General features: G+C 49.6%; 1 pseudogene; it reads left to right on the top strand.

Moving 5' to 3' along the window:
* The first annotated feature begins 23,521 nt into the window (after positions 1-23,521).
* On the top strand, positions 23,522-60,885 carry LOC147108413 (E3 ubiquitin/ISG15 ligase TRIM25-like; annotated as a pseudogene).
* The last annotated feature ends 11,204 nt before the right edge of the window (positions 60,886-72,089 follow it).

Below are 72,089 nucleotides of genomic sequence, written 5' to 3'. Positions count from 1 at the left end.
CAATCCCACCGTCACTCCGCACAATCCCATCGTCACTCCGCACAATCCCACCATCATTCCACACACACTCCCACCATCACTCCGCACAAGCCCACCGTCACTCCGCACACAATCCCACCATCACTCCACTCAATCCCACCATCACTCCACACACAATCCCACCATCACTCCACACATAATCCCACCATCACTCCGCAAACAATCCCACCGTCGCTCCGCACTCAATCCCACCGCCACTCTGCACTCAATCCCAGCATCACTCCGCTAAATCCCACCGCCACTCCGCACAATCCCACCGTCACTCCACACACAATCCCACCATCACTCCACTCAATCCCACCATCACTCCACACAATCCCACCATCACTCCGCACACAATCCCACCGTCGCTCCACACACAATCCCACCTTCACTCCGCACAATCCCACCATCACTCCACACAATCCCACCTTCACTCCGCACTCAATCCCACCATCACTCCGCACTCAATCCCACCATCACTCCGCACAATCCCACCGTCACTCTGCACAATCCCACCGTCACTCCACACACAATCCCACCGTCACCCCGCACACAATCCCACCGCCACTCCACTCAATCCCGCCATCACACTGCACTCAATCCCACCATCACTCCGCACTCAATCCCACCATCACTCCGCACACAATCCCACCATCACTCCACTCAATCCCACCATCAGTCCGCACACAATCCCACCATCACTCCACTAAATCCCACCATCACTCCGCACACAATCCCACCTTCACTCCGCACAATCCCACCGTCACTCCGCACAATCCCAACTTCACTCCGCACTCAATCCCACCATCACTCCGCACACAATCCCACCATCACTCCGCACACAATCCCACCTTCACTCCGCACAATCCCACCGTCACTCCACACACAATCCCACCGTCACTCCGCACAAGCCCATCATCACTCTGCACTCAATCCCACCATCACTCCGCACTCAATCCCACCATCACTCCGCACACAATCCCACCGTCACTCCATACAAACCCACCGTCACTCCGCACACAATCCCACCTTCACTCCGCACAATCCCACCATCACTCCACTCAATCCCATCATCACTCTGCACTCAATCCCACCATCACTCCGCACTCAATCCCAACATCACTTCGCACACAATCCCACCATCACTCCACTCAATCCCACCATCACTCCGCACACAATCCCACCATCACTCCACTAAATCCCACCATCACTCCGCACACAATCCCACCGTCACTCCACACACAATCCCACCGTCACTCCGCACACAATCCCACCATCACTCCACACAATCCCACCGTCACTCCGCACACAATCCCACCTTCACTCCGCACAATCCCACTGTCACTCCGCACACAATCCCACCATCACTCCACTCAATCCCACCGTCACTCCACTCAATCCCACCGTCACTCCGCACACAATCCCACCATTACTCCACACAATCCCACCGTCACTCCGCACAATCCCACCATCACTCTGCACAAGCCCACCGTCACTCCGCACAAGCCCACTGTCACTCCGCACAATCCCACCGTCACAGCGCACAATCCCACCGTCACAGCGCACAATCGCACCATCACTCCGCACACAATCCCACCATCACGCCACACACAATCCCACCATCACACCACACACAATCCCACCGTCACTCCACACTCAATCCCACCGTCATTCCGCACAAACCCACCGTCACTCCGCACAATCCCACCTTCACTCCGCACTCAATCCCACCGTCACTCCGCACTCAATCCCACCGTCACTCCACACTCAATCCCACCGTCACTCCGCACAATCCCACCGTCACTCCGCACAATCCCACCGTCACTCCGCACAATCCCACCTTCACTCCACACAATCCCACCATCACTCCACACAATCCCACCGTCACTCCGCACACAATCCCACCGTCACTCCGCACAATCCCACCGTCACTCCGTGCACAATCCCACCGTCACTCCACACAATCCCACCGTCACTCCGCACAATCCCATCGTCACTCCGCACAATCCCACCGTCACTCCACACACAATCCCACCGTCACTCCACACACAATCCCACCATCACTCCGCACAATCCCACCGTCACTCCGCACACAATCCCACCATCACTCCACTCAATCCCACCATCACTCCACACACAATCCCACCGTCACTCCGCACAAGCCCACCGTCACTCCGCACACAATCCCACCTTCACTCCGCACAATCCCACCATCACTCTGCACAATCCCACCTTCACTCTGCACTCAATCCCACCGTCACTCCGCACAATCCCAACATCACTCCACTCAATCCCACCATCACTCCGCACTCAATCCCACCATCACTCCGCACACAATCCCACCATCACTCCACTAAATCCCACCATCACTCTGCACCCAATCCCACCGTCACACCGCACAATCCCACCGTCATCCGCACAATCCCATCGTCACTCCGCACAATCCCACCGTCACTCCACACACAATCCCCCCGTCACTCCACACATAATCCCACCATCACTCCGCACAAGCCCACCGTCACTCCGCACACAATCCCACCATCACTCCACTCAATCCCACCATCACTCCACACACAATCCCACTGTCACCCCGCACAAGCCCACCGTCACTCCGCACACAATCCCACCATCACTCCAGTCAATCCCACCATCACTCCGCACACAATCCCACCATCACTCCACACAATCCCACCATCACTCCAGACAATCCCACCGTCACTCCGCACATTCCCACAGTCACTCCGCGCACAATCCCACCGTCACTCCGCACAATCCCACAGTCACTCCATGCACAATCCCACCGTCACTCCGCACAATCCCATCGTCACTCCGCACAATCCCACCGTCACTCCACACACAATCCCACCGTCACTCCACACACAATCCCACCATCACTCCGCACAATCCCACCATCACTCCACACACAATCCCACCATCACTCCGCACACAATCCCACCGTCGCTCCACACACAATCCCACCTTCACTCTGCACAATGCCACCGTCACTCCGCACAATCCCACCGTCACTCCACACACAATCCCACCGTCACTCCGCACAAGCCCACCGTCACTCCGCACAATCCCACCATCACTCCACTCAACCCCACCATCACTCCGCACTCAATCCCACCATCACTCCGCACTCAATCCCACCATCACTCCGCACACAATCCCACCATCACTCCACTAAATCCCACCATCACTCCGCACTCAATCCCACCGTCACTCCGCACAATCCCACCATCACTCCGCACAATCCCGCCGTCACTCCACACACAATCGCACCATCACTCCGCACAAGCCCACCGTCACTCCGCACACAATCCCACCGTCACTCCGCACACAATCCCACCGTCACTCCGCACAATCCCGCTGTCACTCCGCACACAATCCCACCATCACTCCACTCAATCTCCCCGTCACTCCGCACTCAATCCCACCATCACTCCGCACACAATCCCACCATCACCCCACTCAATCCCACCATCACTCCGCACACAATCCCACCATCACTCCGCACAATCACACCGTCTCACCGCACAATCCCACCGTCACCCTGCGCACAATCCCACCGTCACTCTGCGCACAATCCCACTGTCACTCCGCACACAATCCCACCATCACTCCGCACAATCACACCATCACTCCGCACAATCCCACCGTCACGCCGCAAAATCCCACCGTCACTCTGCGCACAAACCCACTGTCACTCCGCACTCAATCCCACCATCACTCCGCACAATCCCACCGTCACTCCACACACAATCCCACCGTCACTCCGCACAATCCCACCGTCACTCCACACACAATCCCACCGTCACTCCGCACAAGCCCACCGTCACTCCGCACACAATCCCACCATCACTCCACTCAATCCCACCATCACTCCGCACTCAATCCCACCATCACTCCGCACTCAATCCCACCATCACTCCGCACACAATCCCACCATCACTCCACTAAATCCCACCATCACTCCGCACCCAATCCCACTGTCACACTGCACAATCCCACCATCACTCCACACAATCCCACCGTCACTCCGCACAGAATCCCACCTTCACTCCGCACAATCCCACCGTCACTCCGCACTCAATCCCACCATCACTCCGCACAATCCCGCCGTCACTCCACACACAATCGCACCGTCACTCCGCACAAGCCACCGTCACTCCGCACACAATCCCACCATCACTCCACTCAATCTCCCCGTCACTCCGCACTCAATCCCACCATCACTCCGTACACAATCCCACCATCACTCTGCACAATCACACCATCACTCCGCACAATTCCACCGTCACTCCACACAATCCCACCGTCACTCCGCACAATCCCACCGTCACCCTGCGCACAATCCCACCGTCACTCTGCTCACAATCCCACCGTCACTCCGCACTCAATCCCACCATCACTCCGCACAATCCCACCGTCACTCCACACAATCCCACCATCACTCCGCACACAATCCCACCGTCACTCCGCACAATCCCACCGTCACTCCACACAATCCCACCATCACTCCGCACACAATCCCACCGTCACTCCGCACAATCCCACCGTCACTCCGCACACAATCCCACCATCACTCCGCACACAAGCCCACCATCACTCTGCACAATCCCACCATCACTCTGCACAATCCCACCATCACTCCACACACAATCCCACCATCACGCCGCACAATCCCACCGTCACTCCGCACAATCCCACCGTCACTCCGCACAATCCCAGCATCACTCCGCACACAATCCCAGCATCACTCCGCACAATCCCACCGTCACTCTGCACACAATCCCACCGTCACTCCTCACAATCCCAGCATCACTCCGCACACAATCCCACCGTCACTCCGCACACAATCCCACCGTCACTCCGCACAATCCCAGCATCACTCCGCACACAATCCCAGCATCACTCCGCACAATCCCACCGTCACTCTGCACACAATCCCAACATCACTCCGCACACAAGCCCACCATCACTCTGCACAATCCCACCATCACGCCGCTCAATCCCACCGTCACTCCGCACATTCCCACCGTCACTCCGCACACAATCCCACCGTCGCTCCGCACAATCCCAGCATCACTCTGCACACAAACCCACCGTCACTCCGCACAATCCCACCATCACTCCGCACAATCCCGCCATCACTCCGCACAATCCCACCATCACTCCGCACAATCCCACCGTCACTCCACACAATCCCACCATCACTCCGCACACAATCCCACCGTCACTCCGCACAATCCCACCGTCACTCCTCACAATCCCAGCATCACTCCGCACACAATCCCACCGTCACTCCGCACACAATCCCACCGTCACTCCGCACAATCCCAGCATCACTCCGCACACAATCCCAGCATCACTCCGCACAATCCCACCGTCACTCTGCACACAATCCCAACATCACTCCGCACACAAGCCCACCATCACGCCGCTCAATCCCACCGTCACTCCGCACATTCCCACCGTCACTCCGCACACAATCCCACCGTCACTCCGCACAATCCCAGCATCACTCTGCACACAAACCCACCGTCACTCCGCACAATCCCACCATCACTCCGCACAATCCCGCCGTCACTCCGCACAATCCCGCTGTCACTCCGCACACAATCCCACCATCACTGCACTCAATCTCCCCGTCACTCCACACTCAATCCCACCATCACTCCGCACAAAATCCCACCATCACCCCACTCAATCCCACCATCACTCCGCACAAAATCCCACCATCACCCCACTCAATCCCACCATCACTCCGCACACAATCCCACCATCACTCCGCACAATCACACCGTCACTCCGCACAATTCCACCGTCACTCCACACAATCCCAACGTCACACCGCACAATCCCACCGTCACCCTGCGCACAATCCCACCGTCACTCTGCGCACAATCCCACTGTCACTCCGCACACAATCCCACCATCACTCCGCACAATCACACCGTAACTCCGCACAATTCCACCGTCACTCTGCGCACAATCCCACCGTCACTCTGCGCACAAACCCACTGTCACTCCGCACTCAATCCCACCATCACTCCGCACAATCCCACCGTCACTCCACACAATCCCACCATCACTCCGCACACAATCCCACCGTCACTCCGCACAATCCCACCGTCACTCCGCACACAATCCCACCATCACTCCGCACACAAGCCCACCATCACTCTGCACAATCCCACCATCACTCTGCACAATCCCACCATCACTCCACACACAATCCCACCATCACGCCGCACAATCCCACCGTCACTCCGCACAATCCCACCGTCACTCCGCACAATCCCAGCATCACTCCGCACACAATCCCAGCATCACTCCGCACAATCCCACCGTCACTCTGCACACAATCCCACCGTCACTCCTCACAATCCCAGCATCACTCCGCACACAATCCCACCGTCACTCCGCACACAATCCCACCGTCACTCCGCACAATCCCAGCATCACTCCGCACACAATCCCAGCATCACTCCGCACAATCCCACCGTCACTCTGCACACAATCCCAACATCACTCCGCACACAAGCCCACCATCACTCTGCACAATCCCACCATCACGCCGCTCAATCCCACCGTCACTCCGCACATTCCCACCGTCACTCCGCACACAATCCCACCGTCGCTCCGCACAATCCCAGCATCACTCTGCACACAAACCCACCGTCACTCCGCACAATCCCACCATCACTCCGCACAATCCCGCCATCACTCCGCACAATCCCACCATCACTCCGCACAATCCCACCGTCACTCCACACAATCCCACCATCACTCCGCACACAATCCCACCGTCACTCCGCACAATCCCACCGTCACTCCTCACAATCCCAGCATCACTCCGCACACAATCCCACCGTCACTCCGCACACAATCCCACCGTCACTCCGCACAATCCCAGCATCACTCCGCACACAATCCCAGCATCACTCCGCACAATCCCACCGTCACTCTGCACACAATCCCAACATCACTCCGCACACAAGCCCACCATCACGCCGCTCAATCCCACCGTCACTCCGCACATTCCCACCGTCACTCCGCACACAATCCCACCGTCACTCCGCACAATCCCAGCATCACTCTGCACACAAACCCACCGTCACTCCGCACAATCCCACCATCACTCCGCACAATCCCGCCGTCACTCCGCACAATCCCGCTGTCACTCCGCACACAATCCCACCATCACTCCACTCAATCTCCCCGTCACTCCACACTCAATCCCACCATCACTCCGCACAAAATCCCACCATCACCCCACTCAATCCCACCATCACTCCGCACAAAATCCCACCATCACCCCACTCAATCCCACCATCACTCCGCACACAATCCCACCATCACTCCGCACAATCACACCGTCACTCCGCACAATTCCACCGTCACTCCACACAATCCCAACGTCACACCGCACAATCCCACCGTCACCCTGCGCACAATCCCACCGTCACTCTGCGCACAATCCCACTGTCACTCCGCACACAATCCCACCATCACTCCGCACAATCACACCGTAACTCCGCACAATTCCACCGTCACTCTGCGCACAATCCCACCGTCACTCTGCGCACAAACCCACTGTCACTCCGCACTCAATCCCACCATCACTCCGCACAATCCCACCGTCACTCTACACAATCCCACCATCACTCCGCACACAATCCCACCGTCACTCCGCACAATCCCACCGTCACTCCACACAATCCCACCATCACTCCACACACAATCCCACCGTCACTCCGCACAATCCCACCATCACTCCGCACACAATCCCACCATCACTCCGCACACAAGCCCACCGTCACTCTGCACAATCCCACCGTCACTTCGCAGAATCCCACCGTCACTCCGCACAATCCCACTGTCACTCCGCACACAATCCCACCGTCACTCTGCACAATCCCACCGTCACTCCGCACAATCCCACCGTCACTCCGCACACAATCCCACCGTCACTCCTCACAATCCCAGCATCACTCCGCACACAATCCCACCGTCACTCCGCACACAATCCCACCATCACTCCGCACAATCCTGCCGTCACTCCACACACAATCGCACCGTCACTCCGCACAAGCCCACCGTCACTCCGCACACAATCCCACCGTCACTCCGCACACAATCCCACCGTCACTCCGCACAATCCCGCTGTCACTCCGCACACAATCCCACCATCACTCCACTCAATCTCCCCGTCACTCCGCACTCAATCCCACCATCACTCCGCACACAATCCCACCATCACTCCGCACAATCACACCGTCACACCGCACAGTCCCACCGTCACCCTGCGCACAATCCCACCGTCACTCTGCGCACAATCCCACTGTCACTCCGCACACAATCCCACCATCACTCCGCACAATCACACCATCACTCCGCACAATCCCACCGTCACGCCGCACAATCCCACCGTCACTCCGCACACAATCCCACCGTCACTCCTCACAATCCCAGCATCACTCCGCACACAATCCCACCGTCACTCCGCACACAATCCCACCGTCACTCCGCACAATCCCAGCATCACTCCGCACACAATCCCACCGTCACTCCGCACAATCCCAGCATCACTCCGCACACAATCCCTACGTCACTCCGCACACAATCCCACCGTCACTCCGCACAATCCCACCATCATGCCACACACAATCCCACCATCACTCCGCACAATCCCACCGTCACTCTGCACACAATCCCACCATCACTCCGCACACAAGCCCACCGTCACTCTGCACAATCCCACCATCACGCCGCTCAATCCCACCGTCACTCCGCACACAATCCCACCGTCACTCCGCACCATCCCACCATCACTCCGCACAATCCCACCGTCACTCCGCACAATCCCGCTGTCACTCCGCACAATCCCACCGTCACTCCGCACAATCCCGCTGTCACTCCGCACACAATCCCACCGTCACTCCGCATAATCCCACCGTCACTCCGCACACAATCCCACTGTCACTCTGCACAATCCCAGCATCACTCCACACACAATCCCACCGTCACTCCGCACAATCCCAGCATCACTCCGCACACAATCCCACCATCACTCCGCACACAATCCCAGCATCACTCCGCACACAATCCCACCGTCGCTCCGCACAATCCCACCGTCACTCCGCACAATCCCACCGTCACTCCGCACAATCCCGCTGTCACTCCGCACACAATCCCACCGTCACTCCGCACAATCCCACCGTCACTCCGCACACAATCCCACCGTCACTCCACTCCGCACAATCCCACCGTCACTCCACACACAATCCCACCGTCACTCCGCACACAATCCCACCGTCACTCCGCACACAATCCCACCGTCACTCTGCACAATTCCACCGCCACTCTGCACACAACAACAACACCAACAACTTGAATTTATATAGCACCTTTAAATGTCCCAGGGCACTTCACAGGAGCGTTAGCAAGCACAATTTGACACTGAGCCACATAAGAAGATATTAGGGCAGGTGACCAAATGCTTGGTCAAAGAGGTAGGTTTTAAGGAGCGTCTTAAAGGTGGAGAGAGAGGTAGTGAGGCAGAGTGGTTTAGGGAGGGAATTCCAGAGCTTATGGCCAAGGCTGCTGAAGGCACGGCCACCAATGGTGGAGAGATTATAATTGGGGATGTGTAAGAGGCCAAAATTGGAGGAGCACAGAAATCTTGAAGTGTTGTAGGGCTGGAGGAGGTTACAGAGATAGAGAGGGGGCGAGGCCTTGGAGGGATTTGAAAACTAGGATCAGAATCCGAATTACACCATCACTCTGCACACACAATCCAAATTTCACCATCAATCTACACACAATCCTAATTACACTGTCACTCTATGCTTCACTGAACGAAGTTCATGTCATACCATAACACTACACGCAAACTTAGTCAAATCACTACGCCACACACAATCCAAGTCACACCATCTCCTTACACCACTAGTCTACATTTCACTAGTGACTGAGAACAGGTACACCACTAATCTCCATTCCATTCCAGTCACTGAGAATAGGAACACCACGACCTTTACCCGACTACTGTCCCTGAGGACACCCGCACAAGTAAATACCACTATGGTGGATGACTACAGACACACCAGTACCTCAACCACTGAATGACAGAACAGCCGCATTGTTAACCTTTACTGAAGGCATGCACGAACTAACCTCCACTACAGTGATTAACAACAAGCACTTCACTACTGTAACCAAGGACAGGCACACCACTGAGCTTCAAAGATCCTTGGGCACTCTTGATGAAGAGGGAGTCTTCCTGGTGTTCCGGCCAACATTCCTGCATCATCGAACTCTGCTGAAACCAGGTTAACTAGTCAGTCACCTTCATTACTTTTTGTGGCATTATGTTATGTGCAAAATGGCTGCTGCATTACCTTCATTCAACACAGTGTCTGTCTATCTCCCCAAACAGGGTTGATCTCTCACTCTCTCCCTCTCTCTTTCCTCAACTAGTTCTCTCCACCTTTCTCATCTGCTCTACCAACCCAATGATGTCGGCGGGAGGCTAGATCGATTTTTGTGGTTGGACCTCATTAGCATTAAATAGGTGAACGCCAGTGTCTAAAGGCAGCACACCATTTGGGAGGGCATGAAATTCAATGGGGCAGACATGGACCATGAAGCAACACCTTAAAGGACAGGGATGGAAAGGTCAGAGGGTCAATGGAATAGCTTATTATACCAGATCCTAGCAATCTCCATTAATACCAGGTCCTAAATGGTGAAAAGCTCGAAACAGTGGAGGTCCAAAGAGACTTGGGGATCCATGTACATTGTTAAAATATCATGAAAAGATGCAGAAAATAATCAAAAAGGCTAATGGAATGCTGGCCTTTATATCTAGAGGATTAGAGTACAAAAGGGTAGGTCATGCTGCAGCTATACAAAGCCCTGATTAGACCACACCTGGAGTACTGTGTTCAGTTCTGGGCACCACACCTTAGGAAGGATATATTGGCCTTGGAGGGAGTGCAGCGTAGATTTACTAGAATGATACCCGGACTCCAAAGTTTAAATTACGAGGAGAGATTACACAAACTAGGGTTGTATTCTCTGGAATTTAGAAGGTTTAAGGGGTGATTTGATCGAAGTTTTCAAGATTTTAAGGGGAACTGATAAGTTAGATAGCGAGAAACTATTTCCACTGGTTGGGGAGTCCAGGACTAGGGGGCTAAAAATTAGAGCCAGACCTTTCAGGAGTGAAGTTAGGAAACACTTTTACATGCAAAGGGCAGTAGAAGTTTGGAACTCTCTTCTGCAAATGGCAGTTGATGCTAGATCAGTTGTTAATTTTAAATCTCAGACTTTTGCTAACCAAAAGTATAAAGGGATTGACATGAATCAGTCATTCATGAAAGAAAGACTTATGAAATAATACTGAGTGGCCTACGGGTGGCGCTGTCCAGGGAGAGTATAAATACTCGGGCACGGGCCCAGCTTGCGCAGGACATTCTTAACAGGAACTAGTGAAGGACACAACTAGACCTCCATGTTGTAAAACAGTTGATTAAAGCTTTGTGCCTAGTAGTTTTCTTATGTCAGGGATTTCTTTTATTCATTTATGGGACATGGGTGTCACTGGTAAAGCCAGCATTTATCGCTTATCCCTAGTTGCCCTTGAGAAAGTGGTGGTGAGCCGCCTTCTTGAACCACTGCAGTCCGTGTGGTGAAGGTACTCCCACAGTGCTGTTAGGGAGGGAGTTCCAGGATTTTGACTTAGCAACAATGAAGGATTGGCGATATACTTCTAAATCAGGATGATGTGTGACTTGGAGGGGAACTTGGAGGTGGTGGTGTTCCATCACACTCCTTACTTGTGCTTTGTAGATGGTGGAAAGGCTTTGGGGAGTCATGAGGTGAGACACTTGCCGCAGAATACCCAGCCTCTGACCTGCTCTTGTTGCCACAGTGTTTATGTGGCTGGTCCAGTTAAGTTTCTGGTCAATGGTGACCCCCAGGATGTTGATGGTGGGGGATTCGGCGATGGTAATACCGTTGAATGTCAAGGGGAGGTGGTTAGACTCTCACTTGTTTGAGATAATCATTGCCTGGCACTTCGTGTCGCGAATGTTACCTGCCACTTATCAGCCCAAGTCTGAATGTCATCCAGGTCTTGTTGCATTTGGCATGGACTGCTTCATTATCTGAGGAGTTGTGAATGGCGCTGAACACTGCAGTTAGCGAACATTCCCATTTCTGACCTTATGTTGGAGGGATAGTCATTGATGTAGCAGCTGAAGATGATTGGACCTAGGACACTGCCTTGAGGAACTCCTGCAGTGATGTCCTGGGGCTGTGATGATTAACCTTCAACCAGCACAACCATCTTCCTTTGTGCGAGGTAAGACTCCAGCCAGTGGAGCGTTTTCCCCCCAATTCCTACTGACTTCAATTTTACTAGGGCTCCTTGATGCCACACTCGGTGAAATGCTGCCTTGATATCAAGGGCAGTCACTCTCACCTCATCTCTGGAATTCAGCTCTTTTGTCCATGTTTGGACCAAGGCTGTAATGAGGTCTGGAGCCGAGGGGTCCTGGTGAACCCAAACTGAGCAGCGGTGGTGAGCAGGTTATTGGTGAGTAAGTGTCACTTGATAGCACTGTCGACGACAACTTCCATCACTTTACTGATGACTGAGAGTAGACTAATGGGGCAGTAATTGGCCAGATTGGATTTGGCCTGCTTTTTGTAGACATGGCCACAGTAAATAGTAATTCTAATAGGTCTAAGAGCATTAAAAAAACAAGCCTGAAGGCTTTGTGTCTTAATGCGAGGAGCATTCGTAATAAGGTGGATGAATTAGCTGTGCAAATAGAGGTAAATGAATATGATTTGATTAGGATTACGGAAACATGGCTCCAGGCTCCAGGGTGGCCAAGGCTTGGAACTCAACATCCAGGGGTATTCAATATTCAGGAAAGATAGGCAAAAAGGAAAGGGAGGTGGGGTAGCATTGCTGGTTAAAGAAGGGATTAACACAATTGTAAGGAAGGATATTAGCTCTGATGAAGTGGAATCTGTATGGGTAGAACTGAGAAATACCAAGGGGCAGAAAACATTAGTGGGAGTGGTATATAGACCGCCAAACAGTAATGCGGAGGTTGGGGATGGCATTAAAAGGGAAATTAGAGAAGCGTGCAATAAGGGCACAGCAGTCATCATGGGTGACTTTAATCTACATATAGATTGGGCTAACCAAATTAGTAACAATACTGTGGAGGAGGAATTCCTGGAGTGTTTAAGGGATGGTTTCCTGAACCAATATGTTGAGGAACCAACCAGAGATCAGGCCATCTTAGACTGGGTATTATGTAACGAGAAAGGATTAATTAGCAATCTTGTTGTACGAGGCCCCTTGGGTCGGAGCGAACATAATATGATCGAATTCTTCATTAAGATGGAGAATGAAGTAGTCGACTCAGAGACTAAGGTCCTAAATTTAAATAAAGGAAACTACGATGGTCTGAGGAGCGAGTTGGGTAGGATTGATTGGGGAATGTCACTCAAAGGGTTGACAGTGGATAGGCAATGGCAAACATTCAAAGACCGCATGGATGAACTACAGAATTTGTTCATCCCTGTTTGGCATAAAATAAAACAAAAAAGGTGACTCAACCGTGGCTAACAAGGGAAATTAGGGATAGCATAAGATCCAAGGAGAGGACATATAAATTGGCCAGAAAAAGCAGTAAACCTGAGGATTGGGAGCAGTTTAGGATTCAACAAAGGAGGACAAAGGGATTAATTAAGAAAGGGAAAATAGAATATGAGAGTAAGCTTGCTGGGAACATAAAAACATAAAAGCTTTTATAGATATGTGAAGAGAAAAAGATTGGTGAAGTCAAGCATAGGTCCCTTGCAGTCAGAATCAGGGGAATTTATAATGGGGAACAAAGAAATGGCAGACCAATTAAATACATATTTTGGTTCTCTCTTCACAATGGAGGACACAAATTACCTCCCAGAGATGTCGGGGAACATAGGGTCTGATGAAAGGGAGGAACTGAAAGAAATCAGTATTTGTAGGGAAATGGTGTTAGGGAAATTGATGGGATTGAAGGCCGATAAATCCCCAGGGCCTGATAATCTACATCCTAGGGTACTTAAGGAAGTGGCCTGAGAAATAGTTGATGCTTTGCTGATCATCTTCCAGCATTCGATGGAATCTGGAACAGTACCCATGGATTGGAGGGTAGCTAATGTTACCCCACTATTCAAAAAAGGTGGTAGAGAGAAAACGAGGAATTACGGTAAGCCTGACATCGGTAGTGGGGAAAATGCTAGAGTCCATTATAAAAGATGTAATAGCAGAGTGATGTAAGAAAAAGGAGTCTCACACATCAAGTAACTTTAAAGTAAGCTTTAAGCAACTTATAATCACACTATATACACAAGAGAGGTCTTCACCATGCCTCTGGTAGAAGCCCCTTACAATACTAAGCAGTTCAGTATTTATACCAGTCCAACAGGAAGTGATGTGTGACAGGAAGTGATGTATGTACAAAGTTCATAGTTCACAGTTCACAGTTCACAGGAAGTGACACATAACTTCCCGGAAGTTATCATTATTATCACATTCTTCCCTCCTGCAGGATTAGAAGGCTGTGGTCTTCCTTTTGTTCCACAGCCGCCGAACGAGGAAGCGTCGCACCCGTTTGGGTTCCCGTCATAGAGGGTCGCTGGTCCGCTTACATGCGGTTGGCCATTGGTCAGAGTCTGTGTGGCCTGGATTACCCTGTGAAGGGGCGGGGAGATCATGGCTTCGTGTACGAGCCCCAATAGGTTCAAAGTCGGTCTGCCTCTGTTCAGAGGGAGGTGCAGGGCTGGTCTGTGGTGGATCAGTACTTTCATGCGCGGTACTGGGAGGGTCACAACTTTGAGTACGGGGTTCTACCGGCACCAAGCTAGTTGGTGTCCGATCAGGATCCTGGAGAGGGGTACCCGATAGGTTCCAAGAGTTTCCTGGTAAAATACCATCACCCGATGTCCCACTAGGTCCTGGTGGGCAGGGAGCCAGATCCCGTAATGATACGGTAGATTCTCGGCCGTCGGGATATCGTATGTTTGCATAGGTGGGGTTGGCATCGGTTAGTTCGACCTCGTCTACGAGAGGGTCATTTTTAGACGTCCGAACGTATCTTCGGAGTAGAACAGGTCCAGGAGTAGTTAGCCATGATGGGAGTGATGTCCCATGAGATGAGCGACGCTGGAATCCAAAGAACCGCTCATGAGGTGTAGTATTTGTGGCTGTAGAAAGAAGGGACCGTATAGAGTGCAATGCATCCGGAAGCACTGCTTCCCATTGCTGGTCTGGTAGGCCCCGAGATCTTAAAGCAAGACGTACGGAATTCCAGGTGATACCGTTATACCTCTCTACCTGCCCATTTCCGATGGGATGGTATGGTGTTGTTTTGCTTGTAGCAACTCCCCGTTCTGAGAGGTAGTCCTTGAGTTCCCTTGACATAAAGGATGGACCTCGATCTGAGTGAATATAAGCCGGCATGCCACAGAGAGAAAATACCTGCTCAAGGCAGCAGATTACTGTGGATGCCAGCATATTGGAGCAGGGGAAGGCAAATGGAAAACATGAATATTCATCAATCATGGTGAGCAAATATGTGTTCCGAGTGGAAGAGGGCACTGGGCCCTTAAAATCGATGCTAAGTCGTTGCATCGGTTGGGTTGCGTGTATGAGCATACCATCTGAGGGGTGGAAGAACTGAGGTTTTAATTCCGCACAAAGCCGGCATTCTGAGCATATTTTCTTTACATCTCCAGTAGAAAAAGGGAGATTCCGTGATCGTACGAAATGTAGCATGCGCGTAACGCCAGGATGACACAATTCGTTATGGACATCTATGAGAGTAGAGGATGACATAGCGGAGCAGAATGCCTGTGTGAGGGTGTCCGGGGCCACATTCTCCTTGCCAGGTCGATAGTGAATGGTATAACCAAAAGAGGCCAGTTCCATCCTCCAAAGTTGTATTTTATTATTCTTAATTTTGGTTCGTTTTCGATTATCGAGCATGAAGGCGACTGATCGCTGGTCCGTGATTAATGTAAAGTGCTGGCGAGCTAGAAAATGGTTCCACTTCCGTACTGCCTCTATGATGGCTGTGGCTTCCTTCTCAACCGGAGGATAATGTAGCTCGGCACCTTGTAAGGTCCTGGACATAAATGCTACAGGACGACCTTCCTGATTTAGAGTAGCCGAGATCGCCACCTCCGAGGCATCACATTCGACTATGAAAGGGAGATTCTCATCGATGGAGTGAAGAGCCGCTTTCTCCAACTGTTTTTTGAGAAGGTTAAAGGCTGCAACAGCCGCTGTTTCCAATGGAAATGATCTAGCATGCAGCAAGGGTTGGATTTTGTCTGAAAAATGAGGAATCCATTTAGCGTAGTATGCAAACAGACCGAGAGCCCGACGTAAAGAAGCCGGATTCTTAGGTGACGGGAGCTCTTGGAGCGGGCGAAGTCTTTCTGGGTCTGGCTTAATGATACCATTGCCTACGCAGTAGCCAAGGATGTTGATGGTCGGTTGCGACTCAACAGATTTAGATTCATTCAAAGTTAAGTTACGGCGATGGAGGGCATCCCGAAATTTTTGGAGGTTGGCGTCGTGTTCCTGTTGATCGTGACCTGCAATAATAATGTTATCAAGATAGGGAAAAGTGTCCCTTAGGTTTTTCTGTTTAACCAGGCCATCCATTGCCCGTTGGAAGACAGCCACTCCATTAGTAACCCCGAATGGGAGGCGACGAAATTGGTACAGCCGTCCATTAGCCTCAAAGGCCGTGTACTGCTTATCTGAGACCTTCAAGGGTACTTGATGATAGGCACTTTTCAAATCGTAAGTTGAGAACACTTTGTATTCGGCCAGTTTATTAACCATATCATCAATGCGTGGCAATGGGTAGGCGTCCAAGTCAGTATATTGATTGATGGTTTGCGAATAATCAATGCATAGTCGTTGTTTGTGAGGTTTTAGAGGGTTCTTGACAATGACGACTTGAGCCCGCCAGGGCGACGAACATGGTTCAATGATATCCTCTGCTAGAAGTCGAGAGATTTCAGCCTCAATAAAAGATTGGTCTTCCTAATTAAAGCGCCGCGATTTCGTTATTATTGGTTTGCATCGAGGCGGAATACTGGCAAATAATGAGGGTTCATCAAGTGAAGCTGCTGATAATGCACAAAACGGTAATTTAGACGGTATATTAAAAATAGTAAGTCCAGGTTTGGATCCGCCGAACTCAATGGTGAGTTTCTTATGCTGTTTTTGGAAATCCATCCCTAAGAGGAGATCACTACATAAGTCCTTGAGCACCGAAAGTCGGGTGGAGGGATACAGGCGACCATTAAGTGTCATATCAACAACACAAAAGCCGGAGGTTCTGGTATTAAGTGATGACTGAGCCATCGCAATTGCCTGGTCCGATGGGAAGACACGTAGTTTCAATTTCGCAACAATCTGTTCTTTAATGAAACTATCAGTACTTCCTGAGTCAATTAAGGCACCTAAGGTATGCCCTTTAATTGAAACTTTTGTAGCTGCATGAAACAGGTTCTGTGGGCAAGCAGCTGTAATTGGTGTTGTTGCACAGAGAGTGGCTGAAACTCTCGGTGTGCTTCTTCGGGAGAGAGCGCGAGAGGAAGCTTGATAGGTCCTAGCTGGAGCATCTTGATAGGCCCTAATTGGGGCAGTTCGGTAGGCCTTAGCTGGATAGGCCCTCGTAGAGGCTCTTGATTGGCAAACTTTAGCAAAGTGTCCTTTTTTTCGCAATGACTGCAGATCGCATTGCGAGCAGGGCAGAATTTCCTAGGGTGAAAAGAATCTCCACAAAAGAAGCATTCCTTCCTAGATTGCCAAGAGGCTGCTAAAGTGGGGTCATCCTCCTCTTCTTCATCAGAATTATCAGGATTAGATTCCTCCATGATAGGGTTCACCTGAGACCACTTGAATTGTCTGGTTGCAGTTACAGCAGCAGATCGAGATCTGGGCAGCTGATAGAGGTCTGCATTTCTCTTTGCCAAATCCAGAGAACAAGCTAGGTCAAAAGCTTTTTGTAGCTCAAGTGTTTTACTTTCTAGTAGACGCTGGCGTATAAATGGAGAGGCAATCCCGCAGATGAAAGCATCACGAATCATTTCTTCGCGGTACAGCTCAGCTGAGGCTGCCTGAAAGTTACAATCTATGCTGAGCCTGCGAAGTTCTTGAAGGAATTCGTTAATCGATTCCCCTGGCCCTTGTCGGGCTGTGGCCAGTAGATGTCTAGCATAGACCTCATTTGGAGTCTTGGCATACAGTTTCTTAAGTGCCCGAATCACCTCATCGTAATTATCCCATTCATCAACATATTCAAACACTGTTGGGGTCACATAGTTGATAAGTATCCTCAGTTTAGTAGGAGCATTCGCTTTACATTCATCCAGAAAATTCTCAAAAGTACGGTACCAATGCTTCCATACCCTGCCAGCTGCTGGTGTGTTTGGGTCCAAGTCCAGACGAGTAGGTTTAAGGATGTTTTCCATGATGGGTGGTTCCCTGGATCCTTAACTCCGAGTTTGTCCGAAGGTCTAGTATTTGTGAGTGTAAATACTAAGTTGCTTAAATTGATGTAAGAAAAAGGAGTCTCACACATCAAGTAACTTTAAAGTAAGCTTTAAGCAACTTATAATCACACTATATACAAGAGAGGTCTTCACCATGCCTCTGGTAGAAGCCCCTTACAATACTAAGCAGTTCAGTATTTATACCAGTCCAACAGGAAGTGACGTGTGACAGGAAGTGATGTATGTACAAAGTTCATAGTTCACAGTTCACAGTTCACAGGAAGTGACACATAACTTCCCGGAAGTTATCATTATTGTCACACAGAGCACTTGGAAAACAGTGACAGGATCGGACAAAGTCAACATGGATTTACAAAAGGTAAATCGTGCTTGACTAATCTACTGGAATTTTTTGAGGATGTAACTGGTGAAATAGATAAGGGAGAACCAGTGGATGTGGTGTATTTGGACTTTCAGAAGGCTTTCGATAAGGTCCCGCATAAGAGATTAGCGTGTAAAGTTAAGGCACATGGGATTTGGGGCAAGGTATTGACTTGGATAGAGTACTGGTTGGCAGACAGAAAGCAAAGAGTTGGAATAAACGGGTCTTTTTCCGAGTGGCAGGCAGTGACTAGTGAGGTACCGCAGGGATCGGTCCTTGGACCCCAGCTATTATCCCCAAATTTCCCCAAATTTGCAGACGACACAAAGCTGGGTGGGCGTGTGTGTTGTGAGGAGGATGCCGAGAAACTCCAGGATGATTTGGACAGGTTGGATGATTGGGCAAAAGCATGGCAGATGCAATATAATGTGGATAAATGTGAGGTTATCCACTTTGGTGGCAAAAACAGGAAGGCAGATTATTATCTGAATGGCAATAGATTGGGAGAAGGGGAAGTGCAACGAGACCTGGGTGTCCTTGTGCACCAGTCGCTGAAGGTAAGCATGCAGGTGCAGCAGGCGGTTAAGAAGGTAAATGGCATGTTGGCCTTCGTAGTGAGAGGGTTTGAGTACAGGAACAAGGATGTCTTGCTGCAGTTATACAGGGCTTTGGTGAGACCACATCTTGAGTATTGTGTGCAGTTTTGCTCGCCTTTTCTGAGGAAGGATGTTCTTGCCATGGAAGGAGTTCAGCGAAGATTCACCAGGCTGATACCTGGGATGGCAGGAATGACGTATGAGGAGAGATTGGGTCGATTGGGCTTGTACTCGCTGGAGTTTATAAGAATGAGAGGGGATCTCATTGAAACTTATAAAATTCTGACAGGACTGGACAGACTAGATGCAGGAAGGATGTTCCCAATGGTCAGGGAGTCCAGAACCAGGGGTCACAGTGTAAGGATAAGGGGTAGGCCATTTAGGACAGAAATGAGGAGGAATTTCTTCACCCAGAGAGTGGTGAACCTGTGGAATTCTCTACCACAGAAGGCAGTAGAGGCCAATACATTAAATATATTCAAGAAGGAGTTGGATATATTTCTTAAGGCTAAAGGGATCAAGGGGTATGGGGAAAAAGCAGGGACCAGGTACTGAACTTGGATGATCAGCCATGATCGCATTGAATGGCGGAGCAGGCTCAACCCTGGTGGGGGGGGGGGAGAGCGGGTGGGTTCCAATCCAGTGGCAGGGGGGGAGGGTCTGATCCCGGAGGGAGGGCTGATGGTGGGGTGAGCTTGGGGAGCTGGGAGGAAGCACTCCTGCTCCTCCCGGCCCACAAGGATTGGTCCCCGAGTCTGTCCTTGCCTCTCTTGTTGAATGGCGGAGCAGGCTCGAAGGGCCAAATGGCCTACTCCTGCTCCTATTTCTTATGTTCTTATGATCCTGTGACTTCAGCCAACCACATTCCTAAAATCTGGGTGTACCATACATTTTAAGTTGTTTATGTTCTGAGGCTCCCCATGCTGTACAACATTCTCTAGACAGTTAATGGGCGTCCAGTCTTCTGCCAAAGCAGCTCTTGATCCGATTGCAGGGACGTGGGGAAGAGAGGCCAGGACAACTCTTCCTCTGATTCTCACTCTTTCCCTGTGGCAATTGTTTAACATTTTTCTAGATGGGAGCCAATTTTTATCTTCAGGTCGAAGTCGGTTCGCAACTGGCGCAATTCCCGCCTGAAAGGTCAATAGCGCCCAATTATCCCGATTCGTAGATGGTACTAAATCGTGTGGTGGAGTCAGGAGCTTAGAAGCAGGAAATCGATTACAACTGGATAGAATGAAGAAGTGGGCCCAAGATTGGCAAATGTTTTTCAATGGAGATAATTGTGCAATTATGTAGATAGGTGTGCAGAATTCAGGTGTACAGTACAGCACGAGTGGGAGCAGGTTAAACTTTACAGGGAGAGTGAGAAATTTGATCGTTGACTGTTCCCTAAATGATCAAGCTCATTGTCAAGTGGCCAAAGTGAACATGACCCTGGGTTGTATTGCCTGCCCTGTTCAGAATAAAACTAGGGCTATATACGGCTTTGGTGAGACCTTGTCCAGAGTATTGTGAACCAATCTGGTCCTCTCACCTCAAAGAGGATGTTGTGGATCCAGAGAAGGTACAGGTTACGCCAACATGGATGATCCCTGGCCTAAGTAGAGTTGTCAGCCATGACTCAGTGGTAGCACTCTCGTCTCTGAGTCAGAAGGTCCTGGGTTTACATTCAACTCCAGACACTTCAGTACAAATTCTAGGCTGCCACTCCAGCGCAATACTGAACGAGTGCTGCACTATCAGAGGTGTCATCTATTGAATGAGAGGTTAAACCGAGGCCCCGTCTGCCCTCTCGGGTGGATGTAAAAGATTCCATAGCGCTATTTGAAGAAGAGCAGGGGAGTACTTCCTGGTACCCATCTCCCCTGTGCTCGCTGACCTACATTGGCTCCCAGTTAAGCAGCGTCTCAATTTCAAAATTCTCATCCTTGTTTTCAAATCTCTCGCCCCTCCCTATCTCTGTAATCTCCACCAGCCCCACAACCCCCACCCCCCCTGAGATATCTGCGCTCTTCTAATCATGCTCTCTTAAGCATCCCTGATTATAATCGCTCAACCATTGGTGGCCGTGCCTTCTGTTGCCTGGCCCCTAAGCTCTGGAATTCCCTCCCTAAACCTGTCCGCCTCTCTACCTCTCTTCCTTCCTTTAAGACGCTCTTTAAAACTTTCCTCTTTGGCTAAGTTTTTGGTCACCTGCCCTAATTTCTCTTAATTTCGATCCGTTATCCCCCCCTTCGATTTCCTCCCCCCATTTGATCCCCTCTCCCCTCCTTTTGATCCCCTCTCCCCCCTTCGATCCCCTCTCCCCCCTTTGATCCCCTCCCCCCTTCTGATCCCCTCTCCTCCCCCTTTGATCCGCTCTCATAGAGTCATAACGGCACAGAAGGAGGCCATTCGGCCCATCAAGTCCATGCCAGCTCCCTGTCGAGCAATCCAGTCAGTCTCATTCCCCCGCTCTATCCCCATGGCTGATCTTGTACCTCATCTCCACTTTCCTGCACTATCCCCATATCCCTTGATTCCCTTAATATTCAAAAATCTATCGATCTCTGTCTTGAATATACTCAACGACTGAGCCTCCACAGCCCTCGGGTAGAGAATTCCAAAGATTCACCACCCTCTGAGTGAAGAAATGTTTCCTCATCTCAATCCTAAATGGCCGACCCCTTATTCTGAGACTGTGACCCCTAGTTCTAGACTCCCCAGCCAGGAGAAACATCTTCCTGCATCTACCCTGTCAAGTCCTGTAAGAATTTTGCATGTTTCAATGAGATCACCTCTCATTCTTCTAAATACTAGAGACTAAAGGCCGAGCCTACTCAATCTCTCCTCTGATCAGAAGATTACAAGATAGGTAGGGATGAGGGAGGAGATTTAACCCATATTAACTCATCCACCAGGAATAAAAACCTACATTTTCCTCCATCGTATCATCTAACTGAGCACTGAAAAATCTAATGTCCTACCTGGACAACCATTGCAAGTGTTAATCGGCCTTTCTGTGAAGTGCTTCTGATATCTGTCCTGGATTTCACTTTCACTATTTTAACCTCCTTCTGTTTGGTCTAGTATCCTGGCATAGTTTGTCTATGCCTTTTAATCATAGAATCATATAGTACAGCACAGAAGGAGGCCAGTCGGCCCATTGAGTCTGCGCTGGCTGGTTCAAAGAGCAATTTAGTTAGTCCCTCTCCCCTGCCCTTTCCCTGTATCCCTGCATTTTTTTCCCCTTCAAATATTTATCCAATTCCCTTTTGAATGTTACTATTGAGTCTGCCTCCACCACCCTATCAGGCAGTGCATTCCAAATCCTAACCACTCGTTGCATAAAAAAGTTTTCCCTCCTGTCGCCTCTGGTTTGCCAATCACCATAAATCTGTGTCCTCTGGTTATCGACCCTTCAGCCATTGGAAACAGTTTCTCTTTATTTACTCATCTAAACCCTTCATGATTTTAAACACCTCTATCAAATCTCCTTCTCTGCTCTAAGGAGAACAACCCCAGCTCCTCCACGCAACTGAAGTTCCTCATCCCTGGTAAATCTCTTCTGTAGCGCTATTCACTTGCAAAGTACTTCATTGGCTGTAATGTAGGGAAAGGGCAGCCAATTTGCACACAGCAAGATCCCACAAACAGCAATGTGATAATGACCAGATAATCTGGGCTTTTTTTTTAGTGATGTTGGTTGAAGAATAAATATTAGCCAGGACAGGGGAAGAACACCTGTGCGTGGGTTCAACATCCTACATAGTTCTGTAAAGTCCGCTCTCAGTCATCCTCTTTCAAGTGTTAAGAGCACAGCCTCTCTGTATTTCCTTGTAATTTAATCCTTTCAGCCTCGATGTTCTTGTCGACACCGCCTCAAGGTGTGGGCACAAACTTCCTGTAAACTCCTGTCCTTTCAGTTTCTATCCATTCCTGTTCAAATATGGCTTCTGTTTTACCTCAGAAAACTTTGGAGGGAGAGCGAACGTGACCCCTCTGCCTGTAGAATTACAGCAATCCTGTGAGACTGAGCTGTGATCACAGCTTCTGCCAGCCTTGTGTCCAGTCCTGGGACAAGTCTGTGACTGGTGTTCACTCCTGTCCGCAGTGTGGAGAGCCCCCGGGTCCTGGTCTGCTGAAGGACCTTCAACTGGAGGACTCGGTGCAGGAACATCAGGACCTGGAGGTCTCCCACGATGTTGCTTCTGTGTAACTACTGCACCGAGAAACCGCGCCCCGCCGCCAAGACCTGCCTGAAATGCGAAGCCTCGATGTGCCCTGAACACCTCCGGCACCACACCGAGAGCGCTGTGTTTAAAAACCACCTGCTGGTAGATGCCACTGCAGACGTGTCCCGGTGGAAGTGCACAGAGCACCAGGAACTGCTGAAGATTTACTGCAAGGATGATCAAGTGTGTGTCTGCACTCTCTGCACTTTAATCGGGAAACACAAGGACCACCGGTGTGGGAGCATCAGCGAGGGAGAGAAGGAACTGCGGGTAAGTTTTGTGTTAGTCCTAGGGGCCCTAAAATTCCTTGGGATTTCTCTCGGCCTCCCGCTGTACCTGGAGATGGGGAAACGCCAGGGGAATGGGATCAATGGTTGTTACAGGAGGCGATCGGGAATTCTCAGCGGAATTTCAGGGCACTGCGTCCATCAAGGATAGTTACCACATTAACCAGAGGACAAAACTCATCTGCGGAAACTGGCCTCGATTTTAACACCCCCACCACCCCACGATGGGTGGGGGAGCGGGTCGGAGGATGGTTAAAGAGTTAAATACGGGGAACGCAACCCCAAAACGCCTTTTTTACGGCGGCATATATCGAGTCTTGAAACTGGGCTCTCGGTGCAATTGGGAGCCCGATTTGAAATTGACTGCTGCTGCGTGTTTTTTTAAAAATTCGTTCCTAGGATGTGGGCGTTGCTGGCAAGGCCGGCATTTATTGCCCATCCCTAATTGCCCTCGAAGGTGGTGGTGAGCCGCCTTCTTGAACCGCTGCAGTCCGTATGGTGAAGGTGCTCCCGCAATGCTGTTAGGGAGGGAGTGCCAGGATTTTGACCCAGCGACGATGAAGGATCCAAGTCAGGATGGTGTGTGACTTGGAGGGGAACTTGGAGGTGGTGTTCCCATCTGCTTGCTGCCCTCGGCAGTGAAAGGGAGGCGGGAGCTGCCGGCTCCACGAGGGAAGTGCCTTTTCCAGAGCTCCTTGTGGGCCAGGTGGAGCATGAGTGTTTCCCGCCAGGCTCCTCAAGACAGCCTGCAGCCTCCTCCCTGCCGATCGCAGCTTCTCTCTCCCCCACCTGCCCCAACCTCCAGACCTGATGACCGATCTTAGCCCTCCCGTCCCCACAGTCCCGATGTCAGATCCCCCCCCCCGCCAAGTTGCAATGGCCGACCGCCCCGCCATCCGGTAGCTGGGGACTGTCTCAGAGGGTCGCTGGGGACTGTCCCAGAGGGTCGCTGGGATCTGTCCCAGAGGGTTGCTGGGGTCTGTCCCAGAGGGTCGCTGGGGTCTGTCGCAGAGGGTCGCAGGGGTCTGTCTCAGAGGGTCCCTGTCGCTGGGGTCTGTCCCAGAGGGTCGCTGGGGTCTGTCCCAGAGGGTCGCTGGGGATTGCCCCAGAGGGTCGCTGGGGTCTGTCCCAGAGGGTCGCTGGGGTCTGTCTCAGAGGGTCGCTGGGGTCTGTCTCAGAGGGTCACTGGGAACTGTCCCAGAGGGTTGCTGGGGTCTGTCTCAGAGGGTCGCTGGGGTCTGTCCCAGAGGGTCGCTGGGAACTGTCCCAGAGGGTCACTGGGGTCTGTCTCAGAGGGTCGCTGGGGTCTGTCCCAAAGGGTCACTGGGGACTGTCCCAGAGGGTCGCTGGGGTCTGTCTCAGAGGGTCGCTGGGGATTGTCCCAGAGGGTCGCTGGGGTCTGTCCCAGAGGGTCGCTGGGGTCTCTACCAGAGGGTCGCTGGGGTCTCTCCCAGAGGGTCGCTGGGGTCTGTCCCAGAGGGTCACTGGGGTCTGTCCCAGAGGGTCGCAGGGGTCTGTCTGAGAGGGTCCCTGTCGCTGGGGTCTGTCCCAGAGGGTCGCTGGGGATTGTCCCAGAGGGTCACTGGGAACTGTCCCAGAGGGTCGCTGGGGTCTGTCCCAGAGGGTCGCTGGGGTCTGTCCCAAAGGATCGCTGGGGACTGTCCCAGAGGGTCGCTGGGGTCTGTCCCAGAGGGTCGCTGGGGTCTGTCCCAGAGGGTCGCTGGGGTCTGTCCCAGTGGGTCGCTGGGGTCTGCCCCAGAGGGTCACTGGGGCCTGTCCCAGAGGGTCGCTGTGGTCTGTCCCAGAGGGTCGCTGGCGTCTGTCCCAGAGGGTCCCTGTCGCTGGGGTCTGTCCCAGAGGGTCGCTGGGGTCTGTCTCAGAGGGTCGTTGGGGTCTGTCCCAGAGGGTCGCTGGGGATTGTCCCAGAGGGTCGCTGGGGTCAGTCCCAGAGGGTCGCTGGGGTCTGTCTCAGAGGGTCACTGGGGACTGTCTCAGAGGGTCCCTGTCGCTGGGGTCTGTCTCAGAGGGCCCCTGCCACTGGTTTTCCCAGCCTGTCCATTTGGCTGGCTGCTAGGCGGGAAATGGATCACAAAATATTAATGGGGTCTTGCCATTAAATTCGCAGAACCTCCATGTCGCCAGCCTTGCCGAGTTCTTCGGCCATTTTTGGCATCCCGCGCATCCTCCCTGCCTCCCTGTAAATATCGGGGCCATTGTTTCAGTGAGCGAGTGGTCAATTTATGGAACAGGCTGCCGAAGGAGAGTGGAAGCTGATAGTATTTATTCATTCAAATGCAAATGAGATTGATTTCCTTCACAGGAACAGGAACTGGAGGAGGCCATTCGGCCCCTCGAGCCTGTTCCGCCATTTAATTGGATCATGGCTGACCTGTATTTTAACTCCATCTACCCACCTTGGTTCCGTAACCCTTAATAACCTTGTCTACTAAAAATCTATCAATCTCTGTTTTCAAATTTTCAATTGAACCAAGCATCAACAGCTTTTTTGGGGAGAGAGTTCCAGATTTCCTCTACCCCTTGTGTGTCCTGACATCACCCCTGAATGGCCTGGCTCTAATTTTAAGCTTCTGCCCCCTTGTTCTGGACTCGCCCACCAGAGGAAATAGTTTCACTCTATCTACCCTATCATCATAAACACCTCAATTAGATCACCCCTTATACACAAAGGAATACAAGCCTAGTATAAGCAACCTGTTCTCCAAATTTAATCCTTTTAGCCATGGTATCATTCTGGTGAATCTGCACTGCACCCCTTCCAAGGCCAACATAACTTTCCTGAGGTGCGGTGCCCAGAACTGAATGCAGTGTTCTAAATGACATTTTGGATACAGTATATGAGTACGGAAAACTTTATGCTATCCGGCACCGACGGGACCGAGCTGTTGCCGTTCCCTCAAAACTGCTGGACACTCCAGTGCTAATGTTGAAAGATACGGAAGCTTCTGAGCTCCGTATCTGTCAACAAACCCTGTTGCTTAGCAACAGCTTCTAAACAGTCCAAACGTCTCTGTAGCATCTCTGTAGCTTATCAACAGCTTCAGCAGACCTTGCAGAGCTTGACTGTTGAGGAAAAAAGCAACGAGAAAAAAAAACCTAACGAAAACGGCACCTGACTTTTGCCGGTGGCTCGAGCATTCCGGACAGTTAGCCTCCGGATAACACAAAGTTTCCTGTAATTTGAGACGTGACGTGTGGTAAGTGCAGCGAGCTCGGGAGGAACAGGTGACTTTGGACCTATGGGGCGCAATTTTGCCAGCCCTGGGGAGGCGGGTTTGGAGGCGGGACTGCCAGGAAAATGGCAGAATCTGGGGCGGGTGCCCATCCCGCCCCCAACCTACCTCCGCGCCATCTTCCCAGGAGGCGGGTAGCTGACCCACGCCGGGTCCCGTCTCCTGGAGGCGGGACGGGGATTACAGCCACTTAACTGCCTGTTAACAGGTAGTTAGTTAACAGGCAGGTAAGAGGATTATCCCCATTTTACCCACACAAGTGTGGGCTTCCCGAAGGTTGTGAACCCCACCAGGGTCACCGAGGCAAGCAGTGGGCCTGTGGGGGTCGGAGGGGTGCAAAAGTGCAATGTGAAGGTAAGTAATGGGTGCAAGTGTGGAGAGGTGAGTATGCGAGGTGAGTGGAAAGTGTTAGAAAATGTTTACTTACCTTTGTTTCTTACTGCAGGCTTCAATTGTTGGGGATGCGGAGAGTCTCGCATCTCCGCAGCAGAGATGACAGATGGCTGCTGCATTCTCCGATGCAACAACCATCTAATTCCTGCTAAAGAAAGAGGTTTGATGAGTCTTGAATACAAGAACTCATCAAACAACAGAGAATGTCAGTGTTTGACAGCTTCACAGAGCTGTCAAACGATGACAATTTGACAGATGAAACATCATATGCTGACGTTCTCTGTAATCAGCTTCCCCTTAATTGGCCTGCTAAGCCCGCTGGGCAGGCTTAACATGGTCAATCAAGGGAAAATAGCGTGGGTTGGCCAGAAGTTGATGGAGGCGGGACTGAAACCCGACAAGTGGGAATCCCGCCTCCAAAAGCTCCCCATTGGCAAAATCCAGCCCAGGGTTCTTGAAGCTCTCGACCACTGGGGGTTTTCTTCGCCTCGTGTCTGGGTCTGTTGTAGACTCATTGATAGAGATTGATCGCTGTGATTGGTCAACAACTCCATTATCATTGTATCATGTGACTACCAGGCTGGTAGAAGATGAACTAGATGGACCTCGGTCTTTTTGCCTATCGCAATTCCTACGTTCCCAGATAAAGGATCGATCTTTCTAACTGTATTTCAGATTGACTTACGTGATCAGCTGCAGCACACGCAGAATAATATTGAAGCTGTGCAAGAAGCCCTCAGAGATCTTAAGGGAAAGAAACCTTACACTCAGGTGAGTTCAAATGTGGTAGAATAAACTTCCCTATATAGCTCAGTGAGTGGCTGATTCATGTAGAGCAGGATAGTGTCAGGTTCAGTTCCTGATCTGTCCTGAGTTCACTCATCTCAAGCAAGGCAGGAGCTGGAGTACCACATTTAGCCTCAGTCCCCTGAGTTAGGGAGGGAAAATCAGCCAGTGCTAACAAAAAAAGATGAAACAGAAGCTGTTGGGTTTAAGCCATATTGCTCTAGAAATGACTGGTTGTGAATTAACAGACAAATGCTCAATGTGTTCGAATGGCATTTCTCATTCATTCGAAATGGGTTTATCTCTCTGTCAAAATGCCGGGCAAAAAAAAAGTTAGGACTCTTTTCTCTAGGAAAGATAAGGCTGATAGAGGTCTTTAAAATGATGAAGGGTTTTGATAGGGTAGACAGAGAGAAAATTTGAGGTGATTTGATTGAGGTTTTTAGGATTTTGTAAGGTCCTGAATTTAAATAAAGGAAACTACGATGGTATGAGGCGCGAGTTGGGTAGGATTGATTGGGGAATGGCACTCAAAGGGTTGACGGTGGATAGGCAATGGCAAACATTCAAAAATCGCATGGATGAACTACAGAATTTGTTCATCCCTGTTTGGCATATAAATAAAACAAAAAAGGTGACTCAACCGCGCCTAACAAGGGAAATTAGGGATAGCATAAGATCCAAGGAGAGGACATATAAATTGGCCAGAAAAAGCAGCAAACCTGAGGATTGGGAGCAGTTTAGGGTTCAGCAAAGGAGGACAAAGGGATTAATTAAGAGGGGGAAAATAGAGTATCAGAGTAAGCTTGCAGGGAACATAAAAACTGACTGTAAAAGCTTTTATAGATATGTGAAGAGAAAAAGATTGGTGAAGTCAAGCGTAGGTCCCTTGCAGTCAGAATCAGGGGAATTTATAATGGGGAACAAAGAAATAGCAAACCAATTAAATACATACTTTGGTTCTGTCTTCACAAAGGAGGACACAAATAACCTCCCAGAGATGTCGGGGAACATAGGGTCTAATGAGAGGGAGGAATTGAATGAAATCAGTATTTGTAGGGAAATGATGTTAGGGAAATTGACGGGATTGAAGGCCGATAAATCCCCAGGGCCTGATAATCTACATCCTAGGGTACTTAAGGAAGTGGCCCTACAAATAGTTGATGCATTGCTGGTCATCTTCCAAAATTCTATAGACTCTGGAACAGTCCAAAGATGTGCGGGTTAGGTTGATTGGCCATGATAAAAAAATTGGCCCTTAGTGTTAGGGGGGATTAAATATGTGGGGTTACGGGGTTACGGGGATAGGGTTTGGGTGGGATGGCTGTCGGTGTAGGGACCGGGTGCTAGGGTTTGGATGATCAGCCATGATCTCGTTGAATGGCGGAGCAGGCTCGAAGGGCCGAATGGCCTACTCCTGCTCCTAGTTTCTATGTTTCTATGTTCCTATGGATTGGAGGGTAGCCAATGTTACCCCACTGTTCAAAAAAGGTGGTAGAGAGAAAATGGGAAATTATAGACCGGTAAGCCTGACATCAGTAGTGGGGAAAATGCTAGAGTCCATTATAAAAGATGTAATAGCTGAGCACTTGGAAAACAGTGACAGGATCGGACAAAGTCAACATGGATTTACAAAAGGTAAATCGTGCTTGACTAATCTACTGACATTTTTTAAGGATGTAACTGGTAGAATAGATAAGGGAGAACCAGTGGATGTGGTGTATTTGGACTTTCAGAAGGCTTTCGATAAGGTCCCGCATAAGAGATTAGCGTGTAAAGTTAAGGCACATGGGATTGGGGGCAAGGTACTGAGTTGGATAGAGAACTGGTTGGCAGACAGGAAGCAAAGAATTGGAATAAACAGGTCTTTTTCCGAGTGACAGGCAGTGACTAGTGGGGTACCGCAGGGATCGGTCCTAGGACCCCAGCTATTCACAATATATATTAATGATCTAGACGAGGGAACTAGATGTAATAGCTCCAAGTTTGCAAATGACACAAAGCTGGGTGGGCGTGTGTGCTGTGAGGAGGATGCCGAGAAACTCCAGGATGATTTGGATAGGTTGGGTGATTGGGCAGATGCATGGCAAATGCAGTATAATGTGTATAATTGCGAGTTTATCCACTTCGGTGGCAAAAACAGGAAGGCAGATTATTATCTGAACGGCAATAGATTGGGAGAAGGGGAAGTGCAACGAGACCTGGGTGTCCTTGTGCATCAGCCGCTGAAGGTAAGCATGCAGGTGCAACAGGCAGTTAAGAAGGCAAATGGTATGTTGGCCTTCATAGCGAGAGGATTCGAGTACAGGAGCAAGGATGTCTTGCTGCAGTTGTACAGGGCCTTGGTGAGACCACACCTTGAGTATTGTGTGCAGTTTTGGTCGCCTTATCTGAGGAAGGATGTTCTTGCCATGGAGGGAGTGCAGTGAAGATTCACCAGACTGATACCTGGGATGGCAGGAATGACGTATAAGGAGAGATTGGGTCGATTGGGCTTATACTCGCTGGAGTTTAGAAGAATGAGAGGGGATCTCATTGAAACTTATAAAATTCTAACAGGATTAGACAGACTAGATGCAGGAAGGATGTTCCTGATGGCGGGGAAGTCCAGAACCAGATGAGGAGGAATTTCTTCACTCAGAGAGTGGTGAACCTGTGGAATTCTCTACCACAGAAGGCAGTTGAGGCGAATTCATTAAATATATTCAAGAAGGAGTTAGATATATTTCTTAAGGCTAAAGGGATCAAGGGATATGGGGAGAAGACAGGGACAGGGTACTGAGTTTGGATTCTTCTTATCGTGTCCACGGACAGTCTATACATAGCCCAGCCAGAACTGGACACATTTTTGCGCCTTGTTGTTGAATTCGGCAAGATCTGCAACAGTGCAGGGTTCCTCTAACGATGGGCATTGCAGGAGATGTTGCACAGTCTGTGCCTCAGTTCCACGTTCACAAGTTGTCGGGCTGGTTGAATATCCCCATTTGCTTAGTGACACCTTTGAGCAACCTACACCGGTCCTAAGTCTGTTAAGGCACTTCCAGGTTGCCCAGTTGCAATTAGCTCCTGGGGGAAGGCTTTCATCAAGTAAAATTTCCATCGCTGGGGGTTGTTCGAGACTGGCGAGCCGGTCTTTCCACAAGGCGATGCGGGCTTCAGATGAGGTTGATTGTAATGGAACAACACTGTTCATGAAGCTCTTTCTTGACTTTAGGTGGCTGGGTATAGGTGTATGACAATGCAGAGGGTGTCTCTCATCTGATGTTTGACGGAGTCGCTCTTTCTTGCTGGCTACCATTCTTCTTATATCAGGGGGAGCGATACCCGCCAGGATATATAGGCTGTTGGCGTTTGTTGGTTTTAAGCAACCTGTGATAAATCGGCAGCTTGCATTCAGAACGGCATCCATCTTCTTGGCATGAGTAGACCTTTCCCAGCAGGGCAGGCGTATTCGGCAGTGGAATAGCAAAGAGCAAGTGCACTGGTTCGCAATGTTTTCGGGCTTGTTCCCCATCTTGTGTTAGTGAGCTTATTCAGGATGTTGTTTCGTACGCTTGTAGGGGGTTTCTCTTGCTTGCTCTGGTCTCCTGCCAGGCTTCTTGCAATAATTACCCGTGAGTGGTTCGACCCACTCGCCCCTACAGTTCTAGACCTTGGACTTAGGTGCAGGGAGCTGTAGTGCAGAAAAACTCAATAGACCAGGTCGAATAGCACGAAATGGATGCCTTTATTGAACAGTTTGCAGCATTATAAAATACATGTCATAAGCACAGATTAAAGCAACTACAAGCATGCACACATCTATAAACTTAACTCTATAGAAATGGAGAACACACGGCACACCGTGGAAGGGGTAACACATTACAATTACCCTTAACCCCCTCCCCTAACCCTAACTAAGTTTCAATTTGAGGGACTCGGGATCATGCTCACCACTTTAAGAATTGCGAAAAAAAGCTTTGCAGCCTTTCGACACAGCTTTCCGTCGTCACGTGGGTTTGGAAGCTTCTGGCGCAGCTTGTTTTCCTCTTGGTTCTCCTGCGATGAGCGCTCGCCGATGTGATGTTGAAGAACTGGAGTACCGGGCCCTGAGTGTCTTCTTCTCCGGCCTGGGTCGTCGATGATCTCCCAACGGTCTTCCCCGGGGCGGGACGCTGGTTCCGAAATGACTCTTTATACAGTCAGAATTGTCCTTCTGATTTCTCCAACGGTGGAGCAGAACTGGAGTACCTGGGCCCTGAGTGTCTTCTTCTCCGGCCTGGGTCGTCCATGATCTCCCGACAAAAGTACCCGGGCCTCCCTCATCGTCTTTCCGTCGTGGCCGGGCCTTGCCTGGCCGAGCTGGCTTCCAAGCCGAATTCTTCTCGTCGTCTTCTCGTCGTGGCCGGGCCTTGCCTGGCCGAACACCGAACACGTTCCGAACTGAAGTTTCGATGCTCCGAACCGAAGTGCTGTACCGAAGAGTCTGTCCCCAAGCGTACCAATGGAGAACTCACTGATGGACTTTACTCAATCCACAGTTATACCTTTTGGAACATGCTTATCTCCCGCCAAATCATAGTCCTGTCTTTGTAATAATTTTGGCGGGCAGAACTCTCTGCAGGGGTGTTTTGTCTTCATAACGGGAGTCGGTGATAGCTGAACTGGCCTTCCTGGGCCGATAATGTCTTTGCTTTGTCACCGTAACTTGGTTTGTATATTGATCGGTCTGGAGATTGCCCTGGATGGCTGTTAAACGGCTTCTCTTTGTACAGTGTAATGGGCTAAAGCTTTCGTTCAATTGTCCGCCCATTTCTTGATGGGTCTCATCCTGCCACCCAAATCTGTCCTGTACTTATAATCTAATCAATATGTATGCTCAGTTCCATGAGTTTCGGCTTCCCGAAACTGGTTTCCGCGGGCTTTTAATGTCCTCAATCCACAAGCCTGTCTGGCTTGCAGTAACAGAAATTCAAATGGTCCCAGAAGCTGGTCACGAGGTCTGGCGGCCATTTTGTGTGCCCTTTTATTAAAGGTTTCTCTGTATAAGCTTCTTTTGGTCAATAAAGCTGTTTTATTAACCCTACTTTCCTACGTGATTATTTAATGAAAAATTTCGCGAATCTTACATGCTCACTTTTGCCTTTGTCTTCTCGATGTGGTTCTTGAAGGTGAGGCATCGGTCAAGGGTGACTCCTAAGTAGATAGGGTGCTCGCAATGCGTCAGTGTTGCTCCACACCAGGTTACTTTCAGCTGGCGTTTGGCTTCACGGTTTCTGAGGTGGAATGCACAAACTTGCGTCTTTGATGGGTTTGCGCGAAGGTGGTTTTCTTCATAGTAGGATTTTAGTCCCTCCAAGGCCTCAGAAAACGTTTTCTCCACGGTGTTAAAATCAGTGCTTTGGGCAGTGGCACATAAGTCATCATCAGCATATATAAAACGGCGTGTAACACCGTCTATAGGTTGGTCATTCGTGTAGATGTTGTACAGCAGCGGTGCAAGCACGCTTCCCTGAGGAAGACCATTCTTCTGAATACGCCACCTGCTGCGCTTCCCACCTAGTTCAACATAGAACTGGTGATCCTGAAGCATGCTTTCTAACAGCTCTGTTAAGTGAATCTCTTTTGTCATCTCTAGAATCTTGCAGAGGAGCCGTCTATGGTTCACTGTATCGTATGCTGCTGACAGGTCTACAAAAACAGCACCTGTTACCATCCCTTGCTCAAAACCATCTTCGATGTGTTGTGTGAGGTTGAGCAGTTGGCTTGTTGTTGATTTGCCGGGGCAGAAACCTGCTTGCTCTGGAATGATCTTCTCATCTACAGTTGGTGCTATCCTATTGAGTATTAGGCGTTCAAACAGCTTATAGGTGTGGCAAAGCTGTGAAATTGGCCGAAAACTCTTAGGATCTGAGGGATCTTTTCCAGGCTTTAATAGTGCTATTACATGTGCCTTCTGCCAGATATTAGGTAGCTTGTGTGTTGCCAGACAGTGGTTGAACAATTGTAGGAGCCATTTCTTTGCTTTCTGTCCAAAATGCTTTATCTGCTCCGTTGCTATGTTGTCAAGACCAATTGCTTTCCCGTGTTTTAGACTAGATATACCAGTTTCCAGCTCTTCCATGGTGAATGGTCTAGTGAAGCCAGGATCATCGCTGTACTTCTTCCTATCTAGTTGTGCTCTTGGTTGTTTCTTGTTGATTTTTCCATTTAGGAGCAACTGGTGTGCAACTTGGTTAGCAGACACATTTGGATGTTGGGCAGCTTTCTTGGGATGATCAGCCATGGTCTCATTGAATGGCAGAACAGGCTCGAGGGGCTGAATGGCCTACTCCTGCTCCTACGTTTCTATGTTGAGAACTCACCTGGATTTATTAGAGTTAACATCAGACTCGAGGGATATCCTACTATTAAGTATATAGACATGTAACTTGTTTCTACTTTCTGTCAATATTAATAAAACCAGTAAGTTAATTATCTCTGGCATCTGAACCTGTATAATTTGGATTAATCTACTCGGTTGATTTAACAGGGAGCAGCCCAGTGTGACTCTAACCCATTTCCTCTATTTTCTGAAGGAAGCATCACTATATTTAAATGAAATTTGTGTATACTCTGGGTCTTGGCGTGGGACTAGCATTTGTCATTCAGAATGCATAATTTCCTGCAACAATTTGAGAGCTAAATTAATCGATTATTTCATCTTAAAAACACTGAGAAAAGCTTTACAGGGTGAAATGGTCTGCCCCTTTCAATAACGCAAACCTTTCCACTTTTTTTGAAGAGCTACATAACGGAAGCAAAGGTGAAGATTAACGGAAACTGCAATTCACTCAGAAAACGCATTGACAATCTAGAAAGAGAAGCTTTCCAACATCTGGACAAGGAGCAGAGTCGCATAATGGCAGAAACCGACACCCGAATCCTCAAGCTGAAAAACCTACTGAAAGATTATGAGAATAACTTGGCTGACCTCAATTGTATTTCAAACAATGAGGAGCTTGTGTTTATACAGGTAATGTTCTTTGTGTGATAGAATATAAACATCCTCATCACATTAATATGTGCAAAATACTATATTTGTGAGAATAATTCTATAATCTTTGATGATCTGTATACAACACAGCCAGTTTCCACTTCTATTGAAAATGCAATGTACAGTTTCTGTACTTGAGCACATTATCCAGGCTGGCACTCCAGTGCAGTACTAAGGAGGTGCCGTCTTTCGGATGTGTAGGGGGTGGCGTGTGTGCAGTCAGCTCGCCTCTGACTGGGTTCCCAAGCGGTTCAAATCGCTCCCACACCCCTGGGTTCTAGACACCGGACTTAGGTACAGGCGGAGTAGACAACTGGTTTGGTACAAGAAAACTGTATTTTTATTAAAAGGCACAATAAAAATTACAAACTGGAAAAATTACTGGAATAGCTACAAGCATACAAGAGTACACTTAATTAGGGATGGGGAACACACGGCACATTGAGGGAAAAATCACAGTATTACTTCCCTTACCCTTGTCCCACCCCCTATATCTAACTAATTGTGCTGTGAGGGGCCAGGGATTATGCTCACCAGTAAGGGTTTCTGGATAGGTCGGATCCTGTCGATTAAGCCGGTTGCGGTTTTGGGGTTCGCTCTTGGTGTCCTTTGGGGCCTGCCGTCGTCACGTGGTCCCAGGGCGCGGCGGTGGAGTTGTCTGAGTAAAGTACCCTCTTTTCCTCTGTTAGAGATAGGGAGTATTGTAAGGGGGGGGTTTTGGTTTGGGGTTTTTGCCTGGTCAGTCAGCCGTATCTGAGCTGCTCCAGCCCCGTGTGGTTCGAATCGCTTCCCCTTTGGTTCTGACCGCCGGACTTATTTCAGTAGCAATATAGACAAAACGAGACCAGTGGTTTGGTGCAAAGAAAACCAATGTTTTATTGAAATAAAGAATAAATTGCTATACAGTGAAATTAATTACGAATACAGCACACTTTTACTTAACGGGGAGGAGAAAAGACGGACACATCGAGGGAAAATTGACTAAAATTACAATTTAACAAAATCCCCCTTTAGTTCCCACCCCTTATACCTATCTAACAGAAAGTTTATGCTCACCAGTCTACGATGTTGAAACGCTTGCTCCATGCCCTGCGGTCTGCCTTAGATTTTTCACCGCCCGAAGTAGAGATACCCCAGTAATTCAAAAGTAACTGCGGGTATTCCACTTCTTTGGGCGGGCTGTGACGGTCCTCTTGGAGGCAGGGCACCGGAGGTGAGGCAGTAGAGAGAGAGAGAATGGCTTCCTGAGAGGCTACCTTTATACCCCATTGGGAGCCCTTATCTTCGTGCCCAAATCTGGACGTATCTGGGTTACACAGAAGGGACCGATCTGTCCCCATTGACCGTAATGGGTTTGAATGCGTTTCCCATTCGTTTAACTGGTTTGTGAATGGAGCTGTCCCAGTTTTGAAATGTCCCGCTGGTCTCTTAAGTGCTAGGTAAAAAATCCTTGAGTGCGCGTGTAAACAATCCTTTGTCCTGTGGTTACCGCCCAACCGCAACTTGATTGACAGCAACCACTTAAGCCCTTGAGTTAACACTGCTGAGGGCTTGTGTAAACAGAGTCCTTTGTTCCGTGTTGAAACTTTCTAACCGCAGTTGATTGACAGCTTCAAGTACTTAAGTACTTCAGAAGCTTTTTTTTTCAATCCTTACGTCAGCCAGTGCTGGGAGATCCTTCTTCCATATTCATACAGGCTGTCTTCCTCTTTTGCCACGGGGCCGGCTACAGCCATCTTTGATGTCCTGGGTTTTTAAAGTACATTCCAACCAGGTTTTCTTTAATCAAATAATCTTCAGGGGCTGCCGAAATTTTGTGAACCTTACAGAGTAATGGAAACTTCGGGTTTTGTTCTTCTGGTGGTGGTCTGGTCGTCGAAGTTTTTGTTGCGGTTGGGGTTCGGTTGGCGGTCTTCAGTGTTGGGTTGGTCGCGGTGGCCTAGATCATTACCTGTGCAGTGGTAATGATCTGAAGGTATGGTTTACCCGGCCCTTTGTTACCGCGGTGCTCATGGTCGTCTGCTTCTTTGAGTTTTGAGTATCTCTGGACCTGAGCGTGTGCCTGCTTGTCCCCCAACGCTTCTCCACGCTGCCCTTCTCTGCTTATCGGCCTTGCCGTTCACCTCATCTCGCCTGCCCGCTTGCTGCCCCATGTGTCCTGTGTCCCTTTTGGTTACCGGTGGGCCTACAATTATACTATTTCGGAGGTTCGTTATCTGCGCGCCAAATCAGGGTTAGTTCTTTGTCTAATTTTTGGCGGGCTTGTTAAAGTGATTATAGTCGTTCACTTTAACTGCTTTTTGGGTGGTTGCCCCGTTGCTAAATGGCCTTTAATGTCTCGGTGTTTGTTATGCATAATGTGAATCTGTATCTTCCTAGCTCGGTAGCCAGTTTAAACTGTAAGTGATTATTTAAGCAAAGGTTTGATGGGTTCAAGATGAAGTCTTTCCTGAGTTGATTGGTTTCAAAATGAAGAATGCGTATTCTGCATTATCTATTGTCTGGCTTCAGCTCTCACAGGCCCCGGCATGTCATCTGACCTGCCGTTTTTGCAGGGCCCTGCTTTCCAATCTTGCAGGCTTCTGCCACGAGGTCCAGAAGCCATTTTGTTTAGGGTTCCCTTATAACTTCGTCCTTCAGGGTCCCTTTATTAATAACTCTGGGGAATGTGTGAATTTTGAGAACCCTACACTCCCCCCTGTTGATACTAAACTCGGTTTAAGTATCATACCTATGAAGGTGAGCAAAATTCCGACCCGCCACAGCCAATCTTCCCCGTAATTACCTATCTATAATCCCATGACACTTGCATTTCCCATTCTTTGAAAATGTAGCGTACACAAGCATACATAGGTAAAATACAATTGTTTACACACATCCAAGCATGGAGGGGGCCCAACACCCCTGCACTACTTGGTACATACACATCTTTATTAAAAATAACAAAAAACACAAAAAAAACGACAATCTTTATTCAAAAATACAAAATAAAAGATTCAAACAGGTGTATCTCCCTTCACTTTAACATAATGCTCTTTCCACGTCCTTTGGTTTCGGAATTCTAGTATTTGGCCTTTTCCCTTGCACTGAGTGCACACTAGGTACAATACTATTCCCAGCTGGCAAACCACGAGGATGTGGGAAGCCATTCTAACCCATGAAGGGACCTCTATATTTTCAAAAATGTCCCACCTGGGTGGAACTACAATGTCCAGTATCTTGGCCCCTATCTCTACTGTCTTCTGCTCTAATGTGTAGAAATGTTTCTGTGAGACAATTACTGCTTTTAGTATCTTGGTAAGATGTTCTGGGAGTGGGGGGATTTCGTAGCCGAAATGCGCTACATATTTTTACAGGTTGGTAAAATTCTCTTTTACAGTGAGGTGAACAGTGGAGGGTTCTGGAATGGGGACAATTCGTTCCTGGGCCAGTTGAACTTCTGCCTCGGGTTTAAAGCAGAAACTGCTGTCACTTACCGGACACCAGCTATGCTGTCCTTGCTGGTAGTGGGGTGCACCTGTGGTGACACAATATGTCCCACCTCCTATATATGCTACCTGTGGGGGAACATGGTCTTGTGCAATTACCTCCATGGTACAGTTTATAGGTTTTGCGCCAGCAGCTTTAAACCCACACTGTGGTTTAGAATAGGCGTTCAAGTGCTGGGGACACAGTATTATGTGTGCTCCCCGGCTCCGGCACCCCAAGAGGTCAGTACCTGTCATAGCGTGCTCCCACTTTATGACATAAGGTGGGACCGCTGTGAAACGGATGTGTGCACCCCCTTGAATGACTCCAATGTTCTCTACCCTGTATACCGGCGCGGGTCGGGCTGTCCCACCCATAACCGGCATCCTCACTACTATTCCCATGATGGTGTGGTTGGAGCGCCCACAATCTACTGGGACAGGGTAAGCCTCAGAAGCTAGCCGGAGTTGACATGGGCTCAATGCATTCTCAAATGGATGGAGGGCTGCGAGGTGCTTGTTGCTGATCCAGGAGGGGACTAAACCCTGTTTTAAATCCTCCAGGTTACTGCGGCCCTCGCCCAGCAACCATGCCCCGTACAGTACGCACACCTCATTCTGTGCAGCCTGATCTGAGGCATTTCTGTCCTCTCTTATGAGGGCATTTACAGTCTTTGCGTGCTTCTCCAGCTCAGCAATGATCTCTTTTAAATGGACCGTCATAGCTTGGTCCTCGTGTAACTCTGAGCCTACTACTGTATTTTCATCCATTAGGATTTTTCGCAATTGTGTTTTCAAACCATTTATTGTGTCTGTAATTCTATGTCATCTAGGCTGTTTATGACAGAGGATCCTGTGTTAAACGTTGTGAAAACATCATTCCAGGCTCCCCTTCTTTGTCTCCCCGCACTACCAAAATACTCAGTGTGTGTAGTGTATAGTTCTGTCTTGTCTACATTGGCAAAATCGAACTCGTAGAATTTCCTAAACATTTCTTTTACACCTGGTATAGCTGCTCTGTCTCTTTGGGGCACCACTCAGGTAAGTGTACCTCGGTGAGGTTCAGGGTCACGGAACTACCACGTAGTGTACTCCCTGGTATAGCACCTTTTCCGTCGGCACTAGTACCAGCCCATTCCCTGGTCCCTTGGTGGTGGCAGGGCACCCCTCTCTGTGTGTCCTTGCTGCCTGGGTCGTGGGCAGGGGCTTTCGGGCACGTGCCACGTGCCACGAGTTCAGTGGCTTTGACTGGGGCTGGGTAACGTGGGACTATGCAAGTGTGTAGGTGGGAATCCCATTCCACCCCCTCCCCCTCATCCTGCCATGATGCGGAGAAGATGATGGATATGCCTGTGGGGCAGGTCCTTTGCGACCCCCACATGCAGACATAAATTCCCTGTTCCGACTCCCACCACTTATCCCAGCATACTCTAGTCCCCCCTCCGGTCCCTTGACCGTCTGGTAGGTGTCGTTCCCTAGACGTACCCAGTCAGCAGTACGGTCCCCCATGTCTCTGCTCAGCTTTCTGAGCCACCACCACCTTCCCAGGGGAATCTGTCCTTTGCAGGTCAGGCACACGCGTTTCCCCTCAGTGACCCCAACCCGTGAGGCCACAACCTGTACACTGGGGCAGGGGAGGGAGGCCTCCCCGTAGGTGAACCCGGTCTGGCTAGAGTACTGGGTGGAGTTGGATCCCAGCCACCCTGGCCATCTTCCCTCATGGGAATAGATAGCGAGCTCTTCCACGCCTCGTTCACCGCCCCCAGCAGTCACAACTGGTGCTCTCTCTCTCCTGAGCATCCATAAATGTGGGAGTCCTCCATGTCACCTCGCTTCCCAGTACTCATTCCTATCAGGGTGAGTAGGAGTACGCCCCCCTTCATCTCGAAGTCCCTTCTGTAAAGAGACACAAGAGCATATAGCCAGGTCCTGAGAAGATTCTCTGGCTTGGGTAAAGCATAGTCGAGTCTTGCGACCTCGACTCAATACAAACACTCTTAAAACAATAACACTTAAACTACCAATCACCTTGTTTAAAATTAGACTAAAACACCCAAACTTAACTTAAACTAAAACACCCAAACTTAAGTAACAGAAGCTATGTACATCCGCCGCCCGTCTCCGGGCGGCCAGGCTAATCCCTGTTCGGGCTGCAGCACACTACTCCCTTCGGTGTGGCTGCTCTGTCCTGTTCCTTCGGTCCCTCGCAGCCTGTGGCTGCTGGCTGGGGCCCTCTGTCTTCAGACTGATCCCTGACTTTAGAGGCTGCCCGTTTAAACTGGGGAGCCGGTGACCACGGTTTCCTTGGCCGTGGCGTTCGTGGGGACCTTCTAGGGACTTTGGCTGGTGGGGTTTTTCTGGCTGGTGGTCCTTTAACACGAGCCACTGCCCCCTCCGGTGCGGTCTGTGGGCTCTCCACTGCCGCCGGCTGGGAATTTTCATCCTCAGCCTTTACCTCTCCTAAACCTGTGCTAGGGGCAGGTAACTCTTCGCAGCCTGGTGCTGAAGGCTGAGGGTCCTCGCCCTCAGGTCCCAAATCTGGGACGGGGCAGGGTCTTCGCCCTCAGGTCCCACCTCCTCTAAATCCCAGAGGAGTGGGGGAGTGTCCCAAACGGTGGGTGGGATGGCCCCTCCCTTGAACCAAGCCACTGCACCTGCCTGTGCAGTCGGTGGGTTTTCTCCTGCTGCAGGCTGAGGATTTCTATCCTCAGACCTTGCCCCAACTGGCTGTTCTCTTTTCTCGGGCTTAAACAATTTACATTGATTAATATGGAACCATTTGATGCGCCGAGGCATCTTTATGGCGTATACCATGGGGCTGGCCTTGTCTACAATGCTGTAGGGCCCCATGTATAACGGTTCTAGACTTCCTACCCGAGCAAAATTCCTCACCATAACCTGATCCCCTATCTCCCACTCGTGGTGTTTTCGGGGTTCTAACAGCAATCGGTTACTCCGATGCTGCCTTCCCATGTTCCCAGCCGCCTGCTCATGGACCTGTTTAAGGTGCTCGAAGAGGTTCCTGGCGAACCTGTCCCGGTTTACCTCCCTGAGCTGACCTTCTGTGAGCACCGGGGCTAGTACATGGGTGGGGGTCCGCATGACTCTGCCAGTCATCAGCTCGTGCGGGGAGTACCCCATGCTTTTTGACTGGCTGGCTCGGATCCCCATCAGGACCAACGGTAGGACCTCTGCCCATTTTCTAGGTGAGTCCACCGTCTCTTTCCTTAGCCTTTCTTTCAAGGTCCTGTTCATCCTCTCCACAATCCCTGAGGACTGTGGGTTGTGTGCAACGTGTCATTTCCCCTCGATGCCGAGTACCATAAGGGTATTCTGCATGACCTGCCCGGTAAAGTGACTCCCTTGGTCGGACTCCACATACTGTGGTAGCCCCCATCGCGAGAACACCTCCCTGACCAGGATCTTGGCTGTACCCAGAGCTGTGGCTGTTCTGCAGGGGAAGGCTTCTACCCATTTCGTGAACACATCTACCAGGACTAGGCAGTACTTGTAGCCTCCCTGGGCGGTGGGTAGGGGCCCGATGTAGTCGACCTGGATTGACTGCCATGGTCCCTCTACCCTCCTGATGTGTCCCATAGGTACCTTCCTTTTGTGGGGGTCAGGGTTGTTAGCAGCACACACCAGACAGCTGGCGCAGAACTCGCGGACATCTTCCCTGAGTCCTGGCCACCATCCCGCCTGTTCCACCCGCTGCCAGGTGGTCTCTGGCCCGGGATGCCCCGCTCCTGGACCCTCATGGGCCAGTTGAAGGAATTCCCTCTGGTGCTGCTGTGGTACCACCCGTTGTTCTCCCCTAAACAGCATGCCTTCCTTCACAGAGAGGGCTGCTGTGCCGTAAGAGCCCTCTACTCTTTTTCCCTCAGTCACTGCACTGAGGACTGCCTTGAGGATGGGATCTTAGGTTTGGACCGTCTTAAGGTCTGGGGCTAAAGCTACGCCTGCACTCCCTTGTGTCACATTCCTACCCCTGACTGCTGCTACAGGACTGGACCCATATGGGTCCCAGAAAGTGCCTGTGCGGGCACCCTCCTTAGCTAGCACGTCGGCCTGCTGGTTGCCCTGACTACGGGGTTCCACAGAGGAATGGGCTTTCACCTTATGGATGAAAACCTCTGTGGTAAACCACTGTATTGTATATTGCCACCTCTGGGTGGCGCTGTGTATGGAGGCATGCCTCAGCTGACTCCACCCACCACTGTGTGGGTTTCGTTCAGACTTGTTCAGTCACTCACGAAGAAGCATGGTCTCTTCTTAGCTAATAAAAGCCTTATTCATCTCTTCTTTCGACTCATCATCTCTTCTTCGACTCATCACCTTTTATGAAGTAATTGATAAGCGTATCAATTTTATTAGCTAAAAGTTAAATGGCGACACCTGAGGAGCAACAACAGCAACGGATACAGCAGACATTGCTGAGAGCCCTCAGACCACCACGCCTGGACCTCGACCCTCAAGATGTGGGTGCATCAGCCAAGTTTGAACGCTGGCTGAGCTGCTTTGAATCCTTCCTCGCAATCTCACAGGTTACAGAGGAGGATCACAAACTGAAAATTTTGACCGCCCAGGTGAGCCATCAAGTATATATGCTAATCCGGGACTCTAATACGTACGTGGCGGCCCTCGAGCTACTAAAAGGGCAATATACGCGCCCAGTGAACACAATTTACGCCCGACACCTCTTGGGATCCCGCAGGCAGCAACCGGGAGAATCGGTAGGGGCATTTGCACGGGCGCTACTGGCACTCTGCAGAGACTGCGATTGTAAAGCGGTAACGGCTGTGGAGCACGCGCAGGGACTCGCCTGTGATGCCTTCGTCAGGGGCCTCCAGTCAGACCACACCCGGCAGAGACTGCTAGAAAGCAAGGAACCCGACCTGAAGACGGCCATTGCCCTTGCGCTCTCGTTAGAGGAGGCCCACCGAAACCTCGAGGCATACCCCCGTAACGGCGCCGAGACATGGCAATCGAAACCGTGGGACACGGGACCGCCGCCCCCGGCACCAACCGCTGCAGCGACCCAACCGAGACAGCAGCCTCTGGTAAGAACTGCTTCGATGCCCAGTAACCAGGCCCAAAAATGCTATTTCTGTGGCCAGTTAAAACATCCCAGAGCGCACTGCCCAGCTAAGACAGCTACCTGCTCGGGCTGCGGGAAGAAAGGCCATTACGCTAACGCCTGCAAGGGGAAGCCAGCCAGCAGCGCAGCGTGCGGGCCGTGGGAGCAGCCATCTTATCCGCCATTTTGTGTACCCCCGGCCGCATGGCATCCGCCGCCATCGTATCCAACGCACTCAACCGCCATTTCGTCACCGGAACCGACCACCGTCTCGGCGGATGACTATAGTGACTCACTAAGCCACATACTGGCCTCCGTGACGCTGGATCAAGCCCTCCCTCACCATCTATCCAGCTCCATGATGGATATCGCGGTAAACGGCCGCGCCACCAGTTGCCTGATCGACAGCGGGAGCACAGAGAGTTTCGTCCACCCCGACACGGTACGTAGCCACTCCCTCACGATTCTGCCAACGCACCATCGCATTTCTATGGCGTCCAAGTCCCAGTCAATGGACATCAGCGGTTACTGTGTGGTGACCCTGTCAGTAGGGGGCACTGAATATAAAAAATTTAAACTGCTAGTCCTGCCCCGTCTTTGCGCTGCCGTCCTGCTAGGGTTGGATTTTCAGTGCCACCTTAAGAGTGTCACACTAGCATACGGTGGACCCCTCCCCCCACTCACAGTCTGCAACCAACAACTTTTAAATCGCCCGCTGCAAACCACCTGCAGCCTTTCCACATTAAAAGTCCCCCCCCCTCCCCTGTTCGCTAACCTCACCCGCGACTGTAAACCCATCGCTACCAAAAGCAGGCGGTACAGTGCCGGGGACAGAGCTTTTATCAGCTCTGAGGTGGAGCGGCTCTTGAAGGAGGGCATTATCGAAGGTAGCACTAGCCCCTGGCGAGCCCAGGTTGTAGTCGTTAAAACCACTGCAAAACGCCGCATGGTAATCGACTACAGCCAAACCATAAACCGGTACACCCAGCTGGACGCGTACCCCCTCCCTCGCATATCTGATATGGTCAATCAGATTGCGCAATACAAAGTATTCTCCACCATCGACCTTAAGTCAGCGTACCACCAGCTGCCCATCCGCCATGAGGACCGCCAGTATACTGCCTTCGAGGCAAACGGCCGCCTCTACCACTTCCTTAGGGTCCCCTTCGGCGTCACCAACGGGGTTCCGGTCTTCCAAAGGGAGATGGACCGAATGGTTGACCAGAACGCGCTGCGGGCAACCTTCCCCTATTTGGATAACGTCACCATCTGCGGCCACGACCAGCAGGACCACGACGTTAATCTAGCAAATTTCCTCCGTACGGCCCAACGGCTGAACCTAACGTACAATAAGGAAAAATGTATGTTTCACACCAAGCGCCTGGCCATCCTCGGCTGCGTGGTGGAGAACGGAGTCATCGGGCCCGACCCCGACAGAATGCGCCCCCTAATGGAGCTACCCCTTCCCCACTGCCAAAAAGCACTGAAGAGATGCCTGGGGTTTTTCTCCTACTACGCCCAGTGGGTGCCCCTCTATGCAGACAAAGCCAGGCCCCTCATCAAAGCCACCTCCTTCCCCCTGACACCAGAGGCGTGTGCAGCCTTCACTCTTATCAAGAACGATATCGCGAAGGCCGCAATGCACGCGGTGGATGAGTCCATCCCCTTCCAAGTGGAGAGCGATGCCTCCGACTTCGCCCTAGCCGCGACCCTTAACCAGGCGGGCAGACCCGTGGCCTTTTTCTCAAGGACCCTCCAGGGCCCCGAGACGAGACACTCCTCCGTCGAAAAGGAGGCCCAGGCTATTGTAGAAGCGGTGCGTCACTGGAGGCATTACCTGGCCGGGAAACGATTTACCCTGCTCACTGACCAGCGTTCAGTAGCTTTTATGTTTAATAATAAGCAGAGGGGTAAAATCAAGAACGACAAGATCTTGAGGTGGAGAATCGAACTCTCCACCTACAATTATGATATCTTGTATCGGCCAGGGAAACTCAATGAGCCCCCAGATGCCCTATCACGTGGTACATGCGCCAACGCGCAGAGTGATAGGCTGCAGTCCCTCCACAATGACCTCTGCCACCCGGGGGTCACCAGGTTTTTCCATTTTATCAAATCCCGTAACCTGCCCTACTCCATCGAGGAGGTCAGGACCATGACCAAGAGCTGCCAAATCTGCGCCGAGTGCAAACCGCACTTCTATAGGCCGGACAGAGCAAGCCTGATCAAGGCCACCCGCCCCTTCGAACGCCTGAGCGTCGATTTTAAAGGGCCCCTCCCCTCCGCTGACCGCAATGTGTACTTCCTCAACATAGTTGATGAGTACTCCCGTTTCCCCTTTGCCATCCCTTGCCCAGACATGACCAGTACCACGGTCATCAAGTGTCTGAATGACATCTTCGCTCTGTTCGGGTTCCCCAGCTATATACATAGCGACAGGGGCTCATCGTTCATGAGCGACGAACTTCGGCAGTACCTGCTAACAAGAGGTATCGCCACGAGCAGGACCACCAGTTACAACCCCCGGGGGAACGGCCAGGTGGAAAGGGAGAACGCGACGGTTTGGAAGGCAGTCCTCTTAGCACTAAAATCTAAGGGCCTTCCGACCTCCCGCTGGCAGGAGGTCCTCCCTGCAGCGCTCCACTCCATTCGGTCACTGCTTTGTACTGCCACTAATGCGACCCCTCATGAGAAAATGTTCGTTTTCCCCCGGAAGTCTACATCGGGAACCTCACTACCGGCATGGTTGACTTCTCCTGGGCCCGTCCTACTGCGGAGGCACGTGAGGACGCATAAAACGGACCCCCTGGTCGAGCGGGTGCACCTCCTACACGCCAACCCCCAGTATGCCTGGGTGACATACCCAGACGGGCGGGAGGACACGGTCTCCATACGAGATCTCGCACCCTCGGGTACCCCTGAATTACCACCGTTATCCCCCTTACCACCGTTATCCCCCTTACCACTGTTATCCCCCACCACCCCTCCCAACCCAACCCTTGCAGACGGCATGCCAAAGCCCCAGGAATCTTCGCCAACCACCCAGACACCAGACCCGACGTCGGATGCTGTAACACCACCGCCGCCACCACGACGATCAGGACGTCAGACAAGGCCTCCTGATAGACTTAACTTGTAGTACCCTTCACCCCGCCGGACTTCACATTAAACAAGGGGTGAATGTGGTAAACCACTGTATTGTATATTGCCACCTCTGGGTGGCGCTGTGTATGGAGGCATGCCTCAGCTGACTCCACCCACCACTGTGTGGGTTTCGTTCAGACTTGTTCAGTCACTCACGAAGAAGCATGGTCTCTTCTTAGCTAATAAAAGCCTTATTCATCTCTTCTTTCGACTCATCATCTCTTCTTCGACTCATCACCTTTTATGAAGTAATTGATAAGCGTATCAACCTCCCCTTCCTCCCCCACTGCTGCTAAGAATTTCTCCTGCAGGGGTTTCACCGTGAGGGGTCTCCCGTCAGCAGAGGTGTATCTGCGGCGGGACCAGATGGCCAGGTACTCCGTACACGAATTGCACGTAAACATGCTGTCCGAGCAAATCGTGTATGGGGTGGGGAAGATTTCGGGGTGTGTAACGACGTACACTACCGTGGACAGTTCAGCCTGCTGGGCGCTCATGGTGCTGGGGAGCTTAATTGCCAGGGCAATGTTTGCCGCTGGGTCATAAACTCCACACCCTGTGAGTCGTTCCCCAGCAGATACCGTGCTGGAGCCATCCACATAGATTTCGCGCCCTGTGGGGTGTATCCCGGCCCGCAAACCTATGTCCACTTCCCAAACCCCTTCTATGGAATACCGGTGGGCTGTTCCAGGATATACCAGGTTAGCTGCGAGCTTTGGCTCGCAGAGCCCTTTCACCTTTAGGTCCATCTGTGAGAGAAGCAGGGTCCAGCGAGCAATGCGGGCACTGCTCACTGTCCCATCCTTGATTCTCCCGTTCAGGAGCATCTGGGTGGGCGCGTGATGGGTGAGGAGGGTGATGGGAGAGGTGCCCAATGTGTGGCCAAAAGATGTCTCTCACAATTGGAGTAGCTCTTCTCCACATCCGTGAGTATCCTGGAGGAGTAGATCACCGGCCTTAGCCTACCATGCCGCTCTTGGAGCAGCACAGCACTCAGGCTGTCCCCGCTGGCTGCTACCTCCAGGAAGAACTCTTTCCCCCCATCTATGGCCCCTAGAGCTGGTGCAGTCTGCAGATCTTCCTTGAGCCTGACAAATGCTGCTTGGCAACCCTCATCCCAAGCCCACTCCACTCCCTTGTGTAGGAGTCGGAGCAGAGGGGCAGCTGTGGCTGCATAGTCCTCAATAAAATCTCTGCAGTACCCGGTTAGCCCTAGAAAAGATCGCACTCCTGTGACTGTGTTGGGGACTGGTAACTCCTGTACCGCTTCCCTTCTAGCTTTGTCTATGGCCCTTTCCCCAGCGCGTACGGTCAGGCCCAGGAATTTCACCTCCTGCTGGCCGATCTGCGCTTTCTTTGGGTTTACTTTAAAACCCTCCTGCCTGAGCAACTTCAGCAGTTCGGCCAGTAGTGGGCCATGCTCCTGTCTCGAATCCATGAATAGCAGCAGGTCATCCACATACTGTACCAGCTGCCTGGGCTGGCTGAAGCCCTTTAAACTGTTTGTCATGCATTGATGGAAAATGCTAGGGCTATTGTGGAAGCCCTGAGGCAAGCAGTTCCAGGTGTACTGTTGCCCTTTAAAAGTAAAGGCAAATTTGTACTGATCCCCCCTCCTTAAAGGGATGGACCAAAACCTGTTGGAAATATCCAGCACCGAGAAAGTGGTCACGGATGCTGGGATACTTCCTATCAGGTCGGCAACTGCTGCTACCGTGGGTGCACAGGCTGGGATGTTACTGTTGCGCGCCCGATAGTCCACCGTGGCCCTCCAGGAGTTGTCCGGCTTTCTAACCGGCCATAGTGGAGAGTTTACGTGGGTGGCTATCGGTCTCAGGACCCCCGTTGTACCAAAGAGGACATGGCTGCTTCCATGTCTGGCTCCGCTTCCCTGAGGAAGTTATACTGTTTTTGTGGTCAAGCCATAGGGTCCCTGTCTACGCTGACCTCGAACCCGTTGACCCTCCCACAGTCGTGCTTGTGTGTGGCAAATGAGGCTAGGTGGGCTCGCACAAATGCCTGGAACTCCCTTGGGGTATTGTTGACCATGAGCTCGAGGTTATAACCCTCTTTAGGCTTCATGGTGCACAGGGTCCCCTTCCCCTGTTTCCCTGGGATGACTACAACTCCGCCGTCCTTTCCTGTACTTGCCCCCCATAGGCAATGATTCCTTAAATCCACCAGGACCCCGTGGCCTACAATAAAGTCAGCTCCCAGGATCCCTTTTCCACCCTCCACTTCCCACTTCATTAGGATACAGGTCCACTTAGAGCGGAGTGTTCCTAAGCGAATGGGCAGCGGGATGGAAAATGAGCCTGCCTGTTCCCTACCAGTGAATCCCGACAGACTGTATGGGACCCCGCTAGATAGAGGTGAGGTGGTGGGGTTATCTGAATGGATCACGGTGCATGATGCCCCCGTATCCAACAGATAGGTCCCCTTTACCTTTTCTACCTCCATCTCGACGAGGGGTCTCTTCCATAAGTCGTACTGCAGGGAACACAAGTAAACAAACTACGCTGGCTCTAGTCAGGGCTGTGGGTTGGATGGGGCTGATGGGGTCAGTGCACCTGTAGTGGCCACTACCCTCCCAGGGCCAGTCAATAGGGTCCTCATCGCGTCCAAAAATGACTCGACTGTGGCGGGAGGGATCCCTAACTCTGTCTTTTGGGCTGGGGCTGAGGAATTCTTTCCCTTGTTATCCTTCCAAGGGTTTTTGCACGACTTCCTCCAGTGTCCATTCTTCCCACACCCGTAACAATTAAGCTTCATGCGGGAAGGGTTATACCCTTCCTGATGCCACTCCTTCCTACCCTGTCCGGGTTTTACTTCATGCACCTTCCCTTTAGGTGGGTGTGCATCGGTTCCCCTACCATTCCTATAGGCTAGGGTCAACTGTCTGATCACCGTAAGTTCGGTAGTCAGGGGATTCTTAGGGTCAAACCAGACTTCCGCCTTGGCCCTGACCTGTGGCAAGCTGTTTGCCACCAATGTAAGAAGTCACACAACACCAGGTTATAGTCCAACAGTTTTATTTGAAATCACAAGCTTTCGGAGCGCTGCTCCTTCATCACCTGACGAAGGAGCAGCGCTCCAAAAGCTTGTGATTTCAAATAAAACTGTTGGACTATAACCTGGTGTTGTGTGACTTCTTACATTTGTCCACCCCAGTCCAACTCCGGCATCTCCACACCATGTTTGCCACCAGGCAACAGAGCCAGTGGGCCAGCTGATCCCGGTCCAGGAATGCCTGGTTAGGTACCCCTGTGCAGGCACTCCTATACACCGGCCACAACCGGTCCACGAAAGCCTGCGGGGTTTCCCCTGCGATCTGCATTGTCTTTTCCACTCGGGAGAAAGGACTTCCCTCATTCATCCCCATGGCCTCAAGAACTTCCTCCTTGAGTTCCCCATACCCACACTGTTCCTTCTTACACTGGTCAGAAAGGGACTGGAGGAGCTTACCCTCCAGGGAGAACAGCAGCATTTTGGCCTGTTCGGCATCATTGCACTCGTTGATGCTGGCTGCCTGTTCCACTTCCCTGAAGTGGACCGAGGGGTCCCCTTTCTCTGTGAGCTTTGGTATGTGGCTTACCATAGCTCTAAGCTGTTGGGTGCCGTAGGGAACTATGAGCTGGTTTTGGAGGGGTCCCTCTTCCCCGTCACGAACGGGTGGGCCAAACCTCCGCTGCCGGGCCGGGCACATCGGCCCCGGTTCCAGCCTCTCTTGCGGGGGTTGTTCCATCTCCACTTCTACCCCTAACTCCACCCCCCCCTTGCTGCCGGACTTCGCTAAAACCTGGCGCTACGGGTGGTGGTCGTGGGACCTCCTGTTCCTCAACCGGGTCGTCCCTTGGCACTACCACTGGCGTCTGAACCGTTCTCCCCTCGTTCCCTGTAAAATCCGCCTGGGCTGCCTTCGGGCTTATGAGGCACACCATGCCCTTTGCCTTCCTTAGGGCAAGGCTCAGATTCTCTATCTGTTCCTTGCAGGGGCCATGATCTGCATCTTCAAACCCCTGTTCGCTCGCTAACTTATAGACTGCCTTTATGTCTTTTACTTTCTCCTCCTGCTCTCTTACCTGTCTCGCTAGGCGGGCATTCTTCTCCCACAACCTCAGCTCATTGCTCTTGGCTTCGCTGACCTGGCACTGTAGATATTCCAGCCTGGTCTTATGCTCCCCCATTAACTGTACCCTTTCCTGATTCAGGGCCTGCAATGCTACCAGCAACTTCTCCCCTGCTAGAGTCCTGTCTTGGACTTCCAGGGCTGACTCCCGTATCTCGGCTGCCTGTGCTTCAACGAGCCTGTCCAGAAGCTGGATCTGTTTCTTGAAGCACATCAGCCAGACTGCCTTTTCTATGGATTTCCTATGATCCTTTCCTTCTGTCCATTTAGCTGCAGCATCTACCGGACGCCCAGCCTTTAACAGATTAGTGATCCACTTCTTATTGATATTCACTTTACTGAATACATAGTCAGAAATCCTCTCTTCCATTACGGTTTACTCTCCCGAATCAGTGTCTACTGTATCGCACTCCTGTTGCCGGTGTCCTGCCGCGGTCGCCATTTCTGTAGGGGGTGGCGTGCGTGCAGTCAGCTCGCCTCTGACTGGGTTCCCGAGCGGTTCAAATCGCTCCCACACCCCTGGGTTCTAAACACCGGACTTAGGTACAGGCGGCGATACAGAATTGGAGTAGACAACTGGTTTGGTACAGGAAAACTGTATTTTTATTAAAAGGCACAATAAAAATTACAACACTGGAAAAATTACTGGAATAGCTACAGGCATACAAGAGTACACTTAATTAGGGATGGGGAACACATAGCACATCGAGGGAAAAATCACAGTATTACTTCCCTTACCCTTGTCCCACCCCCAATATCTAACTAATTGTGCTGTGAGGGGCCAGGGATTATGCTCACCAATAAGGGTTTCTGGACTGGTCGGATCCTGTCGATTAAGCCGGTTGCAGTTTTGGGGTTCGCTCTTGGTGTCCTTTGGGGCCTGCCATCATCACGTGGTCCCAGGGCGCAGCGGTGCAGTCGTCTGAGTAAAGTACCCTCTTTTCCTCCGTTAGAGATAGGGAGTAAAGTCTTTGTTGGGTACTTTACCTTGCAGAATGGAAACTTTGGGTTTTGTTCTTCTGGTGGTGGTCTGGTCGTCGAATTCTTTGTTGTGGTTGGGGTTCGGTTGGCGGTCTTCGGTGTTGGCTTGGTCGCAGTGGCCTAGATCATTACCTGTGCAGTGGTAATGATCTGAAGGTATGGTTTACCCGGCCCTTTGTTACCGCGGTGCTCGTGGTCGTCTGCTTCTTTGAGTTTCGAGTATCTCTGGACCTGAGCGTGTGCCTGCTCATCCCCCAACGCTTCTCCACACTGCCCTTCTCTGCCTTTCATCGGCCCGCCTTCGTCTGCTTCTTCTTCTACCCCTGCTTCGTTCCTCAGCTTCCTTCGTTGCGAGTATACCTGGATCAGGGTGTGTGCCTGCTCGTCGCCAATGCTTCTCCACGCTGCCCTTCTCTGCTTATCGGCCTTGCCGTTCGCCTCGTCTCGCCTGCCCGCTTGCTGCCCCATATGTCCTGTGTCCCTTTTGGTTACCGGTGGGCCTACAATTATACTATTTCAGAGGTTCGTTATCTGTGCGCCAAATCAGGGTTAGTTCTTTGTCCGTTTTTTGGCGGGCTCGTTAAAGTGATTATAGTCGTTCGCCTTAACTGCTTTTTGGGCGGTTGCCCCATTGCTAAATGTTCCTTAATGTCTCGGTGTTTGTTATTCATGATGTGAATCGGTATCTTCCTGGCTCGGCAGCCAGTTTAAACTGTAAGTGATTATTTATGCAAAGGTTTGATGGGTTCAAGATTAACTCTTTCCTGAGTTGATTGGTTTCAAAATGAAGAATGCATATTCTGCATTATCTATTGTCTGGCTTCAGCTCTCACAGGCCCCGGCATGTCATTTGACCTGCCGTTTGTGCAGGGCCCTGCTTTCCGATCTTGCAAGCTTCTGCCACGAGGTCCAGAAGCCATTTTGTTTAGGGTTCCCTTATAACTTCGTCCTTCAGGGTCCCTTTATTAATAACTCTGGGGAATGCGGGAATTTTGAGAACCCTACAGATGCAATGCCTGCCGTCTCAGGTGGACGTAAAAGATCCTATAGTGCTATTCGAAGAAGAACAGAGGCGTTCTCCATGACTAAAAAATAGATAATCTGGCCATTATCACATTGCTGTTTGTGGGAGCTTGCTGTGCTCAAATTGGATGCTGCATTTTTTACATTACAACAGTGACGACACTTCAAAAGTACTTCATTGGCTATAAACAAGAACTTGTAGTTATATAATACCTTTAACATAGTAAAACGTCCCAAGGCGCTTCACAGGAGTGTTATCAAACAAAATTTGACACTGAGCCAGATAAGGAGATATTAGGACTGGTGACTGAAAGCTTAGTCAAAGAGGTTTTAAGGAGCATCTTAAAGAGAGAGGTAGACAGGCGGAGAAGTTTAGGGAGGGAATTCCAGAGCTTAGAGCCCAGGCAACAGAAGACACAGCCGCCAATGGTGGAGCAATGAAAATCAGGGATGCGCAAGAGGCCAGAATTGAGGAGCATGGAGATCGTGGAGGGTTGTAGGGCTGGAGGAGGTTACAAAGATAGGGAGGGGGAGAGGCCATGGAGTGGCTTGAAAACAAGATTAGAATTTTAAGTTGAGACAATGAAGGTCAGCAAGCACTAAGGTGATGGATAAACGGGAATTAGCATGAGTTAGGACACGAGCAGTTTTGGAGGAGCTCAAGTTTACGGAGGTAGGAGGCTGACCAGGAGAGCATTGAAATAGTTGAGTCAAGAGGTAACAAAGACATGGAGGAGAGTTTCAGCAGTAGATGAGCTGAGGCAGAAGCAGAGACGGGCGATGTTACGGAGTTGGAAGTAGGCGGTCTTGGTGATGGAGATGATATCGGGTCGGAAGCTCAGCTCAGGATCAAATAGGACACCAAGGTTGCAAACAATCTGGTTCCACCTCAGACAGTGGCCAAGGAGAGGGACAGAGTTGGTTCACTAGGTAACGGAGTTTGTGGCACACACCAAAGACATTGGCCCCGATTGTGTGGTCAGTGGTGAAGGAACGGTGCTCGCTGTTCGTTATGCTTATAGCTGCCCAGACTTTTCGTGGGCTTTTGAGCAGTAACTTACAGCTACGCGAGATCCTTTTCAGTGCAGTGCCCTCTACAGGGGATCTGTGGCCTGTGTGAGCAGGGAAAGCAACCGCGTGTTTCTTCAACCAATCAGATTGAAGAACCCTCACTGAGACACGCAGAGTCTAAATCAGAAGTATAAATTAGAATATTTAATTCAATGTAAAATCATGTACAGAAAGCAAAATAAAGTGAAGGAAAATGGGATTAAGAGAGATAAAAGAAACAAGGAAAAAGTTTTAAAAAATTATATTAAAAAAAAAATCTCCAACAATAATTAAAATCTGAAGGAATGAGACTCCACACTTGTAAAAGTAAATTTTCAGTGCCAGAGAGGTTGTTTGGCAGTAATTAAGTAAAAAATTGACGTACACCTGAACGCACAATCCTTAACGTTTTCTGGCATGGTTAGTGGGTAAGTACAGCAACGTCACACCCTTCGTGTGTTCCAGTGCCGAGTCTCTCGGTGAGATACTGTTCTAGCGAAGTTTGTGGAGGAGCAGGGCAACTTAGACAGCAACTTCCTGATTTCTACATTTAACTGCGCATGTGCGGATGCCAGAAGTTGCTGTCCAATTTACGCCGTAATAATGGTGAGCACTGATAGCCTCATCGTTATTCTTAACGGAAAAACCAGGCCAATGGCTTGGGACTTCCCAATATTTAATTGGAGGAGATTTCTGCTGAGCCAATACTGGATGTCGGACAAAGCGCTTTGGGACATCGTACAGTTGTAAAAGGCGCTATATAAATGCAAGTTCTTTCTTTTCTTTCTTTGTGGTGGGTTCCAGCCTGTCAAAACTCAATGATGACTCCCCTTACAAAGTGCAACAACCACAAGCATTGATTCTGGCTAAGGTCAAGGTAGGAGCACCTGGGAGTGGGAGTAGAACAAGGGGGGGTCACAGGTTCAAATTGTAAGAGGTAAGCTTAGGACTGATATCAGGAAATACTTCACTGAGAGTGAGCCACACAAAGAATGGAATAGAAAAGTGGGGGTGAAAACCGTGGAAAATTGTAGGAAATTATTGGATGCTGAAATGGGTCGAGTTTTAGGATCTCTCGGATGGATGATCTGAGGTGGGTCAAATGGGCTTCTCATATCTGTAATTATCTTAAGTACAGTTCATGAGCAGAAATACCTGAGTTACTTTATTGTTTTCATTTTACAGGAGTTTAATTCTATGGGAGCCAGGTGAGCTATTACCATTAATTATTACTGATAATTAGTTAATTATTCAACGTCTGAATAGAGAAATGTGATGTATTTCAGAACCCAATCGATTTGAAATAGATAATGTTACTGTGATATAAATTATGCTTTTATTTCAGTTTGTAAATGAATCAAACACAATTTCTATTTCATTCTGGGACATGACCCAAAGGATCCTGGAACAGCCCACGATCTCCAAAATTAAATAAGAAAAGGATCTGATGCACTGGAGGAAAATACATTTTGTGCAAAACTGGGCTCAGATAATCAGGGGATTTTGATTAGAAACCAAGGAAGCAATAAGCTAATCCTCAGTGGGTAGCACTGTCGTCTCTGTGTCAGAAGGCCATGGGTTCAAGTCCCACTCCAGAGACTTGAGCACAAAATCTAGGTTTACACTCCAGTGATGGAGTGCTGCACTGTCAGAGGTGACGTATTTCAGATGAGATGTTAAAGCGAGGTCCTGTCTGCCCTCTCAGGTGTTTGTAAAAGATCCCACGGCCACTATTCGAAGAAGAACGGGAGATATCCCTGGCGTACTGGTCAATATTTATCCTCCAACCAACATCACTAAAACAGAATATTTGGTAATCTCGTTGCTGTTTGTGGGATTTTGCTGTTGCGATTGGCTGCCACATTTCCTACATTACAACAGCGACTGCACTTCATTGGTTGCAAAGTGCTCTGGGCCATCCTGATGTTTTTTTTCTTTTTCAATTCAACCCCTCCTTTCATTGGGAAATAGTTATTGATAACACTCGAGTGAGAAAGTAGGAAAAGTTCAGTTGTGGGCAGTTGATTACAGACCAATCACTTGCCTAGGCTAAAGTGCTTCTCCCCCTTTTGCAGACGGGAGAATCTTTTGTTATGTTAAGGTGCTGTATAAGTACAAGTTGCCGTAAGTTATTGGAATTTTAAACCACACTTGACTCAATATAATTTTTTAGACTGAAAGAAGTATCTCAACCAATCACTATACCTCCACTGCCTTCTGGTCTGGATGAGACTCAACTAGTAAAGCTGGAAGCTATTAATCAGAAGCTGGACAAAATGGTTTCAGAGCTAAGCATGGACAGAGATTGGCTGATATTACTGTGTAAGTACTCTTATTAGTTATTACTCGTCAGTCTCTTGTGCTATTAAAATCGGGGAGTCAAGCCTACAAGTCAAGCAAAACTGGAGGGCGGGGAAATTGACCAGGGCATCAGATGTAATTCAGTCCCCATTCTGCCTTTATTTATTTATATATAATATTGTGAGTTTGTATTATTTATTGTTAATTAGCCAAACTTACTGCAATTTTGGAAACAGAAAAGTAGACTTGATTGGAGCACAGGAGTTTCTCTGCAGTACAGGTTCAGGAGCTGGGAGATACAAGACTGAGGTGTTACAGCACTGCCACTGGCTGGAGAGCGTAATTGCAGTGTGACAAGTTTACATAGGCAATTTCCATTATAAATATAGATATAGGAATTTATAATGGGAAAGTTGACAAGAAGTGTGATGTGATTAAAAATGTGACAGCAGGATAAAGTGGGTGAAAATGTAAGATTTTCAATATATTATAGATATAGGGGGAAAAATTCGGTTGCTTTGCTCCTCCCGTTAGCCCTAAGAGGGTGCTAATGGGGCACAAAGCAACTAGTGCCCGGGTGCAGCGATGTTTGCACCGCTCACGAAATTGATCAGACATTTTGCGGCAGCACTAAACACTACCGCCACAATCTCCCGCCTGCAGATCGTGATGTCAGACGCGCATGCAATGCCCCGGTAGCGCCCCGGACCAGATATTGAGTGGTGCCCCCTGCCTTACCACCTGCTGCTAGCAAAGACAGGTTGAGGGGAGCGTTTTGCAGTCGGGAAGGGACTGGGGGAGCGCTATTTAAAGGCCACCGCTTCCTGCCTTTTTCTATCAGCGACATTTTTGGCACCACGCATTCTGAGAGAGCGAGAGAGACTTCTGGAGAGATTCAATGCTGTGTGAAGGAGTTTTGGGTACTGAGCAGCACTTTGCAGGTTCATTTTGAGTTGACCTTCCTTGCATTGATTTAGAAGAGACTATGGGGGCTGCACTCTGATCTCTTTCCCTGGGCCTCTCCATTGTTCTTTCCAGCAGAATTGATGTACAGGTCTCTCCAGGACGAGATTCAAGGCTGCAATGAGCAGGGTGTGGATGGAGAGCAAGATCGACCCTCCCCTTTAAGAATTGGCCGGCGCCAGTGTGTCTGTGATCCATTGCTGACTGACAGCACATGAGCTTCACCAGCGCTCTGAGGTAGCACCTTGCACCTCGGCATTAGCTCCTTGAGAGGTGTGTAGTACCAGATTTAGCGCTCAAAACACCTCCAGGGGCGATAGAAACCAAGTTTGCAGTCGGAGGCGATAATTAGCACCAGGCTCTAAACTTTGTACCCGGCCGATAATTGCGCCCCAAACGGGGCGATACCGAATTTCTCCCCCATAGTGTATGTGCTCCCAAATCATGTGGATAAATAATTATCTTGCACATTCGATACAGAATTTATTCCACATATATGAAATATCAGAACTACATTCCCAGGAGCTACCAGAAGTAAAATAAAATCACATAGGTGTGTGCTTGTTCTTTCCATCAGTGAGCTCACAGCTACATCCATTCAACTCATGCCCCATCACGCTTCATTGTACTCCCCTTTACACAGAACATTATACAGTGAGGCAACAGGTGCTGAGAATGAAGTAAACTTAACCCTGAACCCTAATATGCTTTGAAATAACTTTCATGGTACTGTAAAATATCAATAGATGGCAGAACACATCCAATATGTATAGAATATATCATTGGATTTTCCAACATTCAGTCCATATACATTTAAGGGTACTGGAACAATCTTTGTGTCTTAGAATAGAATGGAATGGTACAGCACAGAAGGAGGCCATAACACATAAAGTGTTGACATCACAAATGTGGTTTAACTCCAATTTGGGCCTTTATGTTTTGATGCCAGTGACTGTCCTGGCTGACACTTTGGTGCGGTGCTGCACTGTCGGAGGCGCTATTTCTCAGATGCGGCAGTGGCCGGGGTCCCGTCCGTCCTCTTGGGTGGATGTGAGGGTCCCACGGCATTGTTCGAGGAGGAGTATCGCAAGTTCTCCTGACCCTCTGGCCAATTTTCTTTTAAATCTCTTCTTGCCAACTTTGCCTATCTCACTCACTACATGGTTCTGCAATTCTCAATCAGTTGCCTGGATGTTGAACAGGAAGAGTGTGGGTGGACAGTTCTGTTGATGCATTTGGATTAAAAAATAACGAGTAATTATACTCTAAATGGAAATGGACTTGGTGCTGTGGAAGGGCAGAGGGATTTGTGGGTACAGGTTCATGGGACATTAAAGGATGATAAGGCTGTAAAAAAAAGTTAATGGAATTCTGTGTTTTATCATGAAGTGTAGAATATAAAAACCAAGAGGTAATGATGAGCATATATGAAACCTTTGTAAGACCATAGTTCGAGCACTGTGTGCTATATTAGGCTCCACACTATAGGAAGGATATTGAGGCTTTTCAGAGGGCACAATGTAGATTCACCAGGATGCTGCCTGGCCTGAGGAAATACAAAGAAAGGCTTGAAATATTGGGTCTTTTTTCATTAGAACAATGCAGATTATGGGATGTTATAATACCGATGTTTAAAATTATGAAAGGATGGGATGGCGCAGATTGAAACAAACTCTTTCCAGAAGTTGAGAGAGTCAAGAACGAGGGGCCATAGATACAAGATTAAATGCTAGAGATATAGAACAGAGGGCTGGAGAAACGTCTTCACACAGAAACAACAACTTGCATTTATACAGCACCTTTGACGTAGTAAAACGTTCCAAGGCGCTTCATAGTACCGTAATCAGACAGAAAATGACACTGAGCCACGTAAAGAGATATTAAGACACATGACCAGAAGCTTGGTCAAAGAGGTAGTTTTTAAGGAATGTCTTAAAGGAGGTAAGAGAGGTAAAGAGGCTGAGAGGTTTAGGGAAGGAATTGCAGAGCTTAGGGTCTCGGCAGCTGAAGGCACGACCGCTAATGGTGGAGCGATTAAAATTGGGGATGTGCAAGAGGCCAGAATTGGAGGAGTGCAGAGATCTTGGAGAGTTGTGGGGCTGGTGGAGATTACAGAGATAGGAAGGGGCAAGACCATGGAGGGATTGAAAACAAGGATGAGAATTTTGAAATCGAGGCACTGCTTAACCGGGAGCCAGTGTAGGTCAGTGAGCACAGGGGAGATGGGTGAATGGGACTTGGTGCGAGTTAGGACACGGGCAGCCGAGTTTTGGATGACCTCAAGTTTACGTAGGGTGGGATGTGGGAGGCCGGCCAGGAGTGCGTTGGAATTCAGGTCACACTGTAAGACTTGAGCCCATAATCTACGCTGACACTCTAATTAAATCCTGAGGAAGTGCCGCATTGCAGAGCTGCTGTCTATCAGGTGAGAGGTTAAAGCAAGGCTCTGTCTTCTCCCTCAGATGGACAGGCAAGATCCCATTTGAGTTGTCTTCTACGTGAGCCTACAAAACAACAGTGAACTCACTTCAAAATTAATTAATTGGCTGTGAAGTGCTGAGGGTGTGAAAGGTGCTGTGTAAATTTACAATACTCCTTTCCTTCTATTCTTTAATTCACAGATGGACAGAGACCAACTCTGAATGAAAACACAGCTTATCCAGATATTGTGTGCAGTCCCACATCTGTGTCGGGATCTGGCCAGCAGTTCTTGTGCCTGGATGATCCAGAGAGGTTTGATTGTTACGAGCAGATCCTCTGCACTGAGGGACTGACCGACGGACGTTCATATTGGGAGGTGAAGATCACAGAATATGCCACATGGTGGGGAATTGGAGTGAGCTACAGGAGCATAGTCCGCAAAGGCCAGGGCAAAGAATGTGAATTGGGAATGAACAGTAAGTCTTGGTGTCTCTACTCAATTGAGGGTGAACTTTCTGCTCTCCACAAGGCCAAAGTGACTTATCTAACCACTGGAAACCCCACCAAAGTGGGAGTGTACGTGGATTTTGAGGCTGGAACGATCTTGTTTTACAGTGTGTCAGACAGGAAACTAACCCTGATACACACGTTCCAGCAGCAAGCATTCACTGAGCCCCTCTACCCAGCTCTGGGAGTTGGTGTTGATACATCATTGTCTTTGGAGGAAAAATTTGGTTGATTTGCGCCTTCCTAAGAGGGCGCTAATGGGGCGCAAAGTAACTAGCGCCTGGGCGTGGCACCGCTAACGCCTCCCGTGAAATTCAGCGGGAGGTTAGTGGTGGCGGTAACCGTTAGCGCCCCGCTCGCGCCTTGGCTGCGATCTTTGGTAGCGCCCCCTGACTTACCGCCGGACGCTATGTCCACCGGGGTCAGGGGGGCCTACCTGTGGCTGGGGTGGCGCAAATTAAAGGGAAGGTGCCAGGTGGCCATTTTTGTTGCTGGCCACCTGCCAGCACCTGCCCGCTTTGCTGTCCCCGGCCTCCTGTGCAGCCCCCCGTGGGGTGCTGGCTGCGGTCCGTGAGCCCGGCACTTCTCTTGAGTGCCGGGCTCTTTTGCCAGCACTCTGATGCCTGGTGGCCCAGCTGGGCTCCTGGGTCGCGCTGCGCTAGGCCCCTCCCCTTTAATAAGGGAAGACCTGCAGTTCCGCGGTGCGACGTGCCGCAGCGCGTGGCGCTAAGGCACGTAGCGCCGTGATATTCACTCGCAGCGCCCCAAAAGGGAGGGGGGTGCCTCCAGTAGCACCCCACCTCCCTTTTGGGGCGCTACTGGTGAATTTCGGGTGCAGGGGAGCTAACTTTTTCAGGGCAAAGTTAGCGCCCCAAAGGCGGCGCGACCCAATTTTTCCCCCTTTGTCTTTTTCAAAGAGTAACAGATCTCCCATGACAAAAGCAAAATACTGCGGATGCTGGAAATCTGAAATAAAAACAGAAAATGCTGGAAACACTCAGCAGGTCAATGGGGCAAGGAGTAATTATAGAGAGTTGGGGGGAGAAATTCGGTACCTTAGCGCCTCCAGTTAGCACCGGGAGGTCACAGAAGCTCTCTACATTAGGAGAAGGGACTACATTTCCTTCCCCATTACCAGAGAGAAGCAGGACAAGCGTGCATGTGGCTTTGCCAGGATAGTGGGATTCCCCATGGTGCAGGGCACCATTGACTGCACCCACGTAGCTTTGCGGGCACCGCCTAGCAATCCTGAGATCTTCTGTAGCCACAAAGGCTACCACTCACTTAATGTGCAGTTGGTGTGCGACCACAGACAGCGAATCCTCAATGTGAATTCCCACTATCCTGGCAGCAGCCACAATGCCTTCATCCTGCGCTAGACTGTGTGCTAGCACTCTTCCAGCCATTACATCAAGCTCATGGCTGGCTGGTCGGAGACAAGGGCTATCCGCTCTCCACCTGGCTCGTGACTCCCCTCCACAACCCTAACACTCCTGCACAGCACTCATATAATGAGAGCCATACTGCCACCAGGAACATCATTGAGCAGAGCATCGGGGTGCTCAAGCAACGGTTCCGCTGCCATGACCGCTCAGGCGGAGCCCTCCAGTACTCGCCAGAGCGGGTGTCCCATTTTGTGGTGGTCTGCTGCATGTTCCACAATCTGGCCCAGCCCTTGTCACCAGGGATTGCGGGACCACCTCAGGAGGAGGAAGAGGGAGAGGCGGAGGATGAGGATGAGGAAGTTGAGGAGGAGGAACAGGAGCGAGGGAAGAGCCAGCCACTCAATCGGCCTTCCGGCCTCATCAGACTGTGGTTCCAGTAAATTCAACCCCAGATCCCTGTTGCTCACCACACCCCCATCATTCCATCCCTGTCACAGTGCAGAGGACTACAGGCTGCATTTTCCTCAAATCCACCAGTAGAACATAAGGATTTCAGTTACTGACAGCTCCTTTCCATGCCATGCGATACCACTTCCAACGTGAAAGGAAAGAAGGAAAAGGCAAAGAGACAACAGCAAAAATAACATTGGGCAGAGAGCCACAAAACAAGAGTATGAGAGAGACTTACCAAATAACAAATCCACTGGAGATCCACTAGTATAAATAAAGATATGTCTGGCACAGATGTCACACTTGTAGATTTTGATGTCTCACTTTTTAATTTAAAAAAAAGTATTAAATCAATAAAAACATTGTCAGTATTAGTAATTAACCTTTAATTGGTCTTAGACTGTGCCTTTTTCTGGCAGTTAGATCTTGTGAACACGCTTGATTACATGTAGCTCCACCTTAGTAGCAGAATAATACATTGTCCATTACTTGATATAACAAAACAGTAAATCCGTCTTACCATGAGCAATGCCACAGGAGATCTGCTAATGTTAATGCTAATTGACATGAAAAGACGATTATTTTTAAAAATAGTAATATTTTATACTATATGTATTTGAGAAGATATTTCTTTTCAAGCTTTTTCATTAGTTTATCATCGCCTCTGAGTGCAGTTTACAAAAGTTATCTTGTAAAATTCTTTTAACTGTACATGCCAGGCAGTCTCTTCTTATGCTGTGTGTTACAATATGTAATAAATTCCTAGCTGTGTGTTGTCATATATGTAATTTATTCCTATTTGTATGTTATCCTATGTGTAATACATTCCTAGCTATGTGTTGCCTTATATATAGAGTCATAACGGCACAGAAGGAGGCCATTCGGCCCATCGAGTCCGTGCCGGCTCTCTGTAGAGCAATTCAGTCAGTCCCATTCCCCCGCTCTATCCCCATATTTCTCTCAAGTGCCTATCCAGTCTCCCCTTGAAAACATTGAGTGTCTCCGCTTCCACCACTTCCGTCGGCAGCGAATTCCAGGTCATCACCATTCGCTGCGTAAAAAAGTTTTTCCTCACATCCCCCCTGTATCTCTTGCCCAAAACCTTAAATCTGTGTCCCCTAGTCCTTATACTGTCAACTAGTGCGAACAGCCTTTCCTCATCTAGCCTATCCAAACTCATCATAATCTTGTACACCTCTATCAAATCACCCCTCAACCTCCTTTGCTCTAACGAAAACAAATCCAGCTTCTCCAACCTGTCCTTGTAGCTAAGATCCCCCACCCCCGGAATCATTCTGGTAAATCTCCTCCACACCCTCTCAAGGGCCTTCACACCCTTCGTAAAATGTGGTGACCAGAACTGGATGCAATACTCCAGTTGTAGCCTAACCAGTGCTTTATAAAGGTTCAGCATAATTTCTCTACTTTTGTACTCAATACCTCTATTTATGAAGCCCAAGATCCCATATGCTTTGTTAACCACTCTCTCAATATGTCCTGCCACCTTCATGGACCTATGCAAATTAACTCCCAGGTCCCTCTGTCCCTGCACACTCGTTAAAACTGTGCCATTCAGTGTATATTGCCTCTCGCTGTTCCTTCTGCCAAAATGCATCACCTCACACTTCTCTGTATTAAATTTCATCTGCCACTTGTCTGCCCATTCTGCTAGCCTTTCTATGTCCTGTTGCAGGCGATTGGTATCATCATCACTGTTTGCCACACCCCCAAGTTTGGTGTCATCAGCAAATTTAGAAATTCTACTCTGTATTCCAATATCTAGGTCATTTATATATATAATCATATCAAAAAAAGCAGTGGCCCCAGCACTGACCCTTGGGGAACACCACTGTACTATCCTCCAGTCTGAAAACAGCCATTTACCACAACTCGCCGTTTTCTGTTCTTAAGCCAATTCCTTATCCAAGCTGGCTCTGACACTTAAGCCAATTCCTCATCCAAGCTGCCACTGACCCTATTCCATGAGCCTCAATTTTGTTAACCAGCCTTCTATGTGGTACTTTGTCAAACACCTTCCAAAAATCCATGTAGATAACATCCATTGCATTCCCTTCATCAATCCTCTCTGTTACTTCATCAAAAAATTCAGTTAGATTAGTCAAACACCATCTGCCTTTTACAAATCCATGTTGGCTCTTCTTAATTAGCTTAAACCTCTCCAAGTGCCCGTTAATTTTTTCCTTGATTATTGTTTCTAAAACTTTACCCACCACTGATGTTAAACTGACCAGCCTGTAGTTACTAGGATTGTCCTTACACCCTTTTCTTGAACAATGGTGTCACATTTGCCACTTTCCAATCCTCAGGCACCTCCCCCGCATCTAGGGAAGATTGGAAAATTATGGCAAGCCCTTTCGCTATCTCCTCCCCCAATTCCCTTAGCAATCTGGGATGCAAGCCATCTGGACCAGGTAACTTGTCCACTCTAAGTATACCCAGCCTTTCCAGTACATCCTGTCTATCAATTTTCACCCCTTCCATTGCTTCTACCTTTTCCACTTCTACCAATATTTTGTCAGCATCCACCTCCTTAGTGTAGTGTATGTACCTTTAAGAGGAACTATGTTTTTGAAGCCCCTGTATACTGTAGTACCAGTAGTGACCACTCGGGTATATAAGCCCGTGTAGCGTCTTGTGTAGTTAGTTTACCTCCAGACTTTGTTCAGTAAACACTTGTTAAATCAACTCCTGCATTCTGTGTCTCCATTAACACACGGATCTAACATTGGCGACGAGTTAGAAACGAACTTACCTGCAATTCGGCAGCACCTCAAGGGGATCGATTCCTCAGACGAAGGTCGAAGCCAGAAGCAAGAAAAAAAAACAAAAAAACTGTGGTTTCACCAGCTAAACGGGCTGGTGGCAGGTAGTGCACTGATCCTTCCTGGGCTGCGGTGGGCTAGAGCTCGCTCGGGTGGCTCTGCAACGGGGCCGGGCAGCGAGTCGGGAAGCAGAAGCAAAGAGAGAGAGAGGGTGGAGCACTCAGGGCGTTCGGCAGGTCGGCGTTCGGACCGAGCAGAGGGAGGGGAAAGTCCCAGAGGGTCCGCTCCACGACGGGAACGGTTCTCCAAGCAATGGGGAAACTATTGAAGAGATATATATAAAAAAAAATAGAAATACCGCGAAAAGCTGCAGGTCGCAACGGGAACCACAGAGAACAGCGTTGGCAGCAGCGGCAGCGGCGGGAAAGCGCGGGAGGCGCCATCTTAACTCGGTGGGGAAGAAAGAAAAGCGCGGGAGGCGCCATTTTGATCCATCGGTGATGGAGGAGAAGCGCGGGAAGCGCCATTTTAGATTTTCAAGATGCCGAAGACTGGCAATATTACTGCTTTCGATAGTGATATAGAAGATTGGACCACATATGTGGAAAGAGTGGAGGTATATTGCAAGGCGAATGAAGTAACGGATGATAAAAAGGCATCGGTACTTCTAAATCTGATGGGCGCAAGGACATACGGGCTGTTACGAAACTTGATCACTCCAGCCAAACCGATGGACAAGAATTTTAAGGAGATTGTTGATACCTTACAGGAGCACTTAAACCCAACACCGCTGCTGATAGCGGAACGATTCAAATTCTTCAGGAGGAATCAGCACAAGAATGAAAGTAACGCTGATTACCTCACCGAATTACGAAAGCTGTCAAAGCACTGCCAATTCGAGGCAGGACTGGCAGATTCTCTACGAGACAAATTCGTCTGTGGTCTCCTAAGCGAAGGAACACAGAAAAGACTACTTTCTGAGAAAGATTTGACACTGGACAAGGCTTTCAGTGTGGCTGTATCATACGAAGTAGCAGCAAGAGGAGCTGCAGAGATACAGCAAAAGCCACAGGACTTCGGCACCCATGAAATGACATGGGGTTTCGAGAGATGTTATCGCTGCGGCAGATCCACCCATGACCAGAAGGACTGCTGGTTCAAGGACAAAGCATGCAGGCAATGCGGAAAGATGGGACACATTGCATGTGTATGCAGATCTGGAAAAAAATCCGCTGACAGTAAAAAGGTCAATAAGGAAAAGTACAGAAAGGTACAAATGATGACGGACAGTAGCTCCGAAGACCAGAAGAGCGATAGCGACTCCGGAAACAAGAGACTAAGCTGTCTCAAATTACATAATGTAATTGCCAAAGAAGATTACCAGACTATTTGGGTTACCCTCACGATAGCGGGGTCCCCAGTCAAAATGGAGCTAAATACAGGATCAGCTCTGACCGTCATGAGTCGACGGGATTACGAGCGGCTATTTCCGCATATACCTTTGAAAGACACATCCATTATCTTGAAGACATATACGGGGCAGAAAGTATACCCCAGAGGGAAAATAAGGGTGCCTGTTGTATACAACGGCAAGGAAATACAGAAGTTGTATTTATACGTTCTGCAAGATGGTGGTCCACCGTTGTTGGGACGTGAATGGATCAGAAAGATACGTTTAGACTGGCACTCCATTCAGGCACTGACGGTGACCAGTAAGAAAAAAAATGATGATGACGTCATACCTGGACGATTAAAAGAAATCTTGGGTAACGCCAAAGAAGTGTTTCAACAGGAACTAGGAACCCTGAAAGGCGCCACCACCTCAATAAAAGTGGAAGATGCGGCAATTCACAAGTTTTTTAAGGCAAGGCCGGTGCCATACGCAATTTGTCCAGCCGTCGAGGCAGAGCTGCAGAATTTGGAAAAAGCAGGCGTGTTATCCAAGGTAGATTGGAGCGAGTGGGCAACACCCATCGTCCCGGTCATGAAGAAAACGTTGAATAATGATAAATCTGAAGAACAGAGAAAAATTCGCATCTGTGGGGACTTCAAGGTGACTGTAAACCCGGTTCTTCACACGGTACAGTATCTTCTTCCGAGGATAGAAGATATTTTTGCCTCACTATCCGGAGGGAAACGTTTCACCAAAATTGACTTAGCACAGGCACATCTACAGATGGAGGTTGAGGAGGCCTCTAAAAAGTATCTCACGATAAACACACACAAAGGCCTGTACCAGTACAATCGACTGGTTTTCGGAGTGGCATCAGCTCCGGCTATCTGGCAAAGAGCTATGGAGCAAGTCCTGCAAGGGATTCCGGGGACTCAATGCTACCTAGACGACATCCTTGTAACGGGAGAAAACGACAACAAGCACCTTGCCAACTTGGAGCAGGTGCTCACGAGGCTGAGAGAACGGGGCCTACGAGCAAATCGCCCCAAGTGCGAATTTTTCCAGAAACAAATATCATATTGTGGCCATGTCATTAACGAAGAAGGGTTGCATAAGTCACCTGAAAAAATTTAAGTGGTCGTAAAGGCCCCAGCGCCTGAAAATGTCTCACAATTAAGGTCGTTCCTGGGATTAATAAATTACTATCATAAATTTTTACCAAACTTGTCGACGGTTCTGCACCCTCTTAACGCACTGCTACAAACGGGAGTAGTTTGGAAATGGAGCGAAGACTGTAAACGTGCCTTCCATAAATGCAAAGGCTTGATCACGTCCAGGGAAGTGTTGGCTCATTACAACCCATCACTGCCAATCAGACTGGCGTGCGATGCATCCCCTTACGGCGTGGGAGCGGTATTATCGCATAGATTCCCTGATGGCTCGGAGCGGCCGATAGCTTTTGCGTCACGCTCATTGAACTCAGCTGAGCGTAGCTATGCCCAGATCGACAGGGAGGCACTCAGCCTGGTGCGGGGGATGAAGAAATTCAACCATTACCTACACAGACAAAAATTTACCTTGTTGACTGACCATCAACCCCTCATCTCCATATTGAACCCTAAAAAGGGTGTTCCCATTATGACAGCGCAAAGGCTACAGAGGTGGTCCCTTTTCCTAGGGGCACACCAATATGACATAGAATACAAAGGAACAAAACAGCATGGGAATGCTGATGGGTTATCGCGCCTACCGTTGCCAACGGTAGAAGAGGCACCTACAGTGGACCCAGTGGAGATGTTCCACTCGACCATAATGGAATGTCTACCAGTAACAAATCCTACCATTGAAAAGGAAACGAGAAATGACCCGACTCTCTCACGAGTCTACGATTTAACGGTGAAGGGATGGCCAGCACATGGCGAACCACTGTTGCCAGCATTCTCGCAAAGAAGAGAACAGCTGTCAGTATGCCGAGGAACCTTGATGTGTGGATTCAGAGTGGTGATTCCACCCAAACTCAAGGATAAAGTGCTAAAGGAGCTTCACGAGGGGCATCTGGGTGGAGTGAAAATGAAGAACTTAGCCAGAGCGTTTGTGTGGTGGCCAGGTATCGATGGAGACATCGAAGAAATGACCAAGAGCTGTCTAGGATGCCAGAAGGTCCAAAACGCCCCACCACAAGCCCCTCTACATCCATGGGAGTGGCCCTCATCTCCATGGCAAAGGGTACATATCGACTTTGCTGGTCCATTTATGGATTCAATGTTCTTAATCGCGGTGGATGCACACTCCAAGTGGCCGGAGGTAATAAAGATATCCTCCACCGCCACGGAAAAAACCATCACAGTATTAAGGACCATATTCGCCAGGAATGGGCTGCCTGAACAGATCTGTTCTGATAATGGATCGCAATTTGTATCCGAAGAATTCAGGAAGTTCTTAAAAAACAATGGGGTTAAGCACTACACGTCCGCCCCATACCATCCCGCCACCAATGGATTGGCTGAAAGGTTTGTCCAGACCTTCAAGAAGGCCATAAAGGCCATGGGTAATGAAGACATAAATCTACAACATAAGGTAGATAACTTCTTGTTTGCGTACAGGAATGCAACACATGTGGTTACAAACCAAACCCCCGCCATGATGTTTTTCAATAGAAGACTAAGATGCCGGCTGGATTTGGTCAAGCCAAACGTCAGCAGGGATGTAGAGAACCGGCAATTTCAAAGCATGAATGAAAGGCCAACTAGAACCTTCCAGATAGGTCAACCAGTTTTGGCCCGGGACTACCGTACCGAGAAATGGCAGCCTGGAACTATTTGCACACGACTAGGACCGCTGATGTATACCGTGGACATTGGAGAAAGCATAATAAGGCGCCATGCTGACCAGATCATAGAGTCATCCGAAAAAGGACAACCTACACCACAACTCTATACGCCTAGTGATGAAGCAGAGATACCCATAGTATCTACCTCCGATCCGGTGATACTGGAACCAGATGAACCCGACACTGGCATTGAAGCCGAATCGACCTTGCCAAAAGAACCTACTACACCACCGAAACCGACTACACCACCGAGGCGTTATCCGGACCGAGTCAGGAAGCCTCCAGAGAGACTGAATTTTTAATTGATTAACTTCAGCAAATGTGTAGATTATTGTTTTTGTAAAAATGTTATTTAATGATTACTTAAAATGTTATGTACTATTTATCTAAAAGGGGAGGAATTGTAGTGTATGTACCTTTAAGAGGAACTATGTTTTTGAAGCCCCTGTATACTGTAGTACCAGTAGTGACCACTCGGGTATATAAGCCCGTGTAGCGTCTTGTGTAGTTAGTTCACCTCCAGACTTTGTTCAGTAAACACTTGTTAAATCAACTCCTGCATTCCGTGTCTCCATTAACACATGGATCTAACACTTAGTAAACACCGATACAAAGTACTCATTGAGTATTCTAGCCTTGCCCTGCGCCTCGAAGCATATATCACCTTCTTTGTCTCTAATAGGCCCCACGTCGCCTCTTACTACCCGCTTACTATTTACATGCCGGTAGAAGATTTTTGGTTTCCCTTTTATGTTAACCGCCATTCTATTCTCATATTCTCTCTTTGCCAATCTTATTTTCATCTTCACATCCCCTCTCAACTTATTGTATTTGGTCTGGTTCTCCCTTGAAGAATTCACCTGACATGCATCATATACCCTTATTTTTTGTTTCATCATATTCTCCATCTCCCTCGTCATCCAAGGAGTCCTTGCTTTGGTTCCCTTACCCTTCCCTCTTGTTGGAATGTACCTAGCCTGTACTTGGAACATCTCCGCCTTAAAGATCACCCATTGTTCCGTTAGTTTTTCCTGTCAGTCTTTGGTTCCATTTTACCCTGTCTAGATCCTTTCGCATCCCATTGAAGTTAGCCCTATTCCAGTTTAGAAGTTCCACTCTAGATTGTTCCTTGCTCCTCTCCATTGCTAATCTAAATCTTATGATACGATGATCACTCGTACCCAAGTGTTCTCCCACAGACATTTGGTCGACCTGGCCCACCTCATTCCCCAGCACCAGATCCAGCAATGCCTTCTTCCTAGTTGGGCCAAGAACATATTAGTCAAGGAAATTCTCCTGAACACATTTCAGAAATTCCTCCCCCTCCTTTCCCTTTACCCTAACATTATCCCAATCGATATTTGTGTAATTAAAGTCCCCCAATATCACCACTCAATAGCTCTTGTATACCTCTGTGATTTCCCTGCAGATTTGCTCCTCTACCTCCCTCTCACTATTTGGAGGCCTATAGAAGACCCCCAATAGCGTGATCATACCCTTTTTGCTCCTCAACTCTAACCAAATAGATTCTGTCCTTGTCCCTTCAAGAACATCTTCCCTTTCCAACACTATAATGTCTTCCTTAATCAGCACTGCCACCCCACCTCCCTTTTTTCCTTCCCTATCTTTTCTGAACACCTTGTACCCTTGAATATTAAGTGCCCAGTCCTCACCATTTTTAAACCACGTTTCCGTTATTGCCACAACATCATATTGCCACACGGCTAATTGTGCTTGTAGCTCACCACCCTTATTCACCACACATTGTGCGTCTACGTACATGCATTCTAAACCCATTTTTGAATTTTTCATAGTCTTTCTTAGTCTGCTCCTATCTAATATGGTACTACTTCCACCTCTAGTACTATCTTCTCTAGTACTATCCAACACACTCACTCTTTTATGCAACTTATTCCTCTTTTCTACTCCTATATGCTGGTGCCCATCCCCCTGCCATGCTAGCTTAAACCCTCCCCAACAGCACTAGCAAACCTCCCCGCGAGAATATTGGTACCGGCTCTGTTGAGGTATAACCCGTCCAGCTTGTACAGGTCCCCTCTTCCCCAGAAACAGTCCCAATGCCTCAGGAATCTAAAGCCCTCCCTCCTGCACCATCTCTCCAGCCACGCATTCATCTGTTCTATCCTCCTATTCCTGTACTCACTAGCACATGGCACCGGGAGTAATCCGGAGATTACTACCTTTGAGGTCCTGCTTTTTAATCTCTCACGTAGTTCCCTAAACTCTGCCTGCAGGACCTTATCCCTCTTTTTGCCTATGTCGTTGGTACCGATATGGACAACGACCTCTGGCTGTTCACCCTCGCCCCTCAGAATGATCTGCAGCCACTCAGTGACATCCTTGAACCTGGCACCAGGGAGGCAACATACCATCCTGGAGTCACGTCTATGGCCGCAGAAATGCCTGTCTGCTCCCCTAACTATCGAATCCCCAACCACTATTGCTCTTCCAATCTTTTTCCTCCCCCCCCACCCCGTGCAGCTGAGCCACCCATGGTGTTGTGGGCTTGATTCTGGCTGCACTCCCCAGAGGAACCATCGCCCTCACCATTACTCTGAACAGAATACTGGTTGGAGAGCGCGATGCACTCCAGAGACTCCTGCACTACCTGCCTGATCCTCCTCT

The sequence above is a fragment of the Somniosus microcephalus genome, chromosome 13 (genome assembly GCF_052327205.1).
Source record: "Somniosus microcephalus isolate GS21.2 chromosome 13, FLI_Smic_1.0, whole genome shotgun sequence".
Lineage (NCBI taxonomy): Eukaryota > Metazoa > Chordata > Chondrichthyes > Squaliformes > Somniosidae > Somniosus > Somniosus microcephalus.
Note: the sequence above shows the minus strand (reverse complement) of the source record. Positions and strands in the feature narration are given on the sequence as shown.